Here is a 72,089-nt window from a genome sequence, read left to right as displayed (position 1 = left end):
GTTATGGGTGAGATTGCTTGATGCAAGTTTCTTGTTTGGGGGGTGTGTGCCTGTAGAAATAAGAGTAACATTTGTCTTTCTATGTTTTTTTAAAACTGCAAATAATATTTGTCACATATGTTTGTTATATTCTTGAGGGTTCCCTATGTATTCTTCTGTGTGAGATGTTACTGTTTGTGAGAGTGTAGTATTAAGGGTGAGATTGCTTGATGCAAGTTTCTTGTTTGGGGGTGTGTGCCTGTAGAAATAAGAGTAACATTAGTCTTTCTATGTTTTTTTTAAACTGCAAATAATATTTGTCACATATGTTTATTATATTCAAATCTGATGTAACTGTACATTATGAATTTGTTTATATCTTTGTAAACAGATACGTCATAAAAAGAAAAAAGATGAATAAAAACGAATATATTTTGTAAAGTTACATATGGCATAATTAATTTCTATGGATTAGCCCGATTTGAGCCTCGCGCAGGCCATTAGATAACTAGTTATAGGTCTGACAGGAGTATTGTTTATAACAAATTTGAAAGTGAGCAAGGGACCCACGTCTGGGCATAATCTGCCAATTTAGAGCGAACAAGGCAAACACAAGGAGATGACGGATGGAGCGCCGAAAAATTTCAGACACTCACCCCTTGTCACTATTAGATCTGGGTTGAATCCATCATCGTTCTTTAGCTCAATTTGCCACCCTAGTTCAGACCCAGCCATATGCAAATCAGTCTTGACCCGTTTCCCATAGGAACAGTCCACCCAAAGTGCCAAGCCAGGTCTTCCCTAAACCGAAAACAAGCATCCTGAGACCGGTTTGGGGGTAACACCCCCTCATCAGCCAGGAAGGCTTGAATCCGGTGGCAAAGTGAACAAGGGACCCATGTCTGGGCATACCCTGCCAACTTAGGGCAAACCAAGCAAACACAAGGAGATGATGGAGGGAGCGCTGAAACTTTTCAAACACTCACCCCCAGTGACTATTAGGTCTGGGTTGAATCCTACATCATTCAGCCCAAACCTGGTCCCAGGATGCTTGTTTCCGGTCCAGGGAGGACCTCGCTTGGCAGTTCGGGCTGGACTGTTCCCATGAGGAACAGGGTCAAGACTGAATTGCATATGGCTGGGGTGGTGAATTGAGCAGAAAAACAATGATTGATTTAATCCAGATCTAATAGTGACTGGGGTGAGTGTCTGAAAAGTTTCAGCGCTCCGTCCATCATCTTATTGTGTTTGCTTTGAAAAAGAAAACAAACACAACATTGGGCAAAAATATTCTATCATATAAATAAAGCAATTGTCCCCCTGTCCACGTCTTACTGAAAATACACCTGGAAGTCAATGACATCTGTTGTCACAATAAAAGCAGATAACATCTGTTATCACAGTAAACATTGATTTCAAAGCCGAAAAGGGCTTCTTTAAAGTGCATGTGGCATAGTAAAACAAAGTTACAAAGGACAAGGCCGGCCACCACACTCTAGCTTCTGCCTGTTTGCACGTGCTACGTGCTATGCACTCTACACTTGATTTTACCACTGCTGGTAAAAAACGGTCAAAAACGTATAAACTTATGCCATTTTAAACATTTGCTGCTATGTTTAATTTTCTTGATGAATTTGAAATCTGACACTTGAAAAAACATTTTAAAAGTCGTTTGGGACATGGGGCTTGATTTTAATTTTAATCTCTTTGTGACAGAACACTTCAGTGCTTTTTGGGGCTCTAGTCTCCTCCCTCACAACCTTGGGAAGTTACCATCTTCCACGAGGCTGACAGTCTATTTGTGCACTCAGGAGGCAGGCTTGTTACAACTCACAATACAATATGTGCAGACCTCTGCCACGGACGTGGAGAAGTGTGGCTCAATGATTAGAGCGGCAGACCCTGATGCAGAGGTCTAGCCGGGACCAGGGTTCAACTCCCCGCCTCGGCGGGTCTTGGGCTCAAAATTCCATGGACCTGATAGTTTTCGCCTCGGTGCCTATTCCAATCATGGAGTCCCACTCTGCAACTCTGGGCAATAGCTTGCTTAATCTCCACAATGGCCCCCACAACGCTAAGGATGCCTGGCCTCCACCTTGGGGGTGCCCAGGAGTGGACGTCTCACAGGGAAAGCCAGGATGGGTTCCACAGCGGTATTCGTACAAGCGCCTTGAGACCCTTGCGGGTGAGTAGTGCGCTGTACAAGTATCAATTTACAATTTTTTTTTACAATTTACGCAACCGCTGGGCTCCACACTCTACCTTCTCCCTCTACGCACTCTGCACTTTATTTTTCCACTTCTGCTAAAAAACAGTCAAAAACGTATAAACTTCTGTCATTTTAAGCCTTTGCTGCTATGTTGAACTTGCCTTATGAATTTGAAATCTGACACTTTATTACATTTTTTAAATTGGTTTGGGACGTGGGGAGTGGGGCTTGATTGTAATTGTAATTTCTTAGTGATAGAACACTTTCAGTGTATTATGGGGCTCTACTCTCCTTCCTCCCAACCTCGGAAGCAGCCATCTTCCATGAGGTTGACAGTCTAGTTGTGCACTCAGGATGTGCACGGTAGGCAGGGTTTGTTATTACTCACGATATGTTCAGGCTCACGCACAAAGTTGCGCCAAAGGTAAGCCTGTCTGCACCCATCCACGGCCAGCTCCAGACCCCCTGCCTGTTTTAAACCAGACAATTCGCTATCTACAAATTTTTAAAAATGTTTTATTAACAAGGAAATAAAGGACCCCGAAACCACCAGACTCAGCTTCCAAGAAGGAATGAAAGACATCACAGCCTGGATGAGTAGCAGCTGTCTGAAACTCAGCTTGGAGAAGACAGAAGTCCTAGTCCTCTGACCCTCCCCCTCTGCGTGGGATAACTCCTGGTGGCCCTACGCACCCCTCAACCCCCACGGACCACGCCTGAAACCTTGGCATCATACTTGACTCCTCCCTCACCATGACCCGACAGATCAACGCCGTCGCCTCCTCCTGCTTCAACACCCTCTGCATCCTCTGCAAGACCTTCAAGTGGATCCCCCCGAAACCAGAAAGACCGTTACCCACGCACTCATAACAAGCAGACTCGACTACGCAAACACTCTCTACACGGGAATCAACAAATACCTGCTACACAAACTCCAGACCATCCAGAACACAGCGGCCAGACACGTCCTCGGAATCCCACGACATGAACACATCACCCAACACCTGCGAGAGCTCCACTGGCTCGCCATCGAGAAGGAGTAACATTCAAGCTACTCAACCACACCTATAAATCCCTCCACAACTGTGGACCCAAATAACTCAACGAAAGAGTCTCCTTCTACATACCCATAAGGAACCTCCATTCGCCAACCTTTTCCTGGCAGAAACCCTGCGCATCCGCAGAATCAGAGCGAGTGGAAGGGCCTTCTCCAACATTGCAGCCAAAGCCTGGAACAAACTCCCAGTTAGCATCAGATGCTTCCCTACTCTACACACCTTCAGGAAGAGCCTCAAGACCTGGCTCTTTGGCTGATCTGGAGCTACACCCCTCCCCACCCTTCCCCATCTCCTTGTGACCCTCACAGGAGAGTAGCACACTTTAAACCCCTGATAGATTGATTGAAGGTTTGCCACTGCGGCCACGCGCTGTACTCCACCCTGTTAAAGGGCCAATGTCTTGTATATCCTTCAAAGGCAAATTTTGTCTACATTATTAGCCCTCATTTGCTGTCACTTCCGCTTCCACTTTGGTCACTAAATCCCTCGCAGGTGGACTTATTAATGCATGCTCCCTTAGTAAAAAAGCCCAAGAAGTTTACGATTTGATCACTGACCTTCACCTTGATTTCCTATTCAGCACTTAATCTTAGCTTAAACCTTGGCGCACCCCCAAAAATTGCCACTGCTCTTCCCTCAGGGTGTACAATCCTCAGATGTGACAGGCTTGAAAGTCAGGGAGGAGGCTTAGCTATCATCTTCTGCAATGCCTCCCAATGTAGCTCCTTGGAGGTGGATTCCGTTAAGGGAGCTCTAAGCCTAGGATTTTATTTCACGATCGGTCCTCCTCAGTCCTTTGCCAGCTGTCTTCTTTATAGCCTGTTGGGTTCAGGGCCTACCTTCAGGGCCACCCTTGGGGAGGCCTTAGTTCCATTACTGTCCAATATGCGAGTTTCACCATACTTGGTGATTTTAACTATAATTTCGATGCTACCGAAAACCTCAAAGGAACCAGCCATAGAAAGTGAGACTCTAAATATTCTAGGCGTTCCTCAATTAGTGGTAGCACCCACGCATTCAGTTGGACATACCTGTGATGGGGTCTGTATCAACCATTCTCTTTTAGGTCTTGAGGAACCAATAACTCAATCATGGTTGGATCATATTCTAGTCCTGTTCAAACTACTGATCAGTGGTAACGACCAACCTAATTTCCCAGCTGATCTCAATCACCCTACCTTTCGTAAATGGGAAAGAAGATGAAGAACCCTAATCTTAACACCCAGCTGGCTACCACCTCACCATCTCTTACAGGAAGACTATCGGACAACCTTAACCTGTCAACCTCTGGATTACGAACACAGCCGATGGATTAGTGCCCCAAGTTTGCCCTAGCAAACATCATCCAAATCTCTCTGCACCCTGGGTCTCCTCTGCCCCTGCAGAACTAAAGCTTCACTGCAAGTAGCTCAAGTTCAAATGACACCAGGCCTACAAACCAGAGGACCGGTCTTGCTTTAGGCTCACCCAAAAATCCTATCACAATTGAATTAGGGACACCAAGAAGGTACACTTCACTATCAATTTGAGCAGGCATATTTTGATTTTAGGAAGATAATCTAAATTTCCAAATCTTTCCTACAGCCTAAGTTCCTTTTTAGGAAAATGTCCGCTGTGACCAGAACTCATCTTTTTTGAAGATAAGATATTAACCCTACAACGGGGCTTCACAACCTCTGGGCCCACAATCAGCCATCTCCAGGATAAGCCATTGCTATGTTAGTCCCCTTCCAGGAGAATTCGTTACTGCAATCTCGCCAAGCCATTCTTTCCTGTAAGTCAGACTCACCCCAAGATCCATGCCCCCCGGTTATGTTACATTAGGCCATTGATACAGTTAGCCCATTATTCAACCAGATACTCAACACCTCCCTCTCTACAGCTGAAGCCCCTACAGACTGGAAATTGCTAGTTGTGAAACCCCAATCAAAAAAGGCTCTGGCAGATCCCTCAATCCTGGCCACCTTTAGGCCCATTTCTTTACTTCCCTCGTTGACCAAAATGCTGGAAAAAATCGTAAATGGTCCACTCATCCCATTTCTAGTGGACTGAATTCATTACATGCTCGACAATAGGGGTTTGTACCCAAGCAATCCACAAAGTCTGTCCTATTATAGGTATCTAAAACTATCACGATGACCTTGGATGCTGGCAACAAAGCTGTGTTGGTATTATTAGATTTCTCCGCAGCATTTGATGCCATCTCTCACTGTCTCACACCATTCTCTTGCAACTTATCCAAGAAATCTGTATCTCCCATAAGGTTCTGGCCTGGATCTGATCCTTCCTGACTGACAGGAGACAACTGATAGCCTTGAGACAGTTCTTGTCAGCCGAGAGATCATTCACTTTTGGCATTCCGCAGGGATCGTCTCTCAGCCCTGTGCTGTTCAATATCTATAAGGCCCCTCTCATATATCTGATAACATTCTATGGAATTGCTGCCACATCATATGCTGATGGCACACAATTGATCCTATCCTTAGACAAAGGCTCTTTTGGATCTGAACTTAATTTAAAAAAGTGCTTCGCCAATATTATCTGTCAGATGGAAAATACCACCTTAAATGCAATACAAATGGAATCAAAATCCATTTGTTTAAAAAGTCAAACATGTTCTCCCCCTATGCAATTATGGTCCAACTCTTCCCCCTGCCACAACTGAACTGAAAAAATGTAGGTGTCAAATTCAACACGGCCCTTTCTTTTCACTCACAAGCTCTGGAGAGGCAGGCATGTGCTTCAAATTGATCACATTTCTTAAAAATTATGTGGAATTCCTCGCTCTGGCCACCAGGAAAACAGTTGCCTTTGCCTTAATAACCTCTAGATGTGAATAGCTCAATAGACTCTATGCAGGAAGCTCTAAGAAGCTGCTTCACAAACTTCAGATGGTGCAACGTGCTTGCTCTAGATTGGTGCTAAAACTCACTAAACAGAGGTCAGCATCCAAAGCCCTGAAAAGACTACACTGGCAATCTGCCCATAAAAGGGTACTGTTCAAGAGCCTCATTTTACTGTTTAGAGGCTTCAATTCCACCAGTCCTAAATATTTCACTGCCTGGTTCTGCCGTCATAGGACCCAGAGGGTGCTGAAATCCTCCAATACCAACCTCTTAAAGCTCCTACCCTTTAGAACTCAAATCCTGGGGTGGGAAGTCTTTTTTGGTGCTAGGCGCCACAGCCTTTCATCAACTTCCAAGCTCACTCCGATTTTAAGACACTGAAGCCAGATTTAAAAAGAGTCTGAAGGCCTGGCTTTTTTTTGCCCCTGGCTTTCTCTGCCACTCTTTAATCTAGTTCATATGGTCTGCATCCGAGTTTCATCACATACAGGTTAAGTAGGTCTCCAGCTCAGCGCCAGGGTGCTCTCCTGTGAGGGACAGTACTCTCTATAAATATTCATTCATTCTTTCATTCAAGAAGTTCAACAGTGTGACAAGAATGAAACAAAATAAAAGTATCTCAATCACAACGCAATCAGTGGATCAGTGGAAGGACAGCAATCAAGCTGAAGCAATCATACTTGGTCCACGCCAAAGTCAAAAGAAGAGGAAGTGAAGCTAGCACGTGCTGGCCAATTATAAGACAGCAAATAAGAGTGACAATGAAGTCAAAAAACGTCAAGCAATGAGCGGGCTGCAAGCCCTTTGTTGTATACAAGGTATCTCGCAAGCGAGAGTGCATATGCTGACGCAGGCGAGACCTAAAAAGGACAACACGAGAACTTGTGACAGAGGATAAACTCCCTTTGCCCCTGTGTTTTCCCCTAACTCACTATCTTGTCTATGACATGACCTTAGCCCTCCGCTTTCTATCTATTAAACCTCCAGTACGACCACATGCTTTCCATTCCCCCACCTGCACGTTCACCTCCCAAGCCCACTCCACACACCATGGAACAAGTCACAGGTTCATTTCTTTTTTGTTACACTTCGATCTCTAGGTGCAAGAGTATTGTGTACCAGAGTATCCTTGAGTATTAGAGTGCCCTAGAGTACCAGAGTGACTATGAGTACAAGATCTTCCACAGGTACAAAAATCTTTGTAACAAGTGTTTGTGGGTAAAAGAATATTCACTGGTTAAAGTGTGTTTGTGGGTACAAGAATCCTCTTGAGTAATAACATGTCCTAGAGTATTTCAGCACTCTTGAATACCAGAGTCTGTTTGAGTACTAAAGTCCTAGAGTGTCGTAGAGTACCACAGTGTCCTTCAGCACTACAATGTGCTGAAGTACCAGGGTTATATTATAGATAATAGGGTTGGACCCATATAGTCAGTGGGACCTGGGTAATTAGTTGGTATATTTAGAAGTGGTCCCAGACCAAAAGTAAAAGATTTAAAAAAAAGGTCACAATGTTTAAATTGAATTAATCCAAAGGAACAAATCAGAGTGCATGGTGTTTTTATTTTCACCGCACCATTATAGTCAATCGATGATCAAAAAATCAATGGAAAATATATACACAATACACACAAGTTCAATGCGCCCACAGGGAAAGGGAGGAGAGTGCTGGGGAAGGGGTACACATATTATGATAGTTATACATCACTAGTCAAAGTTTCTCATGTGCATGAATCTACAAATCACCATCACAGAAAGTCATAGATCCCCATACGAGGGGTCAAAAAACAGTGTGCAAGCATCAAAAAACATTTCAAATAGAAGCTCCTAATCTGCTGTGTACATCAGGCTATCCTTAGGAGTTCAGGTTTGTAGAAGAAAGTCTACGTTTCGACCCAGAAATTGTAGGACAGTAGATCCTTACTACGCGGGTCTTCGTCAGGATGTGAGGGGAGGGAAGGAGGTAAGGTGGGGCTGTTCCTGGTGAGAAATCAAAAAACGGCCTGAAAAGACGTGGTCCTTGTCAATGCTGTAACATGATTGTAGTGGTTGTTGTCCATATCTCTGCGTTTAGGGCATGGTTGGATCAACAGAATCAATCGTATAGATCTTTGTTATCACCTCCGTCTTTGCGGGGTAAAGTATTAGAAGTCAGATTACCCCTTTGTATTATCCTGAAGGGGTTATACGGGTTTGAAGAGCATGAGAGTCAGCGTCTTACTCCGTCAGGCTGGAACCAGGAAGTGTTGCCAGGGTTGTCCTTGAGTACATGAGTGTACTTTGGAACACCACAGTGACCTTGAAAACATGCATGCCCTAGAGTATCAGAGTGCTCTTGAGTGCCCTATGGATTACCACAGTGCCCTTTAAGACTAGAGTGACCTGGAGTGTCCTTGGATGCTAGAGTGTCCCCATAGAGTACCATCATACCCCTGAGTACTTGAGTGCCAGAGGGTGCTGGAGTATCCTTTAACACCAGTACCCTTGGAAAGTATAGTGCCTTAGAGTACCAGAGTGCCCTTACATACTAGAATGTCCTAGAGTACTATAGTGTGTTTGAGTACTACATTGTCCTCTGGAGTACCACAGTACCCTTGAAAATATAGTGTTCTAAAGTATCAGAGTGTCCAAGAGTAATAGAGTATCTCCTAATGTATCACAGTGTCCTTAAATAATAGAGTGCCCTGGGGTACCCATTCTTGAGTACAGCAGTGCCATGTAAGCACGAGGCATGCTTCAGGACCTGGCTGCTCTTACATTCCCACAGAGGGCTGGTTCATTGGGGGTATTGACAAGGACTTTTGGCAGTAGAGCACAGACTCTTCTGAAATGCAACATACCCCAAAGTGTCCCCACCCGTAGATATAAGAGGCTACTGCTTGCTCAGACCACTTTACTAGGTGCCTAGCTGGTTATCGTTCAGGCCTTTTTACCTTCATCCCACGAGATCAGCTTGCCTTCTGGGCCCACTATTGTAAAATCTGCACAGTGACCATCTGGGGTCTGGGCCATCCTTTGAAGTGTGTTTTTTTCCAGACTGTTACCAACTGGGTCTCTAGTGGGCCGTGGTGTGTACCCTGTCCAAGTAGGGACCCTCACTGTAGTCAGGGTAAGTTACACACTAAGAATAACCCGTGCTCACCCCCTGGGTAGCCTTGCAAGAGCAGTCATGCTTATCCTCAGAGGTAATGTGTAAATTAATTGTACACATACACAGTACCACAGCGAAAACACCACAAAGTTTAGAAAAAAAGCCAATTTTTATCTGAGTAAAACAAGACCGAAATGACAAAACTCCAACTTACACAAATCCCATTATGAAGTTTTTGATATTAAAAATTTTCTTAGAAAACAATAGCTTTGACTTGGGCTATCAAGTCACGCTTGACCAGGAGGAATCTACAAGTTCAGTCTTACCACAAAGGAACAATGGCTGAATACAGGAGTCATGAAGACCCCAGTGCAGAACCTTAGATGCGTCAAAAATCAAAGATGATGTGAGGTGTAGGCGAGGTGAGGTGTAGGGGAGGTGAGGCGTAGAAGAAGCAAGTGATGCGTTGGTTCCTTCCTGTTGGGAAGGGTCGTTCTCACATTGGCGCTCGGGATGGTGCGTTGTGCAAAGGAGGTGAGGCGTCACTGTAGCAAGTGATGCGTCACTACCTGGGGCGGTGCAGTTGTTGAGCTGCTAACACCCAGGGACAATGCGAGGCGCAGGGGAAGTGACAGGTTGGTTGCAGGGAAGATACGTCTGTTCCTTAACCCGGCCAAAAGAGCTAGGTCCAACACAAACATTTTTATAGTTTTATATCAAGTGCAACTAAACGGCGCATACACGAGTGACGCAAATTAATATATTATTTTATTTATTTTTTTATTTTATTTTTGTAGTTTTGTATAGCGCTAGCTAGACCAAAGAGTATCAGAGCGCTTCACAACATATACATCATATACAATAGTGAGCAGATATTCAACCATACAGAATCGGTCATCAAAATGTTTGTACCCAAAGGATATCATGAGTTGCGACCGTGTTGTCAGACTTGAAATTTTAGTAAAGCTGGAATGACAGTTGGGGGCAGTCCGGGGTCCCTCGAGTACTGTTGAGGAAGAGGTCTTTGAGTAGCCTCTTGAATTTTGAAAACAAGGGGATTGTTCTAATGTGGGGAGGAATGGAGTTCCAGATTTTAGGAGCGTTACCAGCAAAAGATTTGGCTGTGGTTCTGTGCTTGGGGTTAGGAGGGATGAGCAGTAGAGAGCTGGAGCTCCTGAGTTTCCTGGACTGGCCTGCCCTGTTGAGCTTGGCGGCCAGGTATTCTGGTTTGCCTGTGTGCAGGGCTTTGTGCGTGATGCAGGCTGTTCTGAAACTGGCTCGCAACTCCACTGGGAGCCATCTGAGTTCTCTGAGGGCTGGAGAGATGTGCTCAAATTTCTTAATTCCGGAGACCATTCTTGCTGCTGCGGTGAGTGTCGTCTTCAAGGGGGCAAGGTGAGATTTTGCTGTCCCTGTCAGGGTCGCAATCCCGTAATCTTTTCTGAAGAGGACTAATGCTTGGGTGGCTTGTTGAAGGACCTTGGGTGGGAGGAAGGGTTTTATTTTGTATAGTAATTTTAGGTTGAGAAAGGCACTTTTAGCAGATCTTGAGATGTGTTTCTTCATGTCAAGTTTTGGGTCTAGGGTGAACCCCTAGAAATTTCACCGAGTCTGCAAGGGAGAGGTTACCATTGAGGGCATCGATGGCTTTGAGCCATTCTTTGATTTGAGGATTATCATCTTTGTTAGAAATGAGTAATATTTCTGTTTTATCCTGGTTTAGTTTCAAGTGATTGGTTGTGAGCCAGTCTTGTACCTCTTGAGCGTGTTGTTTAGTCTCTGGATATCATCAATCGAGGTCGTTTCCAGATAGAGCTGCGTGTCATCCGCATGTAGATGAAAGAGGATATTGGATTTTCTGAGTAGAGAGGTGAGGGGTTCGATGTAGATGTTGAAGAGCTGTGGGGAGAGTACAGACCCTTGTGGAACACCTCTGATGACCGAGTGAAGGTCGGATTCGAAGTTTTTGATTTTTATTCACTGTTATCGGTTGTGATGAAAGGAAGAGAACCATTGAAGGACTCTCTCTTGTAGACCAGCTCTATCTTGAAGAACCCTTAGGAGCAGATTGTGGTTGAATGTATCGAATGCAGCTGATAGGTCTAGAAGGGTGAGAAGGCAGCATTGATCCGAGTCGAGTGACTTGAGTAGGTCATCTATGATGTTGAGGATTGCAGATTCAGTACTACATCCCTTTCTGAATCCCAATTGGTGGGGATCTAAAAGTTTGATGTTTTCAAGGTGAAGGGTTAGCTGAGGGAGTACACATCTTTCCATGATTTTAGCCAAAAATGGAAGGTTCGAGACCGGTCTGAAATTGTTCAGATCTTCTGTGTCTAGACCTGATTTCTTTAATAGTGGTGTGACTTGCCCTACCTTGAGGCAGTCTGGAACAGATCCAGAGCTCAAAGAGCTATTGATGATCTTGCACCATATTGGAGCTAGAGGTCTTTGGTCAGGAGAGGCGGTAGCTGGTCCAGGGCGTGAGCTGAAGGCTTGTCGTTGGAGATTAGATTGACTATCTCAGCTTCCTGGATGGGGATGAATATGACCAGTGTTGTGGAGATTTCATGGAAGCGTTGACAGGGTTTTGGACATATTGATCTCATTGAGAGAGATGGGGTTTAAGCCCAATACGAGGTCGATGTTGACAATTTTGTCGTTGAAAAAGGTTGCGAAGCTGTCGCACCGAGCTTTGGATGCCTGAGTTAAGGGAGGAATGGGTTTGGAGGTCTGATTCCTTATGATGTTGAAAAGTTCTTTGGGTCGGTTTTTTGTGTTATCTAATGCTGAGCAGAAGAAAGCAGACTTTTTATTCTTGATGTGATTTTTGTACATCCTGCGGGCTTCTTGGAGTTGATCATGGTGGAGGGTTGAGGGATTGTTCCTCCAGGTTCTTTCTACGGCTCTTAATTGTCTTCTTTACTCATTGATGTCAGTGGTGAACCATGTTCTAGAGGGGATGTTCCTAGCTTTCTTTAGTTTCAAGGCAGCAATTTGGTCTAGAGTAAGCGTCAAATTAGTGTTGTAGAGAGAGGTGATATTGTTGGTTGAGAGGTGGTCAGTGGCGAAGGGGAGCAGTAAGCTGATTCTTTCTTCCAGGACTGCTCGTGGAATTTGGGCTGTGTTCCTAACCCGTTTGTCAGGGTCTCGTTTTGGAATTGTATTGGTCAGGATTGAAAGGTTGATGTGGAAGAGGTCTATGTGATGGTCGGACCAGTCGATGGGGAGGATGTGATCGATGGTGATAGTCTTGCTTTCGGCTATAATGGCGTCAGGGATAGCTCCTCTGTGATGAGTTTCTTCTAAGCAGTGTTGTGTCAGATTGTTTACTAGAAGTAGGTTATTTAAGGTTTGGATGAGTGGGTTCTTAGTTTCATTCCACCTTAGATTGAGGTCTCCCAGAATTATATAGTTAGAGTTGCCTAGTGCGCAGTGGGAAATCAAGTCGGAAAGGTGAACCCTGAATTCTGAAGAATTGCCTGGGGGATGGTATAGAAGATGGCAGAGTGTGGGTCTGGAATCATGAGTTTTGATGTTGACTGAGAGGCATTCAAAGGAGCTGTAAGCACAAGAGGAGGTTTCCGTGATGGCGATGTTGCTTTTGTGGATGATTGCTGCGCCCCGCCTCTATTCCCTTGCCCGTCCTTGTTGATCATCATAAATCCAGGGGGAACTAACATGTCCATAATAGGGTAGGAGAGGTTGTTGAGCCAGGTTTCTGTTATGAATGCTATGTCTATGTCTTGGGAGAGTATGGCTTCCGCTAGTTCGGATGTATGTTTAGAGGCTGATCTGCAGTTTATGAGCATGCAGTTGATGGGGGGTTCTTCTTTGTACTCGTTTGGTTGGGCTTTTGGAAGGAGGGCAAGATGAGACGGGGGCATGGGGGTTCTCGGAGGAGGGTGTTTGCTTCTGAATCCCTTGATTACTTGGATCGTGGATTTTGGGGACCAGTTCAGCAGATGGTCAAAGGGTGCCTCAGGGACTATCATTCCATGCGGGAAAAGTGAGGATGATGTTCTTGTGAGTGTTTCCAAGGAGCTGATCTTCCCTTTACTAGGGGACCCAACTTTAGGTCTGGGTGGGAAGTGTGGCTCTGTGGGGGTGTTACCTTGCCTAGGCTAGGTTGGATGAGATCGACTGCTCTGAGGGTGGATGGGAGGACTTTCGGGTTAGGGTTAGAGAGGAGAGAATTTCACTCAAGCCTCAAACCAGGATTTCCAGGTGTGTTTCTAGTAGGGTGAGGCGATGTGTCGTACTGTCTCTGTAGGGAGGATGGGTGTCTGAATCCGGAGTGATCTTGGGAGAGGGAGAAGGGACCAAGGGAGGAGGGACCAAGGTGTGAGGAAGGGTGTCAGAGGCCGCATTGTCCTTGATGACGGGGCTGGGTCTCTGACTAGAAGGTAGTTTGATGAAGGACGAGAGTCCTGTTCAAGATGATTCTTGTGAAAGGGGCTGCCTGGATAATCTATAGTAGGAGTCAAAGGTGAGGAGAATGCTGCATAAACGAGTGACGCAAATTAATACATTATAATTCAAGTAAGGAATACTCAAAACATCCATAAGTTTAACAAGGAGACATAAACAACGTGGAGGACTAGCTCAAGCATTAAACCTACTCTAAAATCTTATACTTGTCAAAGAAGAGACAGGCGATAACAGAGTTAGAGGAATATATCAATCTACAATATGCCCAACCATGTATCCCTGATTTTGATTTGCTCAAGGGGGCATCCACTGTCCGTATAAACAGCCTTCTCAAGTATATAGCAGTTGTTTATTCCCATTCTTGTAATGTGGGGTACCGGGGTGCTGGGTTCACCATCTCTTGGCTACATGATACTTAGTAATGAGATAGCCGAGGCCAATGAGCGTGCAGCTTGTATGGTAACCCCCTATTTCCTCCATAAGCCCCAATAGGGCTTTAGGTGTAAGATCAATCGGGTGTCTCATGGATGAGGACAGTGTTTGCCTAATTCGCCTCCAGTAAGGCTGTAGGTCAGAGCATTCCCAAACCATGTGCACTAGTGTACCTATCAAGATTGGCATCAAGTGCATGGCGTTTGGTGGGCTGCAGTCATTTTATGCAATCAATCTAGATTATAGTATATCCTGTTCAGGTAATGGATTTGGATGAATAGCATCTGTTACTGCGCATGGCAAAACTATGTGTGGCTTAACAATGCAGTCAATACCACAACTGTGTCGTTACCACGAGTTCCATTACAACGCAAGTCATTACAATGACTTGCTTTAGGGAAGCGCTGGCTTTGGAATAATTTAAATTACGATTCCAAATCCAGTCGGTGTATCAGTCGGGAGGGTGTTTGACTTAAAATCCACACCAGTCCAACACTACATTCACTAAAGCTAAAGCAAGTTGTTGCAATGACTTGTGTTGTAATGGAACTCGTGGTAACGTTGCAGTTGTGGTACTGCCTGTGTAGTAAAGGCACTACAAAGTAATGCTAGCATTGTAATGGATGTTTCCCATTTTGATAAGTCTAAGTTGGGCCGATACTGCTAGTGCACAGAGTGGGGCAGCAAGGCCTCCCTCCAGTCATCATCATCTAGTGTTCCTAGGTCTGCCTCCACCACTTGCGTGGGTGCGCCATGGGGTCTGGGGCATTAGCAATCAGCAAACGATAATGTCTTAATATGCTGCCTTGCCTCAGGGGCTCTAGCATCAGTTTGGCATCTAAGGATATATTCTGGCAGGTGAATACGTTTCTGCTGGAATGGGTGAAGATTGTGGCGCAGTACAGAAAACTGAAACACTGGGACTTATGTAAGCGAAACCTGTCCCTTAGTTCCTCATACGGTTTAATATAGTCACACAAAGCGTGTTTGTTACATGTAATTTGTGTGTGCGTGGAGACATTGTAGAGGATATTTGGGGCACTGAGTACCTTTTCACACCTTTCCCTACTGTTGCCTTTGTCTCCAGTTGGTGTGACAACCATCATTTGTACCGGTTCACCCCAAATACTGAGGCCTTCTGGTGGGCTGACACCAGCTGACAACCCCTTTTTTCGCTGTTCTGCTTTGAAACCCACTCTTCACCTTTTCCCGTGTTGTGGTGGCAGCTGCCTGTGGCTTAATCTGCCTGCTTCAAATTAACAAACAGCCTTGACCATTCTGACTACCTTGACCTCCACCTGCCGGATGTATGTCAGTACAACGCGATTATTTTGATCGCAGTACTTTAAACGGCGAATTTTACAACGCAAGTCGTTACAACGACTTGCATTGGAGGGCGCGGATTGAGGAATATTATCATTTTATATTCCAACACCAGTCCACGTAACAGTGGAATATAAAATTACAACATTCCTTAATCAACAGCGCCATCCAGCGCAAGTCGTAGTAACGACTTGCATTGTAATGGCAGCGTGGTAAAGGTCGTGCGGTGTAAACACCGCGTTGTAAACGGCGTTTACCCACCTGCCTGCCTGTTTTTATTCTGTCCGACGTGGAATACATTTTTTTTTAGTTTTATATAGCATGAACTTGACATCAAGGTATCTGAGCGCTTTACATGAGAACCAGTTGCATTACATACGGATAAATTCATTATGTTAGGCACAGAGAGATCGAGTGATTTGCCGAGAATCACAAGATGTTGAGCGTCCCTGCCGAGACTTGAACCTTGTTCCCCAGCTTTGAGGTCAACCTCTCTAGCCATTAGGCCACATCATCTCCCCAACATACATACAACATGCATTCTGCCCCAACAGACCAAGTACTCTCTTTTATGTAGACTCTCAGGTGACCACTATGAAGAGAATGTCTGCAAGGCACAGGACCTTGCAGGGCTGGAAATGTGCACTGAGTTTTGGATCCACCTGCTGCTGTGACACAGAGGCGTAGCTTTCACTAGTGCAGCAGGCGCAGTGGCACCAGGGCATAGGAGTATGATGGGCCCACTTCACCAAAATCAGTGACTGTTTTTGACTGCAAAACAAGAAAAAGGGGGCACAATTTTCATGCTTGTAATCTGGCCCAGGGTGCCCATGTTATGCCACTGCTGGGACCTGCTCATGAGAATGAGCCTGAGCTGCCAGGAGAAGGGAGGAACAGGCGACTGACTGAGCTAACGTTCAACACAATGCCTGGCAGACTGTAGGTGTGCGTGGTGGACACAGGATTTTAAGTGGATGAAAAAACTGAGGGGTCTCTGAAAGGGGCGTGGCATAAAAACACACAAGCTAAAAATCTGTGCTTAGCATAGTGTGCCACTGAACTGGTATTTTGCTGCTTCTGTCTTTGCATCCAGGTATATGGTACAACAAGCAACATTATACCTACAACAAGCCAGGACTATTGGCTTTGTCAATGGTTGTTAGTTGTAAAAGATAAATAAGTAACAACTATAACTTTGTTGTATATGATATTAAAAATGCTTCAGTTCTGAAATGAAGAGACTGTGAAAGAACTAAAACGAGTCTCTTTAAAGTTACATCAACAGCTTTGAGCATTGGTACTGTTGCAGAGTTGAGATTTTTTTTTCACCCAGAGGGCGAGGGCAAAAATCAACAGCCTGATAGGAACCCGTCTCAGCATCTGCTTTTAGGCACTTCTGATGCTGAGCACCGGCATGACCCGGCCCACTTAAAGCCTTGGTGGACACCTTAAGACAGTACCTCGGAACCACAAGAAACTTTCAGCCCAGCTGCCCAAAACCACCTCCAAGAGGTTACCCAAGCCTGAAGATTTGCAGAGACTCTTCCCAGGACAAAGTTGTTGGGAATATTTTACCTGCCCCAGTTTCCCCAGTATCTTTAGGTGGGCCTTATCTGTCGTCAGACAGACAGATGTACCCTGGCACTCAACAATATTACTACAACATTGATTTTTTTAAATTGAAACACAAGATCTATATATTCTATCAATCTCTCAAATCACAGGATATAACAATATTTGGATTTGTACTGGGGTTCTCTCAAATGTAATAATCAATGTGACATTTAGTTAATACATACTGTACATATATTCATACAAGAAAAAGATTTTTTCAAAAACATTTCATGTTTATATAGTTATTTTTTCAAGGTCCAGTTCTTGTTGCTGGAAGAACAGCTTAGCGCAGTGAAATAGAGACATGACAGCCTTATCTGTCGTCATCCCGCCCCAGAAGGACATACAGGTTTTTAGTCTCCCGTTTTTGAGGTTGTGTGCATAAGGCTGTGGTTGGTCTCCCTAGTTCCTGAGGCTTTTTAACCAGCTCGCTGGCCCATATGGTTCAAGAGATATTCCAATAAGACGTTGCAGTTGCACCTTGACCCACAATCCCATTACTTGGTTCTGACTGGTCAAACCTATGGGAACAATGGCTGCCCCAGGTCCACGAGTACCCCATAAGCAAAAAAAAAAACTTGGTCTAGACTAGCCTGTCTAGAACACAAACCCCCGTAGGTCAATGAGTAACATTTGTGGGTGCTAGTTTCACTCCAATACGTTTTCCACTTTACAAACTGAGAGAAACCCATTGGGCCCTTAACTGGTCTTATCTCAGAATTGTGTGTACTTGACCGTGACAACCAAACACCCTGAACCAACAGGTTTATGGTCTTGTTTCAGCATCTTGTAGCTTGCCTCGCATTGAAACTTGTGCGGGACGCCATTCAGGTTTAGTTGTTGCCATCTTTTCGGGCATCCTATCTACATCATCACCAACCCACTGAGTTGCTGAGCCTTCCATCTGACCTGCAAACCCACTTGAGTACAAGGCTATATATATGTTACACTTGAGACACATTATTCCTAAAATAACTTTTGTAACCTTTACGCACCTATTTTATTTGGTTATCTCAAATAATGTAGCACAATGATAACAACTTTTATGAAGATCTAGATTTCATGTTTGGCATTTTTTTACTTGTTTCACTGGTATTCACTGACACTGCCTCTCTAAAGCGTTCTGCCACCTTGTGCACAGGTTCTTAACACACTAGAGCAAGAACCCAGATACATTTCTTCGTCGGACACCTCTGTTCACTGCTGGAAGTAAATAAAAGCAAGGTTGGACAAGTGCTAGCGGTTTCTGAGAACAACTGAAGGTGCCCCAACAGAATCACATATAAAAAGCACATACTGCATATCTATACTACTATAATAAAGGAAGAACTTTGAGCCTTTGAGGCGGGTTAACTCGGGAACCACAGCGCCAATCCACACACCCGATACAGCTTTGGAAAGGCCAGGGTAAGCAGATGGTCATAGGCTATATATCATCAAAGAATATATGTTACAACGGCAAAGTACGTTCTTTGCCAAAGTAGTCCCTTGGAAGTAGTGCCATGTCTGAGGTGGGCGTGTGCGCTAACGAGGAACGTGCTGACATCACCGTCAGACATTTTGGTAAAGTTCAGGAAGTAAACCAGGAGCGCGAGGAGGAACCGCCAGGAGCGCGAGGAGCATCGACAGGAGCGCGAGGCTGAGGAGCGGCGATGGGCTAAGGTAGAGGTCCGACATGCCCAGGGGTAGGAGCGGCCACGGGCGCGGGGAGGAGCGGCCAGGAGCGCGAGGCTGAGGGGCGGCGGTGAGTGTCACCCGGTCTTTGGCCCACGGCTGCACAGGTGGTTGGGGGCCTGGGATTCGAGACGCAACATGCTGCCGGAGGTCTGTGGAGGCCCTGAAGGTGGTGGTTGCACTCCGGAGGACTGCACACTGAGCCTCATTGCCAACTGGGATTCGAGACGCGACATGCTGCCAGAGGTCTGTGGAGGCCCTGAAGGTGGTGGTTGCGCTCCGGAGGACTGCACACTGAGCCTCATTGCCCCCGGACAACGTCGGGGCGGGCTGCTAGTATTTTATAAATACGTTTTGGGTTAGATCTCGGTCCCAGAGCGCACCAAAGCTGTTTTTTGTGTACCTCAGTGTGAATCAGCCTAGTTAACCTACCTGTAAATAAAGATAAAGTTGCCTTTTTCATAGAATTTATGGTATGCACTGGATTTGTTATAATTTGACATACCATTTACTGTGCTGTGCTGCACCGGAGTCTTAAGCCCCTCCCACCTCGTAAATGAAGCCTTGCTGCTCAGCTGCACTATCTCTGGCACCCTACATGCTCAATGATGGTAGGGCACGAGAAGTGGCGGCCGTGGAACACCGATTGTAAACAGTGCCTAACAGATACTGCATGGTAACACAGGATGCCAAGAACAGGGCCCAAACTTTTGTACTATTTACTACCGAGAGCACTGCTGGCCACTATGTAGGCGTCTTTGCTTACATATGATGTGAAATTGTCTAGTAAGAAAATCCTCGTTTGTACCCTTCAATGAACAGGTAAAATGTATGAATGTATGAATGTACGTGATTTTTTTAGCAGAAACCTAGCTACAAAGTACTGTACATTGGTAGATGGTAAATGTAAAGAACTGTGTAAATGTGTAAATGGCAAGAAGAGTACAGGAAAGGGGGATAGAGAGAACACATGGCAGGAAATGGAGTTTTGCAGGAAGATGTTGGTCAGAGAGGGTGGGCAACACTGCATGTGCACGAGGACATTGGTATTTCCCTCTTCTGCACTTTATAGCCTTAAGCCTGATGATGTGGAATCTGCACAAATCTTCTTGGTTGCCAGTTAAGAGGGGGGGGGGTTTCACTCCACTATCTTGTAGATGACACAGCAGATCTGAAATGCGATGCGGGCAGCTGAAGGTAAAGGATTTGCCTCGGTTGAGGTGGAGCAGGACCCATTCTTCGATGGTGTTCTAGAACTCAAGGTCCAATGCAAAGACCATCATAATGTGATGGAGAGAAAGTTGTTCTCATCGCGGGCAACGTCAGTCTTGCAGCAAATGTTGGCACTTAAGTAGAAGCCCCAGGGGCCGGGGTTAATGTATGTATGTGTAGACATTGACATCATTGCTGGCCAGCAGGAGAGGAAGGATCTTTGCAGAATGGCGGAGATCAGCTGATCGAGGTGAAGGAGTTCACGTCAATCAGCTGGATTCTGATTATTCGGTTGGATGTGACCCTGTACAGGGTGGCACCGTCCAAACCCATTTAGGGGTAATGGCATTGCATTGGATTTGATAGTTGATGGCATCAAAGTCACTGGAGAGATTGCGCAGGATGAGTGGGAAGGGGGTCCCCGTTGTCAGGGAACTCAAGTGCATCAGTGAGTTGTCTCTGTGCTGAATAGCAGCCTGAACTCAGGCTGGTTGTCAGAATGATGTTCTTGCTCTTGATCTTCCCATGTAGCTTGTTGGCGTTTGCCTTGTCTGTCATATTTCCTAGGAGTGGCTTGCGTTGGATCAGTCAATTGTTTACTAGGTCCTCAGGAGCTAGGCTAGGCGTCTTCAGGAAGGAAAGATCTGTTGATTCTTAGGGGAATCCTTGGGTGGAAGAGGCGTTCAGGAAGCTTGGGCGACGCCGTGACAGAATCACTAATGATTTCCTTCCTTTTAATAAGCAACTGATCTCATTGAGGTGCGAGATGGCCTTCAGTGAGCAGGGAACATTTGAAAGGTCGTCATTGGAGAGGGTGCTGAAGGCTGTGCATTTGGGTTTATTGCGGGATGAGTTGCTCATATTGATATCTGGTGCTTCTTTCATGTCTTTAAGCGGTCAATTGAGCCAATCTTGCTTTTGAAACAGTTGTCGATTAGTGTGCACTTTTCCTTGGAGTGTTTGTTTACATCTGGATTTAGTGTTGGATTTACACAATGCTTGATTTCCTGTGCTCCAGTGGGAAACGTTACTATGGGTTAGTGTATAGTTTGATAATATTCCATCAGGCTTTGTAGGGATTCCTTACCTTACTTTGATCAGAGACCTCCTTAGCATCCTTCTCTCCAGCAAGATCCAGTTGCCTTATTCCCAGAACTTTTATTTCCTGCAGGGAAGGTTTTCATGGGTGTTTGAACAGCAGCTCCTGGCCTTAGCACATGCATAGAAATTTCTTCATCTTGTTGTGCAGGGCGGATTACCAAATCTAGTGCTTGAATATCTTTATATGTGCACCTCAGTCAAAGAGAAGACATCCAGGTCCGACTTGTTTGAAGCCAATATGTGCATCTCAGTGTGGAAGTTCCTCTCTTATGCCTTGACGGCGTATGACCAATATGCAATTACATATAGTGTAAGATGGAGTACTGGCCTGCTCCAAACTGCACTCACTGTCTCGTCCATCAATAGCTTTGCAAAGCAATCCTTATTACATGTACATGCCTTCCTTTCCTCCCTGCAGAGAGAGCTTGGGGGGAGATATGAGTTCCCAGGAAAGCCCGCCAGTCCGAAGGTTCCCTATCGAAGCTGGAGACTCCACCAGCCTCCCCCCTGCAGCGGAGACTCAGGAGCAGGCCCCATCTGGGAACACCCAAGCCAGGTAAATGCAGTGCTTCCTACAACGTGTGACGCGCATGAACCTACTAATCCTACACCTTAGCTTTACTATCCATCTAAACTCATCTCCCCCCTCTCGGTCATTTCATTGTGTCCTCCTCCAGTGTCCATCCATCTTACTCTCTAACTTCCTGTATACCTCCCGCCTCCTGCTAGTTCATCTTCAGTCTGCCACCTGCCTTTCTGTGTCTCTGTAATTTAAACCCTCCTCTCTGTGTCCCTCTATCCTCCTTCCTAGAGTTTCACTGATCGGCAATTTTCCAATGTGTCTTCAATCTTCCCCTTTTTCCGGGTGTCCCTCAAACTTCTTCTGCGGGGTGTCCCTCAAGTCCACCCTCTTCCTCCTCGTGTCCTGCCAAACATCCCTTCCCTTCTAAATCGCCTCAGACACTTATTCTGGATTTCTGTCCCAAACCAGCCCATTCCATTCTCTCCAGTGCCTCTCTCCCCCCCTACAAATATTCCTTCGAGCCAACCCCTTTTTACCACTTGCCCCAAATTATCCCCTATTCTATGGGTCCCTTCCACCTACCCCTTTACTGTGTTCCTCTGAGCCGCCATCTCCTGAGTGTCCCTCCAAGCCTCTTCTCCTTTTCAGTGTCCCTGCAAACTTCTCTTCTTCTCACTCTAACTTACACCCCCCCCCACCCCCCCAGTCCTGTGTCGCTCAAACGGATCCCCTTCCTCACATGGTCTGGAAAAGCTACTGCATTCATCCCTACCTCCAACCTGGCCCTTTCTTGCTGTCCATCACCTGGCCCCCGCGGTCCCAGCGTCCAATCAACTCACCTGGCTTCTATAAAAGCCACTCTCCAGTCACCTCCAGTACATACCAGTCCCAGGGACAAACACAGGCCCAACTTGGAACACCACATGAGAAATAAAACACCTAAAGTCGAATGTTTAAAGTCGCCAGGCAAGTACCTTGATGGGTGTCCATTGGGCTTGGGGTAACCAGCCCCCATTCGGGAAGCCTTCTTCGTACTGGGGCAGCCAGAGTGCCGGGGGCTTAGTGAAAGGAAGGAAATGGCTCCCATGGCTGCTGTCTGAGCTATAACCCACGTAAACAAGCAGGGTTCAGTTTGCTTCCCAGGGCCCCGGTCCTCCTCCTACTGCCCCAATGGAGTTAACGCCCCTGCCGCCACGTGCTTGTGGTCACTCTTAGTCGAGGCCTGTGGTTCATCTGTTTCTATGATGTTGTGGACAGTAAAAACACACCATAAAAAATAAGGAAATATGCAAGTGCAAAAAAATGAATCGTTACATAAGGTTTCAAGAACAAAGGGGGAAAAAAAACATTCTATGATTTCCTCCCAAATAACAGAAGGGGGTGCACGTGCACCAACAATACATGTGCCTCCTTCCAATTAGCTCCTTACTTATCCGCCATGATTCTAGGCCTCCGGCCTGTGGTGGGGGCTCCTCTTCCCTCACCAGTGTCAGCCTCGGCAGGTGGACATGTTTCGGCTGCCCTCGCACCCCCTCACCTGAGGAGATTTGGCCTGCTGCGCTCTCTGTCTTCGCCTGCGGTACTCACATTGTATATAGAGAGCTGAGGGCCCGAAACTCAGACTCACGCATAGGGGAAGGGCTGGAGCAGCTGGCAGCTACCATGCCCAGCATCCGCTCAGCAGCGCATCCTCAGCCATCCAAGGACAGGGGCACCCCCCCCCCCCCCCCCCCCCCAATCCACCCTGTCACCAGCCGCACCCCATACCGGGTCGACTTTTTAGTTGGATCAGGGTGGGAAGGCAACGGGTGTCTCTTGAAGTTAGTCTGCGGAATTACGACGGCAGACTCGTGTATTTTGGCAGAATAACCAGAGTTTGTAACTATATCTAAGGGAATTAGAATTCAATCGAGATTTCAAGCAGAGAATCAAGGTTTCCCCTGTTCACAGATAGCTGAAAATCATTAACATTTCATTAAATATTTTTTTAACTTTCGTGTTGTGACATCTTGGCTTATTAAAGAGGGAGTGCATAAGACACCAACTTAATAATACAATACCTTGCTAGTTGAAAACACAGTCTTGTCAATAAAAAACCCGCGCGTATCCCTTAGTAGCTATCGCACAGAGTGAAAGGGGTTTCCTCAGAGAAATGCCTGTCAGCTTTTAAAGCAGCACCAAAACAGAATGGAAGTCTTAATACTAGGGTTACCAACTGGCATGGGTGCAAATTCAGGACGGTCAGTGTAAAAATTCAGGACAAAGGGTCAAAATTCAGGACACAAATTCAGGACAGAAGGTCAAAATTCAGGACATAGAATTGGGACAAAAACATAAGTTTTACAGACATATCAGAGGAGGTAGCGCAATAATATAGTAAGTAAATAGACAACCAAAAAAATTCAAGCCAAAATAAGTTTATATAAGGTTGAGCTAATCGTGCACTTCACAGTTTCAGTATGCCCACAACTTTGCAAAGCGACATCGGGCCCTTTCTGCAATCAAGATTTTTGCTAAGAACAAACATTAATAAATAGTATTTTTTTATTTGTATGTTAAAATCTGTCTTTTAAATGTACAGTGAAAACGGTGTTAGTTATTTTATTTTAATTTTCTCCAGCATGAAGCAAAGACAAAAGCAGAATGCTTTGCCCTAGTCCCATGCAGGAGAAGGCAATTGGGCCCATTGTCATTCTAAAGTGCTGATCAGCTGCACTCTCAGAATGACAATGGGCCCCTCCACAGTCTGAACGAGGGAGGTCCGGGATGGGCCTCTGCAGACAGCCTCTTTAGTTTAAAAGTTAACTGCGAGAGGCCTCGAGTGAAAACTTTTCGCGCAATAAACAGACCACGTAGTGTCAGCGTAAAAGGCCATTTTATTAGACCAGAACTGCGTAATCTGTACATAACAGTAAACATAAACAGGTAATAACATCAAACCCCCACTCACACTCCCCTCTCACTCGTTTCACTCGTTCCACCTCATCACAAAGCCCTAGAAGCTCCATACCATGCTTTCTTCCTGCCCCTCAATCACTTGTCATCCAGCCCACTCCTTGTGTCCTGCCATTCACGTTTCTATCCACCATACGAACCCCACCCCCCAAGGGATGGGTGTGCCCGCTCTTGACCCCCTTGTCCCTTCAAGTACCGCCTAAAGCAGCTCTGGCCTAAACTGGCAACGCTACAGGCCGACCCAAAACACACCTCCAACTGTTGGGTGGGTGGGTGGCTTTTCTTGAACCCTCCCGATGGTGCCAGTCGCAGGAAGAGGAAGTTCCCTTCCTCTCCTGCGCCTATATACCCACCCCCTAACTCCTCCCCTTCCCCTACCTGGCCTATCCTGCGCGAATGACCCCGGGGGAAGACTAGTCTGCAACTGTGCTTCCCCCGGTGCCCGGCATCGCGCAATAAACAGACCACGCAGTGTCAGCGTAAAAGGCCATTTTATTAGACCAGAACTGCGTAATCTGTACATAACAGTAACATAAACAGGTAATAACATCAAACCCCCACTCACACTCCCCTCTCACTCGTTTCACTCGTTCCACTTCATCACCAAGCCCTAGAAGCTCCAACCATGCTTTCTTCCTGCCCCTCAATCACTTGTCATCCAGCCCACTCCTTGCGTCCTGCCATTCACGCTTCTATCCACCATACGAACTCCCCCCCCCCCCCCCAAGGGATGGGTGTGCCCGCTCTTGACCCCCTTGTCCCTTCAAGTACCGCCAACCAGTGAACCCCCTGTAGGGCGGTTCACTGCCCCACACCCCCTCAAAGGGCCTCCAGTCCACTCCACGCACGCCAGCATTCATTCCCTGCGACACCAGATTGCCTCATTCCACAACTTGCTCACCACATCTCTCATCTCCATCATGTAATAGGCATTGCCCAGTTGGGACAAGTGCACCCCGTTGTCCCTAAAAACTAACGGTTCCTCAAGTCGAATCCCCTCATGAGCAATCAATTTAATGTCCTTGTCACACAGTAAAGTCTCATAGCCCTGTTGAGCTTCCTTCGTGCCTTTTCGATCGCCCCATGCTTCATTGCCCCTCTCCACACTTTTCTGGGGACTAACTCAGTCCAGGCAATGCAGGTCCCTGCAAGCCTGCCTTTCAACACATCCAGGTCCCGTTGCATGAGTTGTAAAGGTGCCAATCCTGACAGCTGCACCAGGTCGTTTTCCCCCAGATGTATGATCAACAAATCAGGGCATCCCCTCTGTGGGATCATCTTCGCGAGCCAGGGCAGTAGTGCCCCCATCGCATGCAACCTTTGCCCCACCATTGTACCTCGTGCAAGTGTCCTTTCAGTCCCAGGTTACGGCCGTAAACCTGTTGCTCCGCATATTTGGATGCCCAATGCACGAAGGAGTGCCCAACAATCCATGTCACCGTCTTACTTCCCGGTCCACCCACGCAACCTACGAAGAAAAAGATGTTAGAAACGGGAACAACAACCAGAATCAACCAACGCCCTGCCTGGGACCACCTCACTTCCTCACATACCTCTCGCAACAGCGTGACTTCCATCGCCCAATCCTCCTAATCCTGTCCCAGGACCACCCCAACCTGGCCGCAGCTGTCGCAGCCCCAATTCGGAAAGAGTGAGTCCCGAAACCGGATGCATCCAGGCCCAAATGTCGCAAAGCCTTGCGCAATACCGCCCACAGCTGGCCTGCCGTCATTCTCGCGCCAGAAGCATGACAAAAAATCTCGTCACGCTCACCGTCCCCAGGAAAGTTTGCCACTCAACCACCGGGCATACCCCCCCACCCCCGACTCATTCAGCCAAACCCACTTACCCCTACCTAACTGATCAGTCTTCGAGCACCGCAACCAAATACCCAGGCAACCTCCCTCCATCCGAATCTCCTCAAACAACCTGCCAGCCAGTCTCCTCGTACCCAACAACTCAGACACCTGGAACGCCCCGAAAAACATCCACACCATACACAAACGGAAAAGGCCAACCTCAAACTGGTCGAAACAACATTCCGGCAACACCCCAACCAGCCGGACCTATAGTTCAAAAGTAACTGCCTCCCGCAGCCTGCCCCCCCCCCCACTCCCGCGTTCCCTGCCCCAACCTCGCAACATCCAGCCCACGATCACATCTTTGGTCGGATCAAACCCCAAAAACAGGACACAGTAAAAAGATATCCCCACCAATTTACCAGAAATTGTAGCCGCAGTCAAACCCCTGTCAATACAAACCAACACAAAACGTCTCAGCCCCTGTCCCACATCAGACTCAGCACACACCACACTATCCAGATTCCAGCCCATGAAAGCACTAAATTCAGACCATGCCAAGCGATATGTCCTCCTCATGGTCTCAGCAAGTGAACCTTCCACCAGACCAATCATCCTCACTCCCCCAAGGCCCAGATGCCGGCCGGCAGCTCGGTCTTGCATGTGTCCGCTCCCGGTGCCAGGTGCCGGAACCGCTGCCACTGCGAACGAGACAAAGCATCCGCAATGTCATTATTCGCTCCAGGGACATGCTTCGCCCGAAACACCACATTCAACCGCAAACAAGCCAACATGAACCTCCTCAGCAACTCTCAGGTCCCTTGCCCTCTGATGATTCACCAGCTCCACCACCGTCATGTTGTCCACATGGAAGAGCACAGACCTGTTCCGAAATTCCCCCCACACCTCCAAAGCCACCAGTAAAGGGAAAAATTCCAAGAAAGCAATGCTCCTCACTTGCTTGAGCCACAGAGCCGGCCAGCTCTCCACGCACCACCTTCCGTCCCAGAAAACACCCAACCCCGCTGATCCAGCTGCATCAGAGTAAATTTGGCATTGCCAGACCGCCCTCTCCTCATCAAAATCCAGGGACACACCATTGAAGTCCTGCAAGAATGTAACCCAGGTCCTCAAATCTGCCCTCACTCCCATGGAAATCCTGACTCTGACATGTGGAAACACTGCCCCCGACATGGCCATGCCGAGCCGCCTGCAGAACGTCCGCCCTGCGCGCACTACCCTACATGCAAAGTTAAGGAAACCCAGAAGTTTCTGAACCGCTCGCAAAGGAATCCGCTTCTCCCCGACCGCCCAGGCCAGACAAGCCAGTATCTCCGTCCCTTTGGCCGCAGGGAGGCGTGCCATCCACTGCACCGAGTCCAGTTCGATCCCCAGGAACGTGAGGCAACAGCTGGGACCAGCCGTCTTCTCCGGCGCCAGAGGCACCCCAAACTGGAGGGCCATCTCCTGGAACCGCGACAGGGCCCTGCCGAAATCCCCGGAACCAGCCCTCCCCAGGAAGAGGAAATCATCCAAGTAGTGATTGACCTCACGGCACCCACTGACTCGCACCATGACCCACTGCAGGAAAGTGCTGAAGAGCTCAAAAAGAGCACAGGAGATGGCGCACCCCATGGGCAAAACCTTGTCCACGTAGATGGCCCCCCCCCAAACTGCATGCCCAAGAGTGAGAAATCCGCCGGGTGAATAGGCAGTAAACGGAAGCCTGACTTGATGTCGTATTTCGCCAATTCAGCCCTACTCCCACACACCCTCACCAGACGGATCGATCGTCCACCGACGCGTAGAGCACTCTAGAATCCTCCTCTGCAATAAAGTCGTTGACCGACTGGCCCTCCGGCCAGGATAGATGGTGTTTCATCCTGAACTCCCCTTCCTCCTTCTTCGGTACCACCCCCAACGGAGAGACGATCAAATCCTCCAAAGGCCAGTCAGTAAACGGGCCAGCCACCCTTCCTTCCTCAACCTCCTTTCTCAACTTAGCAGCCACTACACTCAGCAATTCTGTCGCAGATCTCAAGTTATCGGCCCAACGGCGCTCCCTGGGACCCTGATAGCCCACTCGAAAGCCCTCCATGAAACCCCAAAAAAGACGCGCCGCCGCCTCCTGGTCCGGGTAGCACGAGAGCCACGGGGCCATCGCCTCCACCCTAACCGGTGTAGGCACCCTTTGGTCCAGGGTGGCCCCGCCCCCTCGCATTCCGCCACTGCTTTGAGGGCGTGGTGAGGGTGAGGCACTGAGTAAGGGCATGCTTTCCCCCGCATTTTGAGCACTCGTGCTTGAACTTACAGGGATACCGGCAACAATACCCCTTGTTGTAGCTCCAACAGGCCCCCGTGGAATACCCCCCTGGCTTGGACTGCTGCCCGAGACGATGGAGTTGGGCACTGTTCCACCCCCCGCCCCGCCTTGGGCGGGACATGGCGGAAAAGACCGGTACAAGACCGGCAGCCCACTGAACGTGTGCGTGGACGCAGTGGAATGCGTAGACGCCATCCACTGCACCCACAGTTCCTGATCAACCTCCCCCCAACACTTTTCGGGATCCGCGCTGACCCTGGCCCTAAACTCCTCATCGTAGCTCAGCCAGGCAAAACCCCCAAACTGCATCTGGGCCTTACGAATGATGTCCATGTATTTGAAAAGCGCTATCGCCCTGTCCAAATACCTCTGGCAGTAAACACTGGCATAAATAAGGAACGCTGACGTCCAGTTCTCCATAGTCACCGGCACCCTGGGGCGCCTCGTCAGCTCCAAATCCTCCTCCTTGGACCTCTCCTTCGCCTGCACTTCTCTGTGTAGTAACTTAAAGACATCCACAAATTCATGCTTCCAAATCCGGTCCTTGAGTTTCTCTGACAGATGCGAACCCAACGGCATAGCCAGCCCCATATATGGCAGTTTTTTAGGCACTTTCAGCCCCTTCTTCTCTTTCCCCTCACCTTTGTCCGTCTGCACCCCCAAAGTCACTGACTTACCGTCCACCTTCTCACCATCCGCAGGTGGACCGCCCGTTGGCCTCTCCCTCTCCCTCACCGAACCATCGCCAACTCCCACCGACCTGCAAGTCCTCTTACGCCCCTCCCCACCCCGGGGACCGTCATCCCAGGCCGCCCACCAGGCTCCCTCACCTGTGAGAGTCTCGTTCTGTTCCCTGGGCCGTCCTCTGGGCACCGACACCTGGACCGCTGCCGTCCTGGCCTTCGTCCTCGTCACCGCCGGGGCCTGCAAAACACCAAGGTCGCTGTTGTCCGCAGCGCCCCCTACGCCTTCCAAGTCATCCCGCACCTCCCCGTCCTCCAGCTCATCACTCTCCGCACCATAATCCAGCTCAAGCACCGGTTCCAGATCCGCCCGCACACTCTCCACCTCCTTCACAGCTCTCTTCACACCCTTCTGCACACCCCCACGCACACGCATGCCTGCCTCCACACGTGTGGCAGGAGCCCGAGCCCTCGGTGGAGGGACAGCCGCCGCAGACTGCCCTACTGCTTCTGTCCTGCGTCTCGGAGCCGTCTTGCGCCCCGCCAGGCACCCCCGGGCTCTGCCGACAGACGCCGGCTTGGATCCCCTCCCGCCCCTCAGGTCGCTCCAGCCTGAGTGGGCCCCAGCACCATCGGGCCTCAAAGCCATCCCAGCCGTCCCCACTCCTGCCATGACCCTCTGGGGGGGGGTGGACCTGCACTGACTTCCTGGCCCTGACTCTCCTCAGTTCATCCTCCAGCTCAGCTTCCCTTTCCTCCTCAGAAGTCGGGGTGGGCGGTCCCTCTATCTCATGGCCCCACACGGCACCCACTCTGGCCCTAGTCTGCTCGGCCCACCTGACCTCCTGGATCTTTTCCAGGATCCTCTCTCCTGTGGCCCTGTCCTCCCAGGAAGTGGCGCCCCAAATCTGCTGGGGCGGGGGCGGGCAGTAGCCGAAGAATTCAGCCCCCGGGGGGAAGAAACCCACCTGTGGAAAGCCAGGGACCCAAATAGGCCCCCCACCTGCAGAGACCAGGGCGGGTGGCGCCCCCCGGCCCCCCCCGTCCCCCCCGCCTGCCTCGCCGGGGCAGGGGTGCCAGCCCTGGAGCTGGTGGACAGGTCGATGGGGGCCTCAACATCCTGCCCCACGTCCCCCCTCCCAGCGTCCCCAGTCAAGTCAATCCCCAGGAAGGAAGGGTCAGCCTGCCCTACTAACTCTGGGACCCCAGGGCCACCCGAGGCCCCCTCCGACACAAAAGCCCGCCCAGAGAGGCTGTCTACCTGCTCCTCACCCTGCTCAGCACCGGCCGACCCATGCTCAGGCCCTGCGAGCTGGGGCGTGGGAGGCGCGGCCTCCACAGCAGCCCCAGAGGCCCCAGGCAAAATCTCGAGCGGGGGGAAGGCCCGCAGGGGTAGGCTCCTACGCTTCCCGCCCCTCGCCGGGTCCCTGGGCGCTCTGCCCCCCCTCCGCTCGCCGCCATTCCCACGCGCGTCAGGTTCGTCCTCCTGACAGGCCACGACCGCAGCCTTCACCCCAGCCGAGGCAGCGCGTGTGCCCCTGGTGGCCCCCACCCACGCCTGGTCTAAAACTCCCGGCTGAATGAGCTCCTCCCGCCCGGCCCGCGCAAGAATCAACAAGGCCTCCCGCACCTCTTCTGCAGAGACGCCCGACATCCTGCCAAGTGTCACGCTTCCGGCGTAGGAATTGAGCTGGCTGCCGTGAAAACAGCCCCCAATGCCTAACTAACTGACCAAAAGACCCAAAACTACGCTAAACTGCAGAAATAACTCGCACTAACTAACCTCCCTTTCTTGAACCCTCCCGATGGTGCCAGGCGCAGGAAGAGAAAGTTCCCTTCCTCCCCTGCGCCTAGATACCCACCCCCTAACTCCTCCCCTTCCCCTACCTGGCCTATCCTGCGCGAATCACCCCGGGGGAAGACTAGTCTGCGACTGTGCTTCCCCCGGGGCCCGGCATAAACTTACGGAGCCTCTCGCATGGGAAACAGCATTCCTTACTGAGATTTCCCATTTCGATTTTAGTATGATGTCTGTAAGGCGTCCGTAATTTTGGATCCCCAAATTACGGACGCCTTGTGGACATCATACTAAAATGACGGACGGTCCGTGAAATTTACAGACGGTTGGTCACCCTACTTAATACAACAAAATAATATTTATAAAGAAGGCTAGTAAAAAGGGAGCTAGAGGCATGCTTTAAAAAAGTTTTGAAACAAAAGCACATAGCGTTAATATCAGTCAATGGCTGTGGCGGATGGGGACCTAGGCGGGATGGAGCGGGTGGTCACAGACCTTCAGGCTCCACCACTGTCACACGATATTGTCTCCCTTCACACGGTCACCTGGTGAGTAGCCAATACAACACGTTGTTCACACAGTTGGCTAGAAGTTTCATGCAGAGAGCAGATTTTGAGCTGATCGGAGACTTCACAGGCGATGTCCATTCAAGGGTATGAAACCAACCAGTGACCAGTGGCGGCCGGCACGGCTCGTGGGTGGTGAGGCTGACTTCGGGGAGGGGACAATGTAAAATAAAAATAAAAAATACACTTATCAGCCGCCGGGTCCTGCGTCATTGAGCTCAGCTCCATCTCGGACTCGGTCACAGCCAGGCTCCCCATACCAATCATAACGCTGCAATGCAGCATTGTGTTTGGTCTGTGTGCCGTGACACGGGCTCAGCCAGGGGCTGTAGGGGGGGGGCATGTTCTCCATGCAGGCTGTAATGAAAGCCTGCATGGAGAACAGGGAAAGTGAGCATGACTGTTTTGGGCGGCACAAGCGGGCCGAACAAACAGTCATTGCGCACTTAGACGGGTTCTATCACTCCTTCCCTGCTCTGCAGCCCCACCCTGCCCCGCCCCTCAAGCAAAGCTGCAGCAGCATGAGGACAAGATAAAATGATAATAACATTACGTTATTATCATTTTTTATCCCTTTATTTTCCTGCTTCATGGCAGGGGGGCGGCACTCATCCGCCTTAGAATAGGAGCCACCAGTGACATAGACAGTGGCCGTAAAAGATTTATTGTTTATAGGTGTGGGACGGAGGCGGCGATAGTGCCTCAAATGGTGCTCAGCAGCACAAAGCCCCACCTCTTCAAAGCCTCACATAGTGAACATTTTTCAAAAGTTGTCAGATATCACCCTTACCCGATACCCTCCCAGTGGTTTAGGCAGGTCAACGCGGCGCTCGGGCAGTTCCTATGGACAGGGGGCGCAGTACGGGTCGCAGTGCGCACGTGCTTCCTCCCCACTTATTGTGGTGGTTTAGCGAACTCTGGCATCCTCTCCTACTACCAGGCATCCCATCTGCTCGTTCTAAGTGATTGGTGGTATGGGGATAGGAGAGACGCTTTGGAGCGCCTCCTAATGGGTGCCAACTCGCTCCACACTATCCTCTATGCGGTGCAGATACGAAAGACGCTGCCACCCGGCACACAACTGGTGTTTCAGATCTGGAGGCAAGCCCTGCAGCGTATGGGCTGGTGGCATACTTTGACAGGTGAAACTCCCCTCTGGCGCAATGGTCGACTTCCTGGCCTAGCCGCGTTTCAAGGATTTGGAGGGTGGGACAGCATCGGAATCTCCACACTGGGGGATGTGCTGTCGGGCGTGACCCTTAAGTCCTTCCAGGAGCTCAGCCGGGAGTTTGGTATGCCCCGCACTCAATTTTTCAAATACCTTCAATTCCGCCACGCTCTCTCCCTGTCTCTGGCGGGGTTGGAATCCCTCCCTGAGTTTAGCCCCCTGGAGGCCAAGGTATTTATGGGAGACCTGGGGCCCAAAAAGATATCCCTTATATATCAATCATTAGTTACGCACTGTTCCACTTCACTACAGAAACTGCGGGAGTCCTGGGAGGCAGATGTGGGTGCCTTGGAGGAGGAGGATTGAAGAGAGGCGTTGGCCGGGCCCCGGGGTGCCGCCATCTCGATGCGCATATGGCTTATACAGTTCAAGTACCTCCATAGGGTCTATTTTACCAGACAACACTTATGGCGGGCGGGCCTGATACTGTCCCCGGACTGTCTACGATGTGGGCTGGCAGTTGTGACGTTCCTGCATACAGTATGGAGCTGTTTTGCGCTGACTAGATTTTGGAAAGGGGTGTGGGACTGTCTGACTGAAGTGCTTGGATTGGAACTCCCCCGTACACCACAGCTAGGTCTCCTTCATGTCTTGGAGGGGGTAGGAATCAATATTTATAAGAGACATTTGCTTCTGTTGGGCCTCACCCTGACCAAGAGGGATGTGCCAGAGCTTGGAAAGATACGCGAGCACCCACGGTGGTGGCTTGGAAGAGGGGGCTCGATTTCTGCGTGGGGTTGGAGAGGCCGATATTTGTTGCTAGAGGCTGCCCACGGAAACACTTCAAAATTAGGAAAAGGTGGGCAGATTATAGGGGTCTGTGGCTCGAGCCGCCGGAGGATCAGGACCCTCTGGTGGGTGTGGGATGAGATGCTAATAATCAGAGTATGCATTGGGTTCAGAGTTTGCGTGCCAAAGTGGAGACGAAGGTTGATGACCGTGCGAAAGGGGGATGGGGGAGGGTAGGGGGGGCTGGGGGAGGGGGGAGTTTGGGTGGTGGTTGGTTTGGGGGGTAATGTTTACATTTGCCTCTGTATTTGTTGACTGATCAGCTCAGTAGAAAATTGGATTGTTCTATATATTTTTGGAAGCTTAACTGTCCTGCAGTTATCTCTGGGGAACAGAGACCTGCACATTGTGTACAATCTTAATAAAACATGTTTTAAAAAGAAGTTGTCAGATTTGTGATCGAGTGAACCTAATTGCAGATGTCAAAGGTTTCACCTCGGCACTTAGACATTTTTCTGTAATCAGACTTCTTCAGAAGGGCCTCAGTTGGTGAGGGTCCCTCAAAGTCGGGTACGTCCAGTTTGGATTTCTGACAAAGCCTTCAGTTTTGGTGCCAAAAGCTCCAAGTTAGAGGACTGTCATGTTTTTCGGAACCCCTGCTGGTTCTGCTGATGGACACCTTACACCAGTGGCCTGACTGATTCCGGTATAAGTACTTTAGACCATCTGCCCTATGGGCTGTCTGGTGCACTTTTGTTTCTTTTCAGGACCACCAGGAAAAGCCTGAAAGACCCAAAGAGAAACACATTAAAAAAATGCCCCCTCCACACCCTGGGAAAAAAACTCTTAGGTTCATTATTTTTAGTTTTACAGAAACAAACTCCTGCTTTGCTAATTTGTGTGTGTACAACAACAACAAATTGCAGAGTGGCCAAATGGAACAAGTAGATGTTCAGCATGCATCCAACGTCACTGAAGACATAGACATTTTCACCGGGGAGGTAGAGATGGTTGTTTGCAGGGCAGCGTAGCCTATTACCTATGCACCCCTGGCAGAGGGCGGGCTGCTCGCTAAACTTTACACCAGGCTCGCCTCCTCTGCTTGGTACTGCTGAAAGCTTTTTTATGGTAAAATCCTCAAGTGAGATGAACCTGGAAATCTTGCCCACCAGTTGTCCATCTTTCCTCCTGTCTAATCTCCGCATATTACCACAGTCCTCTGGGGGTTAAAAAATGATTAACTTCCAATTTTCTGCAGGTGCTGGGAGAACTCCTCAGGTTAACTCCTAGAGGTCACAGCCTCCGAGGGGCGATTCCTCGGGGCCAGGTCTGCAATGGGTCCGGCAGGGTCTACGTCAGCCCAGTCACAGCTGCCCAACTGGTTCTTCCATGCAAGGGGAGCCCTTTCTCAGTCTTTTCTGCCCTTGATGCGAGGTGGGGGCAAGCCTACAGACCCTTGAAAAGCATTTCCAATCCCTGCTTGTAAGTAGAGGGTAGATATCACCTCACTTCTTCCACCAGGCAAGTCCACACAGATCTTCTGTTTCTTTACTTGGTCCTATTATGTTCTGAGGGCTGGTAACAGGGAGCCAGTTCTATAATGCACACTAGCTAGTGATTGATGAGACAGTGTAACCCAATCCACAAATAATTTTTGCAGCTAAGCCTACCCCCCATTCATCAATTCCAGTTTTAATTCCTACTAACTTTTCCAGTGTACCCTGACCAGGGTTCTCTCAGGATGGAGACATTCCTGTCCAGGAGCTCCTAAACTCCGCCTGGGGTACCTTATTAAAATTAGGATCCACCCAGGTCGAAACTTCCCATATTGGTTCTGGAAAAAGGGTCCACTAAACTATGAGCACAGGGACGATGACTGGGAATGGTCCCGTTTCACAGGTCTCCCCAGAGTAATCCTTTCTAGTGTAAGCAGGTGAAGAGGCCTCAGCCTAACCCTTACGATAGCATCCATGTCCACTCCCCTCTTCACATTCAAAGATAGTAGCCAGTGGTTATTCCTTCCATTCTTACTGCCAGCTGGGCCAGATCTGTTGTTACTGGGAAGAGAGGGATTTAATACCTCACCAAAGGAGTAATCATTGTCAGAAGAGCCCATTAGATCTCATTTATTTACTGCTAAGGCTTCTAGACAGAACACATGGATTTTTATAAAACCACCTTTTCCATACATTTATTGAAGTCTTAATAGACATGCTGATGCATCTTGGACAAAGCTAGGTTTGGTTCCCAAGTTAGTCATCGAATAAGTAGGTGGCACAGACCAGCCCTTGGAGATCCTGCTTTTCAGCACCCAACCGCTGAGAGCTGAGTTGTCCAAGTTTCCAAAAGTAAGGTTAAACCCTAGGGCGTTTCCTTCTGCACCTCCATATAGTGAGTGAAAGTACATTGATTCCTTTGAAAAAAGAGTGTTCTCTTTGCAAGCTTGGCCCTTAGGTCCCTGAACTCTGTCTGTCTCTTGGGCAGACTCACACATGCCCTTTGGGACATGGCCAGCGAGATCTTACTGGCCGCCTCTGACTGATTCAAAAACATGTGTGTCTATCCAATTTAGGATGATCAAGTCGCTGCAAAATATGTTATTAGGGCAAGCCATAATATAACGGATTGAGCAGGTTGTGGCAAGTATGCCAGTGTTATGTTCAGGAATCATGCATGGATGCATGGCACAGGTTTTTCAGGTGACATATAGGCGTCTCTCATGGACATACCTTTTGATGGTTACAGCGTTTTTGGAGAAAAGGCTGAATCCGTGCTACAGGATTTTAAAGATGGCCAAGTTACAGCCATCCTTAGGCTTATCCTCATCAGCTGCCAGTTTAACCAATAGTACATTGAATTCAGAGGAAGCTTAGGGGCCTAACTTACTACCAAAGGGATCCCTCACAACCTGTGCAGTAGCCATCCTAAAACTTTCGCAGCCCAAGAGGACATGGTGGTGGCAGAGGATGTGGACACCACAATGGCAAACATTCTTTCTCTTACTCATCACCTGCCACAAAATTCATCAAGTCACTTTGATTTCCCCTCTAAGGGACATTCCTCAGCTGGCAGAATTTAATTTTTCCTACCGGTTTGGAGAGCTATAACGTCAGACCAATGTGTGCTAGAAATTGTTCGGAGATGTTATGTCCTGCCTTTCACACTCCTCCACCCCCACATATCCCATCTATTATACAATCAATATTCAGTGGGTCCTGACACTATCCTTCTGCAGGAAGTTAAATTGCCTTTGAACAAAGGGGCCGTAGGGTTCTAGTGGTGAAAAAAGGTGAAGAGTGTTGCTCATGCTAGTCTTTGGTGCCCAAGGAAGATGGAGGGCTCAGGCTGATTTTCAAACTTTTTCCCTGAACTCCTTCTTTGGGAAGAACAAATTCAAGATGCTAACTCGAGCGCATGTTCTTTCTGCTCTGAATCCAGTCTATTGGATGGTATGTTTGAACCCACAGGTACTTTCATGTGACTGTCCTGCCGTCCTACAGACACTACTCTTGGTTTATAGTGGGCTTCGGGCATTTCCAGTTTGCCTTTCTATCCTTCTGCCTTACCTCTGCACTTTGCGTGTTTACGAAAATGATGGCAGTAGTCTTGGCTTATTATTATAGGCTGGAAGGTAGGTTGGTGACTGCTGAAGGCAGGCTTACCACTGTCAGTCACACACAGTGTTCAGATGACTATCACCCTTCTTTCATCCTTCGGGTTTTCCATCATTGAGCTGAAATTCCATTAGATGCTTGCAAAGAAGATTCCCTTCACATGGACCATCCTGTACATGGTGATGTTCAGGGCCTTCCCACCACTGCAGCGAGTCCGAGACATTCAGGATATGATACAGATGTTTCAGCTAAATACAGGGCTCTGGCATTTACGCTTCTGAGGCCTCTTGGAACTGACCGTTTTGAGACTGCTTGAACTCCTGGCCTCATACATATTTATGGAATTTAGTGTCCATTGGCTCATGCTGACCTTTTAGTGGAACCTCAGCTTTAAGTGGATGCAACAGCGGGCTTGACTGTTGGACAGCATCTGTGTTGTGAATGAATTCCCTGGAACCTTCAGAGGTGGCAGGTGCACATGAACCTGGGGTGCAACAGGGTTCTCCCTGCCCCATCTAAAGCTCACAGTAGTACAGATGCATTGTCTCTGGGTTAAGACTGTCATCTGGGAGGAGTAGAAATCAGGGGGCTCTGGTCCTGAGTGGAGAGAAAGCTCCACATCAACTTTCTGGGCATTTAGGCAAAGCGAGGGGTCTTGAACATTTGCCAGGAGGTACTGTGGCTTTGGACATGGCTGGATCATCAGGGATATCCCTAGTGGCCAATAATTTGTCAGAATTTCTCAATATGAGGACGGATGAGCTAAGCGGGGTCCGCTGGCATACCATAAATGGTGTCTTCATCTGGGGTGGCTCAGGGCACCTTCGACCAGTGGAGCATGCCTGACTGGATCTTTTCACCACCACCCAGAACATGCAGTGTCACAAGTACTGCATGGTAGAATTTCCACCAAGAAAATAACAGGGGACACATTCCTTTGGCAGTGGGACGTAGGGCTCCGGTATTCCTTTCCGCCGTTACCTCTCCTGCCTAAGTTCTGATGACGGTCAGGACTAAACAACATTCGGATCATCTTGGTAACTCCAGATTGGGCAAGGAAAGTGTGGGACCTGGATCTGTAGAACCTGACTATTGAGAAATTCACCTGAATCTATGAGTGGAGATTGAACTTCGACAACTGAGCAGGTTCGCTTTACCTGCTGAAGTAGTGGATGTGATTCTTGCCGCTAGATGCCCGTATATAAAATCTGTTTGTTTGGCTGTTTGGTTGAAATTTGTGGCCTGGTGTGGGGACCATCACAGTGATCCTCTACAGATCAAGCTATCTGATGTTTTGTTATTGTTCGTCCTAAATATGTCCTAGAATGGCTTTTCAGTGGGAAGTAGAGTTTTGATGTCTTGTTGACCTTTTTACATCTTCCTGGTCATCTTTGGGTATTCAAGCCATCAGTTGTAATGAGATTTCTCAAAGGACTGACTTAGGTGTTCCTACTGACGTTTTTCATTATGCCTCACTGACATATTTAATATGCCTCAATGACACCTATCAAGATGCAGATTCTGTTTAAGGCACTTGTCTTGACCCATAGATCTCAATGCCATGCAGGCCCTCAATATCTTGAAACCAGAGTACACGTCTGTTATCCCTCGAGACAGCTATGCCCCTCTGAGCTGGCCATGGTGGAGGGTCCATGGATTAGGCTTTCTAGGAAAGGCTGTTGCGCTTTTTCCTTTCTGTTCTCCCTCCCTCTCCCCCCCCCCCCCCCCACCCCCTCTGCCTGGGCTAGATTTCTCCCTGAGCTTAATCTAGAGGTGTTAGAATCTGTATTTTTTTTTAATTTGTTATGGAAAACCTTTATTGTTACTTCAAACAGTTACAAATATGGGCCTACAACCACCAGGGCCGGCCGCTAATCAGTTTCATCACAGCAAGTCAGTTAGGACACGACTCGGCAGCCCGGGAAGCGAAGGTACCACAAATGCGGTTGAAACTGGCTATTGAGCATACCAAGCAAATGACAGGATTCTAAAGGCTCCATTTTATGATATGAAAAATGAAAGGATCAGGTGCCATACAATATCACAGAGTCGCATAAAGGGCGGGCAAAATAGTAGGATATCCACAGTTAGAACGATCTCATTTAGAACAGGCATACAATTCAGGATAAACAAGCATACAATCACAGTTCGCACCAGTTAAGCGCCCGCCCATTGATACTGATATACTGTAAGAAGTATAGGCACAGATAAGGACAAATCGATAATAGACACAAGAGTGGACCCACTACGCTGACCCGAAAAAGGAATAAACGCAAGAAACGGCAAAAGGAAAGATACGAAAGAGAACAAAAAGGCCATAGAAACAATAAAAACAAAACAAAAAATCCCCTCCCCAACCCCCCACCCTGCACCCCTGCAGATGACTACGCCCTACCCCCCTAGCAGCGTGCCTGTCGCCCCTAATAACTGAAACCCGAAATATAGGAAGAACAAAGAGATATAAAAGAAGAACTAAACCCCTACACTAAAAGTAGAAATGGAGGAGGGCATTATCGTACACATTCCCGGTCTCCCCCCACCGCCTTAACAAAGAATCCCCCACAAAGCTGACGCAATCGAGCAGAACACAATAGAAGATTACACCGGAGGAAACTATAAACCCCGCCCAGTCTCCGTTAACCTAATAAAGCAAATCCCGTTACAGATTGAACCACAATAGGAAACCCAGAACAACAGTCTCAGCCTTGCCCGCGTCGATCAAACTTACTGACTCCCTCTGGTAAGTAGAGCCCCATCCACAAATTGTCAAAATATACATAGAAGTTGCCGAAATATAGTCTGCTAGATGGAGAAAGGAAGGCAAACCCCAAAGTACATGGCCGGTTCCAACGATGCCCCTCCCAGACTCCAAGGCCAGACACCGTCCACTCCGCCATCTTGATGAACCAGCTGGGAAGGGGATGCGACACAATCCAACGTAGTTCACAGTCTCGACCAAAAGTTTCCAGAGTGGGAACAGCAGTTAAATGTTCCACTGGTAGCGAAACCAAGGATTCCGACCATATAGTCGATACACAGATCTCAGCATGTTCAATCAGTTCCATTTCTGTAGGGGCAGGCCCAGCTCCATGCACCGGGTCTGAATGCACCGCTGGGGTGTCTATCGGGAGTAGAGCTGACCGCCGAGTCCCGAGCGACGAATCAGGGTCCGGTCCCAATCGCCTAATTCCATCTGCTGCCGACATCAGTTTACAGACCAGGGCCTCCATAGTAACCTGAAGTGCCTTGAGTGCTGCCAGCACTATCCGCAATGACGGGCCGCACTCAGCCCGCTCCGCCGGGTCTCGCATAACATCAGGCATAGTGATCCCCTCGGAGAGCCGCTCTCCCCGGGGGAAGATTAGGCGGAGCAGGGATGAACCGTGAGGGACAGATCGTCAACATGCGTTTGTGCGCGCCAAGTCCCCAACCCAAAGGCGCCGGCGATACGAACGCTAGGCCTCCGGGTCAGGGACCGCCGCCACACCGCCTCGGGCGTCACTCGTCTCCTCACCTTCGATACGAGACCAGGCAGCAGATCGGCAGCAAAGCAGTTCAAAAGATGTCGAAAGTTCCATGGACCGGACCCTGCCGCCCTCACCAGTCAGCTGTTGTTCAACTAGGACCCGGCTGGACCAGCAATCGAGACCCCGGCTTCCAGACTGGGTTAGGCCTCGAGCCAAACCTCGACATTACTCCACTCCATAATGTCGGAAAAGTCTCGGGATTGCTCCATTGGACTGCAGATCAGTTCATAGACACGGATATGGGGCGGAATATCAGGATAGATGACAGGATCTTCAAGCGAAAGACGGAGGTCGGCGGAGCCGGGAGACTAAGCGGCCATCTTGCTTGCTGTCGTAGCTTCTCCTAGAATCTGTATTTAAGGACAAACATATGACTTGTATCTTTGTTCAGGCATGCTTTCTCTCCCTCTAGATGTAGAGCCAGGACACTCTTTGAAGCATCTTTTGTAATTGATGAATACCTGTTCATTCATTCATATAAACTTGGTCCTTAGGTTTATGGTATGCATGCTGTAGAAAATCAGCCTTTCAGCGTGGCCACCTCAGATTTTTCACCTTTTGCTGGACCCTATGTTTTTGCTACCTGTAGAATTCCATGCACTTTATCCCTGCAAGCCAGTGAAAAAGTTCCTGTGCTCCTCCTTTCAACAACAACAAGATCAATTGGGGCAGTCTTAATTGGCATATTTAACTACCTAGAAGCCCTTATTATATGGTGCAAAGTAAGCCCAGGTCCTGTAAGTTAAATGTCACTTGTGTACTGCCGCACCCATTGTGCCATTCACTACATTGAGAGTTTAAACTTAACTGCAGGCCTACTCTCTATAGCCTGGCTGTACCGCGTAAAATGAAAATTTGCCCTGTCAAAATAACCCCTTTAACAGGTCCATACCTGCCTTTCAAATATTTATGTCACCCATAAGTAGGCCTTATTGCCTGTAAGGCAGGGCACATGGTATGTAAAAGTAGGATATGTAAACATTACATGTTACACATGCCCTTACTGGGAAAAGGCCCTAAAAGCTATTTTTATTGTAGCAAGGTTAGCTGTGGCATAGAAATACTGAAATACAATATTAAATGCTAGTGTTGCATCTCAGAAATGGGGCTAACTTGAAAAATAATGAAACAAATATTTTAATATTTATAAAAAATTCAATACAATGTTAAAGTCAGATTTTGACAAAATATGACAGTAAAGTAACTTTTAGAAAGTTACCTTTTTGCTGCCCCGAATTTGCTGAAGGCTAACCTGCATTTTGTTCCGCAATTCTGCCAGACAGTCATTGGTATTTGGATAGGTGTAAAAGGCCTTAAAGGAGCAAACCATAGGCTGACCTGAATGGCCAGAATCGACTGCTAGGCAGGGTGGGGCTGTGAGGATCCTTTTACTCATCAAAGTGTCAAATTCTGTTTGAATGTAACATCCTACTTGACAGGTTTGCTGGGGCTTTTTAGATTACACTTAGAGTGCATTTGAAAGAGGACTCCTCCATCAGGTCATGACAAATGTTAGCTGACGCTTGGGCAGGACCCCTCTTTTGTCATCTCAGCCAGACAGGCTACAATCACAGGGGGTCCTCTTATTGACATTACAGTGTCAAAGCCAGTATGACAGGTCTACTGGCTTTACATATAACACACTTCAAAGGAGGGAAACAAAATGGCAAGTAACACAAGAAGGGTACAAAGTTCCCCAAGGCGAGTGAAGAGGAGAAGTGTGTGTAGAGAGCGTAGAAGAAGAGGAAAAAGGGAGGAGAATTCCCTTATTGGAACTAAAACCCTCACACACCTAGCAAGCTAGATGTCATGCTTCATCATATGGGTTCTGCTCCTCATCAGACTGGCGCTGCAATGTCTGACGGGCACCCGTGAAGGGGCTCTTTATCGGAGATCTTTTGTTCCAGCCATATGGTGCATGCGAGTAAGAGGGCAAGTGAAAGTGTAGTCGTGGGAAAGTGGTGAGTTAAAAAAGGTGGGTCAGTCCACAATGGGCTTTATTGGCGTGGCTGACGTCCTTGATTAAAATAGTGGGAGTCATCAGCTCAAAATGGCATCTCTTCTGGACGGCGAGCCAGTGGAGGATTCTGAGGTGAGGATTGTGCCTGCCTGTTTGGGGAGGTTGATGATAAGTCTAGCTGCAGTGTTCTGAATGGTCTGGAGACGTCTGAGGAGCTGTTTGGTGGTTCCGGCATAGAGTGTGTTTCCGTAGTCAAGTCAACTGGAGACAAGGGCTTGGGTGACTGTTTTCCTGGTGGTGATGGGGATCCAATGGAAGATCTTAGGGAGCATGCAGAGGGTGTGGAAGCAGGAAGAGGACACAGTCTTGACCTTTCGCTTCATGGTGAGTTGACTGTCTAGGATGATGCTGAGGTTGCAGGCGTGGTCTTCGGAGATCGGTGTCAGGACTTTAAGTGTTCGTCCTGACAAGGATTGTGATTATTACTTGAGGCAGGTACCTACTCCCACCGTTAATAATCCAATTCCTTATACATGCCGTTCGAGCCCATTCATAGCCGCTATCTGCAACTGCTCACCATCACACCAGTGTTTCTAAAGAATGTATGGCGGTATTGCCGCATGCGTTTAGCATGCATGCCTTCTGAACACCGTCATTGGAATGAACTCGTCTTTAGTACGCATTCGTTCTGCATGCAAGTCGTTATAATGAGGGGGGTGCTGGATTTTGGAATAGTTTAATTTACTATTCCAACTCCAGTCTGCGCAACAGCATTGAAGGTATTGAACTTTAATCCCAACACCACTCCACCAATGCTTCCCCCTTAAAGCAAGTCAACTTGTATGCAGAACGATTGCGTGCTAAAGACGTGTTCATTCTAATGACGGCGCTGTGAGGGCACGTTGTGATTGGGGCTTCGTCCTAAAGGACGTTTCCCGTTTCTCATTGCCTGCTGCATCAATGAACTGCAGAGACTCTCAGAGCATCCTCCATACACCACCTTCTTCCCTCACAAATTGCTGCTTAGTATTTGTGCTTCATTTCTAGCGAAAGTAGTATCGCCCTTACACATGTTCAGTACATTTCACTACCCACCTTTTTCTCTCCTCTACATTCCTCTAAGGATGAACAGAGGCTTCATTGGCTAGACCCATAAAGAGCTCTCAGTTTCTACATTAAGTGTGGCAGAGAATAATGCGTTGATGATCAGCTTTTTGTGGTGTTTGCCAGTCCTAAGAAGGGGAAGACTGTGAAGAGAGGAATCCTGTCCAGGTGGATCATCCAGAGCATAAAGACAAGCTATGATCTGGCCAAGAAAGAGTCCTCCTGAGGGCCTGTGGGCTCAGTATACCGTAGGCAAGGCTGCCTCAACAGGATTGGCAAGGGGTTTCCCAAGACTGGACATCTGCCAAGCAGATATATGAGTGAGACAGGACAGCAAAAAGGGCTGTGTTAACTGTTGGGTCCTACAGTACATCTTTGTGTGAGCCCACTCTTCAGACCGTCGACCTTTGGGAGGTACCACTTGGGTATCTATTTATAGGGTGCCAAATCTGCAGTTAGAAGCATCCATCAAAACAACAAGTTACTTATTTTTGGTAATGCTCTTTCTGGGGGATACTCTATCTAATGGAAAATTCCTCTACCTCCTCCCCGTTCTGCAAAGTAGACTCCCGTAGCTGGTAAAAATGTCTAAAGTTAGATTTGGCCCACTGTCATCTCTAATCTGTCACAATTGATCTGCATCTGAGAGCGCTGACGAGGTCAAAGAAAACTGAGGCCAGCGAACAGGTGTTGCGCCTGTATGCATTTCCATGCTGTCACTTCCAGAAATGGTGCAAGGCTGCCACAGAGTCCAAACACCACACAGCAGCGCAAGGAAGCATGTGCTTGAGAACTATCCAGATCCAATCTGGAGCACAAGTTTTTTCACAAGTTGAGACATATGCGGTTAGGTAGCGCATCCACAAGAAAGAGCAGTACCAAAGGTAAGTAACTGGTTCTTCATGCCCTTTCCATGACCTAGGTGCCTTTGTTAAAGAGAAAGTAGGGATAGTGTGTAGGACGATTTCTGCCGCTCCCAGGGATTTTCTTGTTTATGATGCCCCTCTTTTGGCTATAGGACACAAATAAAAGGCTGATTGCTCCCTTGAAGTTGATTAGGAGTGCGTGGTCAATGGCAAGAATTGATAGGGTTGAATGGGCCCCTGGAAGATCAGAATCTCCTTTTGGCCCTAAATGTGGAGACAGGAATGTTGGTAGTGAGAGAGAGCCTGAAGGGCTGGCTGTGATGTATGTGTATGTTTGCTCTTCAGAAATCTGTCTGCCTGCTACCCAAACCATCAAAAGGCATAGAAATGATTTTTGAATAATCTTCTGTGTTAAAACTTGAAGAAGTGAACTAAGCTTTTTTGCACAAAACTACTCCATGTTCCTAAACCTTGGGTGTGCTACTTCTTTTAAAGCGAAAAGTGAAGCGGGAAGTTGGCTTGACTTTACTTCCTTTCCCCATTTCATGGTAATTGATGTCTGTGGTTGTGTGAATTTTCTTATTGGGTCATGCTGAACAGTGCTCTTTTGGTGATTGCTTTTTTAGAGACAGCATTAGCTGTTTCGCGAGCCTCATATAATCCAAAATATGCACACATCGAAATATATAGCGACATAGAGAGGCTTTGCCCTCTTCATCCAATATTCGGATCATCTGTCAGTCACATTTTCCTTCTTCCCACCACAGCATACAGAATGGGGCAATGAGTCAGCCCACTTTAGACACCGGGCTTTCTTGCATTGCGAATGATGGCATTTTTCCTGATTACATTTTCAGATCCACCTAAAGAGAAATGTGCTTCAGTGTTGTGCTGAATGAGCCAGTACCGTACTAATGTGTTCCACCATTCTTCCATTTTTTATCCTTTTTAATATTCTTAGTTATCCTTGTTTGTTTAAACTATAACTTCAGGTTTAATCATTTCAAAGCCAATAATACATTTTATTTGTGCAAATAAGATTCATATTTCCTAGTAGGTGGATAAAAACGAAAAAAGGCTTCTATACTTGTAAGTACATCTGCCTGCTAGCATGCATGCGTAGCATTCTATTAAACGTATATGTAATGATTATTATTCAGTTTTAATTACATTTTAATTGCAAACTATAGAACCACCACGCTTCGGTGATAATATGTTTTCTTTTCATTTTTATGGCTCATGCTTGCAATAAAAAAAATGAAGCATCAGTGCACTTTGCAATGCCAGACCTATTGACTTTGCCAGTGCTTGACTGCTGATGGATAAGACATGTCGAAAATAAAACCAAATCAGACACTGTGGGCCCGATTCACAGAACTAACTTAAGACAAAATCCTACACTTACTACCATTTTGGTATTCACAGAAGGCACTTAGGGCCAGATGTAGGTAAAAAACATTTACCGATTTTAAAATACCGAATTGTACCGATTCGGTATTTCAAAATCGGTAAATGGTATGTAGGTCCCAACATCTGGATTCGTTACCGAATCCTTAACACTTCTTTAATTACCGATTCGGTAAATACCGAATCGGTAATGTCCATTCATTCCTATGGGCTTTGAAGCCCATAGGAATGATTAGGCATTACCGATTCGGTATTTACCGAATCGGTAATTAAAGAATTCACAAGGGTGCAGGGGGTGTCACTTTGACACCCTCTGGCACCCCCAAAACAGGCACAGGTGCCATGTGGCAGGCATACCTGCCCTAAGGGCAGGTCTGCCTGTCACATGACATAGGTGTGCATGCACACATGTGCATGCACACCGGAATCGGTATTTTACCATCAAATTGGTTTTGATGGTAAAATACCGATTCGTAAAGGCTCCTGGGACTCTGAAGAGTCCCACCTACATATGGGTGGCTTCAAATCGGTAAATTTACCGATTTTTTATTTTACCGAATTGGTAAAATTACTGAGTCGGTAATTTTACCGATTCGGTAAAATATTGCCCCCTACATGCCAAATCTTGCAAACCGGTCGGTAACGGACGAAAATACATCTGGCCCCTATTCATTTCGGTATTCACAGAAGTTAGGAGTCCTAACTTTAGGACTCCTAAATGCCTTCTGTGAATACCGAAAGTCTTAAAGTTAGGATTTTTCTCAGTTTAGGAGTAGTAAAATTAGGAGTCCTAACTTTAGGACTCCTAAGTGCCTTCTGTGAATACCAAAGTGGTAGTAAGTTTAGGATTTTGTCTTAAGTTAGTTCTGTGAATCGGGCACTGTGATACCACAGGCTGGTGGTAGCAAATGTATTCCTTACCTCAGAACAGTAAAAGAATGGACGTTGTGTTGTATGTTGTTTAGAACCTTCAGAGGCAGTCTCTATAGCCCCTCATACTCGTTTAGAAGGTTGAAGCACTACGTCATTACTCCTGCATTGAAAGGTATATAAAAGCGTCGAAACGCCTGCACAGGTTCTCCATTGAAGCTGCATTCATCTCGAAGGGTCTTGCAGACAATGTATGCAGGAGCGCAGATACCAACTGGAGAGGCGTCCATTGTCTGCACAAGGCACATTGATTCTGGTTGCAGTGATTGGTCATCAGTTCCTAGAGACCCATCTTGGTTATGGATGACTGTGTTCTACGTCAGCCAGTCAATCAATCATCCGCGATGTGAATTTGTAGGAAATCTTTACAAAGGGAGCGCAGATCCAGCGGGGGCGTTGTTTATGGACTATGCCAAAAAAGGGCCTAGGCAAAGCCAATCGGATTAGGGAGAAAAGCTGCATAAAAAGGTTCATAATGTGTGCAGCAATACTGCTGATGTTAATATTTGCATTAAAAATAAGATGATTAATATGGTAAAAATGCTAAATTAAAGCAATAAATCCAAGAAAGATCCAATGCAGGAAAAGGGGGCATATTCCAATGATTTCAATACCTCAACCGGTCATCGAGATGTTACTATAAATGTAGCCTTAAATGGGGAAATATTTTTCCTGCATGTTTTTCCTGGGTGTTATCCGCATTTGGAGGTGTGAAGTTTACCTAACTATTTGCTGTGAGTAAAGTTTATTATCAGTTTTCTGCCAATAGAATAATCATTGCAAATGTGCAGGAATCAACGGCTTCTCACGTTTTCTAAATGAGAGAGCCTTGTTGTGCTTCTGAGCAAGTAACCTTTCTTCAAGAATGGCATTTCACTTCCTTTTTCCTAGGAGAGAAACAAGCAAAACATCGGTAACGCTATACCTGGTAGAGACTCTAGCCACAGATTCCTTACCTTAGAAATAATCCGCAGGTGTCAAATTGGATACAGAAACTTTTCGAGCGGTACCTTTGCACACTGGTAGGTGGCGTCGTTTGGCTCTGGGTCAGTGTTGTCTGCGCCTGGAAGTGACGTGTGCAGTGCTTATAAAGGAGCTACCCCAGTGCGCTGACATCAGTTACTTTTTGTGACCTTTCCACACCAGAAGAGCAGAGCCACAAAGGCCAATGTACCAATGTGCAAACACCGCTTAAGGGTTACCCTATAACGAGTGGGGAGGATTGAGGATTGGTAAGTAAACTTGGTAAGTAAACTGTGGCTAAATAGTCTCTTTACCAGATAAGGTGTTATTGAAAGTAAGTAACTTATTCATCTGATAGAGACTTCTAGCCACAGATTCCTTACCTTTTAATAGATACCCAAGCAATGCCTCTCTGGAGATGCTTCTACACACAAATATATACCAGAAAGTCATGGAGCACCAAACGGGGAAAGTGCTCGTCACAACAGACCTGACTGTCCAGGCATTAGTGCTTAGTAAACATGTACAGAGAAGCCCACGAGACAGCCTGTCAGATATCCAGGACAAGGACTCCTTGAATTAACACAGTGGTTGCAGCTTTGGCTCTGGTAGAATGAGCATGCAAACCCGCAGGGGGTTGCTTTTTGGCCAGTGTGTAGTAGAATTTAATGCGGAGCACCATCCATCTTGAAAAATGGCCCCTTTTCTGCACTGCCCTTCTTTTCTTTGCTCCAACAAACTCAATGAAGAGTTGATCATCCAATGCGTAATCTGGTACAATCAATGTAGAACTATAATTCTCTTTTTGGGTCCAAGTGGTGGAGTATCTCCTCATTTGAAGGGTGATGCGGAGTAGAGAAGAACAGCAGTGTGATGGTCTGGCTTACCTGAAAGGGTGTCACCACTTTTGGTAGGAAACTTGCACGTGTTCTCAGAACCAGTATATTTGGAGAAAAAGTTGTGCAAGGGGGGTGCAGAGAGAGTGCCTGTAGGTCAGTAATCCTCCTGGCCAATGTAATGGGCACTAGGAACACAAATTTAATGGTCAGCAGACGTGGGAGGCGTGCATAGGCTCGAAGGGCGAGCACAGAAAGAACATCAGAACAAGATTCAAGTTCCAATGGGGCATGATGAAGGATATTGGAGGGAACATGTGTTGTAGCCCTTTTAGAAATCAAGTCACAACAGATGACTTGAACAGGGAGGGCTGGTCCGACAACATCAATAATGCCAATATGGCTGAAATATACCCTTTAGCAGTGCCCAATTCAAAGCTGTGCTGGCTAACAAGAGAATAAATTACAGAACTTTAGACAAAAGGGCAGAAAGGGATCAACATTTCTGATAGAACACCAAGTGACAAATGTATCCCAAAGGCAGGCATGTACTAGGATAGGTTCTGATTCCCAGATGAGGGACATCTGAGAAGACATTAGTCTGTACTGCCACCGAGGGCAGCATAAGGTCTAAGACCTCAGCTGCCCATTTCACCACCATAGCAAATGAAACCCCTTCCTCTGCAGCCATACTAGGAGGAGAGGCCAGGTCAGTGCCTGGGTAGGTGTTAAGACCACTGGTATCTGCCAGTAGTTCATACCACTTGTAGTCAGCCTCATCAAGAGGGTTGGTGTAACCACAATCCCCAATCATACTCCTCTCCAGGCACTGTTTCTGATGCAGAAGTTAGAGCTCTAGCCGGTGCCCGAGTCGAAGTTTGGCAATGCCAATCTGCTTCATATTGAAGTCGGGTATGATTATGGGGTCGGTACTGCCATGGGGCGTTAGCGCTGGCAGTAACATTGTTACTAGAACAGAATGGGTTCTGGGGAAGGTTGTGGTCTCAGGATCAGCGTTGTTCCAGATCCAGAACTGACTGGATCCAAGGGGTCCAACTGGCACCGAGGGCGGACCCGCAGGTGAAAAACCAGTGGGGGCACCAACTGAATCCATGGAGACCAAAGGTGCTCCAGAGGGGCCGGCAAACCAAATATAAGGTGCAAGGCCTCAAAAGATTTTTGAACTTGGGCGGGGGTCACTCCGGCTTCAGGAAGCTCAGGAAGGGGCGGACCCAGATGCAGGCTGTTCGTGGGTGCGGGGTCTAGAGTGATGTGGTTCCCTTGCCTCGTCTGAAGATTTGGACCGGTGCAGTGAGTACTTTGATGTCTTGGATTTTGTGGGACTTACCTGATGATTTCAAGAGCAATGATGAGCACCTGGAATGACTTTGCACACAGGCCTGGGAATTTCTTTGAGACAAAGGCCTAGAGCATCAAGGATGCAACCAGCGCCAGGCGACTAGGAACTTCAAGCAGCGCTTAGTGTTCCTGGCACGGCAGTCCTTATAAGTCTTGGAGTCGTGGTCCTGCACCAAGCACCCAAGGCAAACCAGATGGGGGTCTGTCACAGAAATGTGTCTGTGACAGGAAGCACACAGCTTAAACCCCACCAGTTTTTTAGGGGACATCCTACCATACTAGGAGAGAGTCTCGAAAAGAAGCAAGACGAAATGTCAAAGTAACCCAGCCAAAAATTGACTAACTGTAGATGTCTCTGGATCTGTGCTGACTATCGTGAAAAGAAAAGAACAGACGTCTGTGCGCTTAGCACGAATGACACCGCCGACACGGAGCCGAACAACACCCCCTACCAGCAAGCAGAGGTACTGCTTGAAAAGTTTCTGGATCACACCTGACACCTGTGTATTATTCTAAGGTGAGAAATCTGCGGCTAGAAGTCTCTATCAAATTGAAGGAGATATCTCAAGGCTGAGTAGAATACATAAACTATCCATCCACAGATAGTCACTGAAACCCATGCCTTCCTCACACATTCCCTACAACCGACCCGTGGCCTGGTCCACTTCTGCCACATTCTCTGTCTCCATTTTCCTCTCTACCTTGACCCCTCCACCGCCTCCCCTTTTGTACCCTGTGACACATGTATGAACCCTTCTCTCTTGCAGGCCTTTGAGGAGATGCCCGGGGTGTCACTGCCTGACACTGCTCCATGTTCCCATCGACGTCTACATGGCCATGGGAGGACGTCCCAGGGCGGGAGCCACCTGAGGCGGGCGGGCTGAGCTCTGGGTTCCAGAAGGGTGCCGCTGGGGCCAGGGCCCCCCCAAGCCGTGCATCGCCACCAGAGACCAAACAATGTACATTCTAATAAAGGCACACAGTAAAATCTTTTTTACCCCAGCCTGTAAGTATCTGTCTTTTCGTCTATGAGCAACACGGGGGAAAGACGTGGTGGTGACAGGGAGGCGCCAGCAGGCCTCTACCCAAGGTGCCCGAACTGAATGTAGCAGGAACCAGGGATGCCGTGGATCCGAGAGGCCCAATATTGGATGGGCGAGAGAAACCTGCCAGCTGTGCAGGGCACCACATGAGCAGGAGAATGGAGAAGTGGAATCATGGACGCCATGGCTCATAGAAGCCCGGCGTTTGAGCAGCAGGAGCTGGATGGATGTAAGAATCCTGCAACCCTGGGGCCAACGTCAGTAGAGAACGATGGAGATGGAATCAGGGACACAATAGCTCATAAATCCCGAAGTGTGAACAGCAGGAGCTGGTTGGATGTGAGAATCTTGCATCCCAGGATCCTAAGTGAGAATCAGGGGAAGCACTGGGTGTGTGGAATTTTGCATCACAAGGCCTATAGTGTTTGGAAATGAAGGTGTGGGACAGACTGGGGGAACCAAAAGCAGCCATGGCAAAAATGCTCAAACCAGACAAACTCCCTTCCTCTGTTCACTGTACCTTTCTCTTTCCATCCTTCCATTCTCCCTCCTCCTTACCTCCTCTCTCTTGTCTCCCTCTTTGATCTCTTTCTTTAAACCTCCTTCATTCCCTTTCTCTAATTATCTCTCAGTGAAGCCCCTACTAGAGCTGCAATTAACCCAGGGAGATGCGGAAAGTGACTCAAACTATAACCTCAAGTTTCATCATTTCAAAGCCAATAATACATGTTCTTTGTACAAATAAGAATCATATTTCCCAGTATGTGGATCAGAACTAAAAAAGGTTTCTATACTAGTAAGTACATCTGCCTGCTAGCATGCATGCATGCAAAGCATTCTATTAAACGTATATGTGATGATTATTATTTCGTTGTAATTACATTTTAATTGCAAACTATAGACCCACCACCAGACCTTGGTGACAATATGTTTTCTTTTCATGTTTATGGTAGATGCTTGCAATAAAAAAACGTAGCATGAGTGCAATTTGCCAATGCCGGACCTATTAACTTTGCCAGTGCTTGTCTTTTGATGGTCAGACATGTCGGAAATAAAAGCAAATCAGACACTGTGATGGCACAGGCTGGGTGGTGGAAATGTATTTTTTTACCTCAGCACAGTAAAAGAATGGAATGGACGTTGTGTTGTATGTTGTTTAGAACCTTCAGATGCAGTCTCTATAGCCCCTCCTACTCGTTTAGAAGGTTGAAGCACTATGTCATTACTCCTGCATTGAAACTTATATAAAAGGATCAAAAGGGCCAGCACAGGCTCTCCTTTGACGCTGCATTCATCTCGAACGGTCTTGCAGGAGCACAGATACCCTGAGATTGCAAAACCAACCTCCAAGGTCTCCAGCCCACAGGGGAAATGCCCGGTGGAATAAAAGGCCAGTCCAATCCTAGAGTGGAATTGTATAGTCCAGGGGCTAGAATGGGTATGTGTGTGGCACTCAGACCAATCACAAAGCTACATTGCAGCGTTGTGATTGGCTTAGGGGAGCATGCGTGCTTCCTATTCGAACAGAAGCCAGGAAGAGAATGGAGAGTACGAAAGAGAGGTGGTGGATGTCCAGCCGGCAGGTAAGTGATCTTTTTTTACTTTTTTTTAACCCCTCCTTCCTCCCTTCTCCCCTTACCCTGCTCATTGCCAGACTACTGCTTCGCAGGAGCAGCTGCAACTGGTTGTCGGATGCTGGTCCACATCCTGGTATGTATGGAAAGGTAGGACTCCTTTGCAAAATCGACTTGGCACCCAGAAGTTTGACACTTTTACAGGGCACTGAAGAAACTGTACTTCTCCACAGGGGAGAATTCCAGGGTTAACGTTAACAAAAGAACAGTGTATGAGAGGGCTGCCACGAGGTGAAACAGGGTGAGCATTTCTTGTGTGGAACACAATGGTCGAAGTGGGCGGGATCGGAGCGGCATGTTCCTCTACTTTTTGTGAAAAGATAACCATTCAAGAACAGTTAATTCCAACCGCTGAAATGCTTCAACCGAAGTTTAAGGCAGGAAGTCTCCTGTGCTGTGAAACTGAGGGAGGAGCAGACAGCCAAACAGTCCTTCCTGCCAGGGTGCCTGCTTGCCAGAAAGAAATGTAAATGTGTGCAACTGGCCAATCTGCAAATGTAAAGGGAGCTGGGAAGCCGGCACTGGCTTTAATGAATGGAATCACTTGACACTTCCTGATAACACACATTTGTTATTTTTGAATGGTATGGGATAGGAGTTACCAGCTGAGGTATGAAGTGTGTGCTTTTTAACGGGGGCATAACACAGCCTCTGTACCAAAGAGGCCTGTGGTAGCCCAAACTATTCTCCACTTCTCCAACCAGGATTCAATGCTGTGGCTCTCTGGTTACAGACGCAGATCTCTGCAGTACAGAACTAATAGAGGTTTCATAAAGCAGGATAGTTCATTTCCCACTAATTAACTTAACTTGCATTTATTTTACATTTAGACTGTGTGTTATTTTATATGTACATACCCGAAGATGAAACACTGAAAAAAGTTACAGAAAATGTGTTTTAGCTACGTCTTTGACCTTGCCCTCACACTTATTTGCCCCGCCCCATTGCACGCAGCATCACAGTTCCCTTACTTTTTTAATGCACTTCAACCGCTGGTTCAACAAGACCCACATGCTGGAGCAGCTGCTGCAAAAAAAACCTACGCTGAAAGGAAGGGCACTGACTCCCTTTGCATGAAGTGTCTAAGCCTCTGGACAGCACCAGAGATGCAGTGCCATTGTGTGAGCGCGTGCTTTCAGAAATTAGTTTACCTGCCTGCCAGTCACATTTTTCGAAGCATCTCCTCACACCTCTCCCTGTTCCAACCTGCATAAAGTGACGCTCTGTGCTGTCCATATGGGCAAGGCTAGAAAGGCTAAGGACAGGATCAGGTTGCTGAAGGTCAGCACATATGAAAAAAACAAGCCCCGCCAGGCTGCTTCCGCAGTTTGGGTAACTTTTTAGGAGGAAGGAACTCAGTCCCCCACCCACCAGAGAAGCTTCATGGACTGGTAACACGTCTTTTTGAGGCCCTGGTCTGAGATAGATCTCTTCCATAGACAGGGGCATATTGGGAACAAAATTGGGCCCGACACCGAAAGAAAAAGTGGACCACATTTGTGGATAATGACATTTCATGAATAGATATTTAGTATTGAGAGTAATTTTGGGAGCAATCGCTGATAAATTAAGCTTTCTAAACTTGTGGGGTCAGTAGCATAGACGCACCACTGCAGCTCACTCACTGGTCTCCTCACCTGATCTTCAGGCCTATACATTTCTCTACTTAATTTATTTATTTATTTAGAATTTTGTAGAGCGCACAGCTACCTCCGACGGAGGTGTCCTGGCGCTGAAGACATAGTCTCAGGAGGGTCGAGGAGGAGTAAAGTGGGGTCTTTAGATCTGTGAGAATAACCAGGTCTTTAGTTTTTTTCTGAATTGGGGTTCGGACGCCAGGAATCTTAGCTCTGTGGGTAGCTGATTCCACAGTTTGGAAGTGGCTACTGCCAGGGCCCTTCCTCCTGTACGTGTGAGGCGAAAGCGGGGGCAGATCATGAGGCGAAGATGATTGGATCTCAGGTTTCTTGGTGCTTGTGAAAACCTCATTCTGTGACGTAGGTAGGATGGGCCTCGGTCATTGAGCGCTCTGAAGGCCAGTGTTAAGGCCTTGAATTGAATACGGAGTTTTATTGGGAGCCAGTGAAGTTTGATTAGGTGGGGTGTGATGGAATGGCGGTAGGGGATATTGCAGACTAGCCTGGCCGCAGCATTCTGGACTTTTTGAAGTTGGTAGATGAGGTAAGTGGGAGCGCCTACGAATAGGCTGTTGGCATAGTCCAGATGAGCAGTAATGAGGGCATGAACCACCGTTTTGCGGGACTCAAGTGGGAGGTATGGGATAATTTTTTTTATCATTCGAAGTTTCCGAAAGCAGGCTGAGGTGACTTTATTGATTTGAGTTTTGCAGGAGAGGGAGGTGTTGAATTGAAAGCCAAGGTTGCGGGCGGTTTGAACTGGTTCTGGGGGGGGTTGAGTTCAGACGGCCACCAGAGATTGGAGGGTATAGGCGATTTTTGATTAAAGAACAGGACCTCGGTCTTGTCTGTATTGAGTTTCAGGTTGTTAGCGGACATCCAGGCTGCGATGTTGAGCATACAGAGGCGGAAGTTGTTAAAAGATTTTTCAGTGTGTTCTTTGAAGGAGAACACCAGTTGGGTGTCGTCAGCGTAGAAGGTTACTTTGACGCCCCAGGATTCAACAACTTTAGCCAGAGGTTTGAGGTACACATTAAAAAGGAGCGGGCTGAGGGCAGAGCCCTGTGGGACGCCCCAGATCAGCTGTTTTTTGGAGGAGAGAAAAGGTCCCAGCATCACTTGCTGTATTCTGTTTGTCAGAAAAGATTTTATCCATGCGAGGGGGGGCCCGCCGATACCAACTTCTTGCAGGCGAGTCAGAAGTTTGTCGTGTGAGATGGTATCAAACGCAGCGGATAGGTCGAGGAGGACCAGCATGGCCTCCTCTCCCTTGTCCGTGCATTCGCGGATCGATTCGGATACCTCGAGTAGCGCCGACTCAGTACTGTAGTCTGGTCTAAAGCCTGACTGGGTGTCGTGGAATAAGGAGTTGGATTCCAGGTAGTGGGACAGTTGTTTTTGGACGGCTTTTTCCAGAACTTTTGCGGGCTTGGGTAGAAGTGAAATTGGTCTATAGTTATTTAGACAGGAAGGGTCGACGCCGGTTTTTTTTTTAAGTGGGATTAGCATGGCGTGTTTCCAGGCAGCGGGAACAACCCCAGTGAGTAATGAGGAGCTCCAAATGTCTAATAGGGGGTTAATGATGATGGGGGCAATTTCGTTCATGATAAGAGCTGGGGCTGGGTCCAGAGGTGAACCAGATTTACATTTCAGAAGTAGCTTTAGAGCAAGTTCTTTGCTAAGTGGTTGGAATGAGGTAAATGCATGAGTGCTGTTGTGGGTTGGATCTTTGGTGGTATCGGAATCTTTCTGAAGGATTGCTGCCGCTATGTTGGCAATTTTTTCTTCGAAGAAGTTAGATAGGTTTTCACATAGTGTCTGTGACATGGGCACTGGAGTGGAGAGTGCGCTGGGGTGAGTGAATTCTTTCACTATATTGAATAGGGCCTTGGTCGAGTTTTTTGCTTTGGCAATTGTTTCGGAAAAGTATGTGCTCATGGATTGGAGTTTGAGTTTGCGAAACTCTTTAAGGCTTTGTCGATAGAGGGTTTTAGCTCCTGTATCATAGTTCTGTCTCCATTGTCGTTCTAGCTTTCTGCACATGCTTCTGTGTGCCCGTAGTTCTTCCGTGAACCATGGGGCCGATGGTTGTTGTCTACGGGAGGAAAGGCTTTGAAGAGGTGCGACTTTCTCGATAGCGGACGTAAGGTCGCTATTTAGTGTACTCACTGCTTCGTTGAGGTCGTCCGGGAGAGGGATTAAACTGTTATGGTAGTTTGGTTCTAGGGCAGCAAGTGTAAGTTTGTGCCATTTTCTGCCCTGAGATCTGATGGAGGACTCCTGTTTTGTAGTTAGAGTCAGGGGTAACTCGAAGGGTATAAGAAAATGGTCGGACCATGGTAGGGGTAGGGAAGGGAGGATTTTGAGTTTCTCGCTGTTCGAGAAAATAAGGTCGAGGGTATGACCTGCTTTATGAGTAGGGCCTTTTACTTTTTGCGTAAGATTGATGTTTTGCATAGATTCGAGGAGTTGGGAGGCGCGGTTACAGCTACTTACATCAACGTGGTGGTTGAAGTCTCCCAGAACCATGAAGTGGGGGTGTTTGAGGGAGAGATCTGCTGTGACAGCCAATAGCTCTAGGACAGCAGATTGTGAGGTGTTCGGGGGGTTATAGACCAGAATCCCTGAGCAAACGGCTGTGGTGGAGTCAGTGATTGAAAAGTACAGAGCTTCAATGGGGTTAATGTTTGAGATTTTTCTTGAGGTGATTTTCAGGTGCTTCTTTAGGATCACCGCGATTCCTCCTCCTGTTTTGGAGCCTTCACGGCTGAGTCCCGTGAAACTGTAGTCAGTGGGTAGAGCTAGGGCGATGTCAGGATTGGAGGAGTCTTTAATCCAAGTCTCTGTTAGGAACAGTGCATCCCAGGCTGAGGTAGACAGTAAAAGCCAGATGTCATTGGCGTGGCTGGGTAGAGAGCGTTAATTCACCAAACCCATGGAGTAGGTGTTGGTAGGGGGGGTTGCTTAGTTGCTGGTGTACTGTTCCTAGTACGAGTCCAGTCGGGACAGAGGGAGAAAGGACAATTTGGACATTTGTGCCGGAAGGGGCAGGGTAGAGGAAAGCTTCAAGTGATGGGAGACGGGTAGGATGTCTTACCTAGGTCTAGTAGCTGTGTACTGGTCCACGTGATTCTCGGGGCCGGTAAGGGACTGGCAGCATGGCTGGCCCTAGGCCCGGAGCTAGCGCGGACGGGCGCAGACGGGCTTGCCTTAGGCGCGCCTTCGGCGCGCAATCGTCGCGCCCGCTGCGCGTTCGGTACATGCACATATTTTATAGAGGAAGGAGGTTTTGGTAGAGAGGCGTGGCCTCGTAAAAGGGGCGTGGCCTCAGAGTGCGGCGGGAAATGGCGGCAATGTTTGTTTACCCTGCGAGTCCTCGGCAGCGCTAAGATCCGCTGTGAGGCTGTGGGCGGGTGAGTGGAGCTGTGGGAAGGTGAGGTTTTTAAAATCAACACACACGCATTCACACAGGTTGTCAGAAGGTAAATTTTAGCAAAAGTACAAGTTATCGTGACTCTCAAGTATTTTAAAAATGAGCGAGTGCTCGTGCCTGTAGCTCCCGGCTTCCGCCTCAGGAGAAAAGGTCTTCTGACCAGACGCTTGGATTTCGCGGCTTAAGTGCTCAGGGGGCGTGGCCTCGTAAAAGGGGCGTGGCCTCAGAGTGCGGCGGGAAATGGCGGCAATGTTTGTTTATCCTGCGAGTCCTCGGCAGCGCTAAGATCCGCTGTGAGGCTGTGGGCGGGTGAGTGGAGCTGTGGGAAGGTGAGGTTTTTAAAATTAACACACACGCATTCACACAGGTTGTCAGAAGGTAAATTTTAGCAAAAGTACAAGTTATCGTGAATCTCAAGTATTTTAAAAATGAGCGAGTGCTCGTGCCTGTAGCTCCTGGCTTCCGCCTCAGGAGAAAAGGTCTTTGAGTGGCAAAATGTGTTAGTCACCTATTGGTCCCTTAGTCTGTGCTCCCCTCCACCCCAAGATCCCTGAATATCCTATATCAGGCCATGAGTAAGAGAACCATGCACATCCAGGCTTCTGTTCACCGTCAGGGAGCCAGAAGCCTTCCTCTTTTGGTTGTAACTTAGGAGGCTCTCTGCAAGCTAAGTCTTTTGGGATTGCATAAAACTTTGTACTTCAAGTCTTTTGTATTGTGGGTAGAGCCTTGATTTGACTCTGAAAAAACTGTAGGAATTCACTCCAAATGCCTTTCTTTCTATCTGTCTCTACACCACGTTCTAATTTGCTGTGTACAACTTCCTCGTTATCCCTTGCACTTTTTCCTTCTCACTAGTTCTTCCTTTTTCTGTCGTACTCCACTTCTTTTCCTCTCCTTGGTATCTCTCATTCTACCTATGTGCTTCACTCAGTCTCTCATATGTCCCCTCTCTCTTTTCCTATCTTTCTCTATGTCTACAAATCCCCCTCTCTCTCTTTCCCACTCCTGTCTCCCCTGTGGGCACTTTCTTCAGCTATTTGTAACTAGCTCATGCCCTTTTTCCTCCTGTCATTTTGTATCTCTCCTTGATATTTAATTTTATTTCTATGTCTTGCAAACCTTCCCTTCTTCTCCTGTCTTGCTGTCTCCTGTCAGCCTCTTTCATATCCCCCTGCCACTTGAATTCATTTGTACCATACCTAATGTCTTTTTCTTATGTGTCCCCTTAATAGCTTTGCTGCAGACAGTAACATAAAGTCCTCCTGTGCCTGGAGGCAGCATTTAAACCAAACGAGAATCCACAGATGGAATTTCCTTTACCATTCCACCCTTTTGATGGAGGGTATTTCACAGGTGAATTGTAATCTATATTTAGCACTACCTCCTGGAGTGCCAACAACCTCTAAACTAAGCCTTAGACTGTGCGAGTTAGGCTAGTGCATGTGTGGTAGTAACCATCCTTCCGTTTTTTTCATAGCCCAGATAAAATGTGCACTCTCTTCTGCCTTTCTCTCTACTCCATCATTTGCAGTGCCATTCACTTTTTTTAATGTTTAATATAGAGAAAACTCTAACTAAAGGTATTGGAGCACTTTACATGGGCACATTGTTTTCTTTTAGGCACGGGAAGATTAGGTAATTTGCCTAGAATCACAGGAGACTCAAACCTGGTTTCCAAGTTCCAAAGTTGGCAGATCTGGCTCTTATGCCACATCCTCTACCACTTTCCTATCTCACTCTTCTCCACGTTTGCTTTCCAGCTTACTCTCTATCTTTAACAATGTATACCCTTCTCTCTACTGTCTTCCATCACTTCTCCCTAATCTCATCCCCCTGACTCCATCCGTCTGTCTGCATCTCTGGCACTCTTATCCGCTCTCCTCTACCTTTCCTTTATTCCTCCCTTGATTTCCTTTTTCTCTTCCCATATTTTTGTCTTTTTTTCCCACTCTGCTGTCTCACTTATCCTTTTGTCTCTCTCCACATTGCTGCCCTTGCTCAATCCGTTTTCTTACTGTCTTTCCATGTCTACTCTCCCCTCCCTTTGCCATTTTGGCCCAGAATGGACGTTTTTCATAGTAATGTTTAAATTGCTTTGTGCTGTTTATTTTTGTAAACAAACTTTACTGGGCATTTGTGAGACATGTACTTGCACATTACAGACATTTCCATGGTTGTGCAAGCAATCCTAATAACACTCTTGACATATATATACTCAGTGTTACGATATTAGCATCCGTATTTACTTAATTATCCTCAAGAGCTTCAATATCAGGTAGTTGTAAACTACATGTCAAGTATTGATGCAGTGGTTAATTCTGCTCCCTACCCTCTGCAAAATGGCAGACCCAACCCCCTCAACCCTCCCCCTCCCCCCAGGTGTGTCTAGAACTATTATGTACAAACGTTCTTCTCCGGGCCACCGTCTAGAGACTTCTATTCAATCATGGTGACACCTGAGTTCCCTGGTAGGACTTCCAGTCAGGGGGTACCCCTCATCCTTCCCTCACACCCATGCATCCGCCCCAGTGCGCCTGTTTAACCGTCAGCCTGTGGTAATTCCCGGTTTCCTTCTTCTGAGATCTCATTGAGCTGCTTTAGGTGCATCGTCAGTACTTCCCATGCCTTAGCTGCTTCCAACGTCTTTTTGCTACCATTGAGCCTCACGTCTCTTAGCCGCGCCGTCCCATTGCAACCTGCCCAACGCACAAACTTCCTCCTCCATCTGCCTATGTTAGTTCCTCCCCTTGCCTTCCAATGAATTATAAAATCTCGTTTCGCTAGAATTAATCCCAGGTCCTGAAATTTGCTGGTTACCTTGTTCTTGGAAGTGTGTGGGAATCTGTGTAGTAAACAGTATGCTACTGTCATGTTCCCTTCTTTTTCGGTAATTTCAGCTACTATTTCGTCCCCTCCCTCCAGTAAGTCCCTATTTCCGGGCAACTCCAAAACATAAGGAGAAACTCTGCGCCTATCTCCCCACAGGAGGGACAGGCTGCCGTGGTCATGTTGAAGTGCTTGTTCATGCGCCCTGGGGTAAGGTACGCCCTATGAAATACATAAAAGTTTACCAGTTGAAATCTAGCGTTTTTAATGACCTTACTGACGCTCACCGTTAGCTCTCCCCATACTTTTTCCTCAATAGGTTCTCCCAGGTCCTCTTCCCATTTTTGTTGCAGCTCATTGAGTGTAAGGAGTGTTGCCATCTCAGCCTCCTATATAAGCAGGTGACCGCCTTATACCTCCCCGCTGCCGATACCACATATTGGCATCCTTCATCTACACCAGGTTCAGTTAGGCAGTCCCCCAGTGTTTACGTATTCTGCAGTTAAGGCCGCATGGAGTAGAAAGTCGCCCCCGGTATCTCGTTTTGCCCACTAAATGCTCCAAATGGTAACAACATGCCATCCTGATATAATTGCGCCATGGTGAGTACTCCGGCTTCTTCCCATGCCCCTAGCCTCCACCAATCTGCTCTGTGAGGCAATGCCAGGCAATATTTTAATGGTATCTCCGGCGCATAAGGGCGTCTCACTTTAGCCCTCTGCAACCTTCTGACCATGCATTTATGAGCCAGATATAATTCCGCAGTCATAGTACAATCCTAGACGGAAGGTCGTCAGCCACTGCAATTGAGCCAGGATATATTAGTATACAAAATCTGGCACGGCCGGCCCCCCTTCCGCCTCAGGCCTCATTAAGGTAGTTAAAGCTACTTTCCGCCTTCCTGCCCCCCCACAAAAAATCCATCACCATTGTTCGGAGAAGCTTGAACCTCTCCACGAGGACCCATATTGTCAGAACGCCGAAGACATAAAGGAGCCTCGGGAGAGTCGCCATCTTTAATAAGGATGTCCTACCAGCTAGCGATAGGGGGAGTGTTCCCCAGAAGTCAAAATTGAATTTCGTCCCTCATATGACCTTTGCCACATTGCCCAGCAGGGGATCCGCTCTGTCATGGTATATTTGTACCCCTAAAAATGGGATACATCTCCCTTCCCACTGAATCCCCTCCACCATCTGCAGTTTCTCACTTCCCTGCATCCTTGGGAACAAACATGACTTTCTCTAATTCAACTTGAGACCTGCTACCCTTTCAAACTAAGCATGGGCGGAAAATCCGTTACGCTTGCGGATTTTGCGGATTTTCGGTAAATTCGCAATCCGCGAGATTCGCGAATTTCCCGCAAAATCCGCAAATCCGCGAGCAGCGGATTTTATGGCTTGCTCGCACTGTTCGTGTGAGTTCGCGGCTTCCCAGTTCAACTTTGCGCCCCGCGAATAAGCGCTAAATTGCAGAAATACGATCTTAGCAAAACTGAAACTACTTACCAGGTTCAAAAGTTCAAGCTCATCATTAGTAGCCATTTCCTGTAGTGCTTCCTGAGGGGCCCCTCCAGAGTTCAGTTGCCTACTTGCAACTATTATGTGACCCTGCTCTGATCCTCAGAATAGTTACACAAAGGTCCTGAATTACAGCTAAGGCAGACAAGCAGGAGCCAGGCTGGAAGTTCAAATCCAGTGACACATTAATCAGCCCCTAATTCATTATTGTCAGTTGGGGCAGGGCAGGTGTTGTAACTAATTTTGCAACAATGAAAGCACTTAGCAAGTGCAAAAGATCACTAATCAGGAAGCACTAAGGAAGCAGGTGCCAGCTAAAAAAATATTCTATGACACATTAATCAGCCCCAAATTAATTCAGGTCACTTGAGGCAGGGAAGGTGTGCTTTGCTTTGCCGAAAATAATGTACACTGGACAACCAGAGGGTGCGGTGATGAAACAGAGGGTGGCATGGGTGGGCCAGAGGGTGGCATGAGTAGTCAGAGAGTGGCAGTGGTGACAGAGAGTGGCAGTGATGAAGAAGAGTGTCCCAAACAGGCTGGACACGTAGAAACAACAAGTTCGCAAAACTTGCGACCCGACAGGTAAGTTCGCGTTTGCGAAATTGTACAAAACCCTCGCGAACTGGCAGAAACCCGCGCGAACACAAAAAAAAAAAATTCGCGAGAATTCGCGGATTTTGCGGATTGCGAGTTCGCAGATCCGCAAAATTCACGAACGCGAGATTCGCAAAATTCGCCCATGCTTATTTCAAACTCTAACAGCAGTTCTTTCACTCCCTCAAGTTCTGCTTCTGTATTTCTAAGGAACAGAATCAAATCCTCGGCCGAGATCCGTACAGCCAGTTTTGCTCATTGTCCTACTGCACAAGACAATGAGACACCCATTCTCTGTACTTGGTTATAATGAGCTGCGATCTTCTTTCTAAGGCTGCAGCAGCCTTTAAGATCAAGGCCAGTGGCCAAGCAGGCCCAGGAACATTTGATTTTTACCTACAGCTGAAAAAAACAGCCCATCAGCTGGCCTTTGCCTCAGGCCACTCGGGCAATGGCCAATGTGATGCTGCCAATAGAGACATGAAAATGCGACCGGTCACTCGCTTAGATGCCAACATTTTGGAACAGGTAAGACGGAGAGTTTGAGAAAAATAGGGAACGTACCATTTCCACATTCATTTGTAATGAACTGATGTACGTTCTCAGTGAGAGAAATCTAAAATAAAGCCACTTTTTGCTTCAAAATTAGGAGTCTCTTTCCTAAATCAGAAGTGTTGGAAAATTGACAGCCCTGATTGATTCCCTCCTGAAATCACCTGTAGGGAGGGATATTTACTTAATTAATGAAACACAGTGCATCAAGGCAAGTTGCTGCCCTGCTTTGCGTGAATGGGAGAGAGCAGAAAAGCGCATATCCTCTAAGATATGGTGCTCTTCAGCTTTCTTCCTGCGCTGGTGCACTTGTGGTTGCCTATCGCCAATGCAAGTACCTTTGCACCATGGTGCATTGGTGTCTGTGTTAAATGCATTTTCCACTTTCTATGTGTGCTGCAAAATGTAGCATGCATGGAAAGAGGAAGTAACGAGGAGAAATACAAATATTTCTCCTTGTTATGTCTGATTCAGGAGGGTGTAGCATTTCAACGCATTCCTAAGTTTACAAGTCTTTGTACATCTGGGAATGTGCCAAAATCCATGTAAAGCCTCCCAGACGCAAAGTAACGCGAGGTAGAACTCTGCGCTGCCTTGCGTAACTTTGCATTTACTAAACCACGCATAGCCATGAAAGGTGGCTTTTCGTGGTTTAGTAGATGCCAAAATGATTTCTAGCGTCAGGGCTATGCCATATAAGTGACACAACCCACATGTAAAACCTTAGTAAATATGCCCCATAGGTTGTCTCTAGAGTTCCCCACGAAGGGGTAGAGTGCACCACAAGTAAGCTCAACAGACACCGGTCAAAACAGGCCGACTTTTCATTTGATTTGCATTCACTGGTAACAGTCATTCTACGGTTGGGTACATATATCCCATGAATGGCTCGCTTGCAATCCGAGGAATTCATGCAGGGCAGGAGCTATGTTCCCGCTCTGCTCTTCTGCAGATCTATTTTGTGCTGATAGCCAGTAGGCTGGGGTGAGGACAGGAAATCAGTGGAATTGCCATGGTACACCTGCTACTGCACCCCTTCAAATGGGAAGCCCGCAGCCAGCTGGCTTCTGCTCTCAGCATACTCTGCTGTGAGTGCTGCTCTGCAGACCAGGCCCCCATCTTGTTGCGGATCACCCAGTGAAGGGAACATTTCTCAGATTTCTTTCTTCAGTATCAAGGACACAGTTTTATTCTTGCCAATGTAGGGACTTCCCTTCCAGAATTTGATTAAGCCCCAGACCTCAGAGGCTGTTGCATTTATCCTATACACTAGGAGGTTGTTGCATCTCAGATCACTGTGCTTAATTTGATGCTTTAATTCCCGATTCTTGTATACAGTGACCCAGCCAGCAGTCTTACAAAATTGATCTTGTTTCCTGGCTGCCGCAATTACCATCCCTGGCCACCTAACCCTCCAGGCTTCCATCTCTTTGGGTGTTGGGTCCAAGCTGTTACATCATCTCTAGGACATACGCAGTGTGCACCCTTCACCTGCTTCACCCAAACCATGGCTTCTATCTCAGTCTCCCAAGACACCATCATCTTCTTCAAAGGCCCTAGCTGGAACCCCCAAACAATGTGTACCTGAGAGCACTTCTAGGTAGGCCTTGCCGCGAAATTTTGCTCCACTCGTAGAGTTTACAGAGTTTTTCCCACTTCGCGTAGAGCGCGGAGCACCGAAAAACTCAGCGGAGCATAGTGTATTGGAGTATTTTCCTCACTCACCAACATTAAGTTGGCAAGCGCACGCAGTGAAAATCTTACTCTAGACCACCTCCTGGTGAGATTTCTCAATGAGGGCAGTCGCAAATGGTCCCTACCACCCGTGTTGATAAACTTTCTGCTCGCATTCAGGAAGCTGCTGCTTCAATAGAATATCTACTCGAGCTGCAGAAAGAAGCAGCGCCCTCATGCGCTGTGCATGGTGCTGTCTGCGGTGATTTTACAGTGTGGGACGAACACCCCGCGCTAAACATCAGCACGAATGGCACAACGTATACACTCCAACATTTGCGGAACTCCGCATAGCGTGGCAGAGTTTTTTGATCACTTTGCGGAATTATGTGCAGCGGAACTCCGCAGACTTTGCCCAGGTCTACTTCTAGGTAAGGAAGTGTTTTGGGGGCCTGTTATGACACCATAGAATTGCTGCCAGTTTGCTTCGAATTACCATTTATTTCCTCCTCATGGTCCCAAGTCTCATGGTTTCTAGTTTATCTAGTGTAGTGCCCATGTATTGTGTTTTGCTTAGTGGCATAATGCAAAAGGATGGCGCCCCCTTGCAGAATGTGATGAAAGACCCTGGCATCACACAGATAGCACAGATATTCCTTGGTCTTGGGCTCAATGGGGGCCCCTGGAATGGTTGAAATGCCCTACACTGCATTGGCCTGCTCGGTGAAGCAGAGTGGCTTTCCTAAGCGTTCAACTACTTCTTATTCCAGGCCACTGGACACATGCCGGGTCCTCTGTTACACCCCTGGTTTTGCTGTATTGTACCTCCTGTAGTTGCCATTGCTTCGCCACGTCGATGTACCATTGTCTTGTCACCAGTAAAGTCAGAGGACTGATGTGAGGCCCACATCCAGTACTAGGATGTGGGACACTGGACGAACTCCCTGGAGGACCTTGTTGTCACCTTTCCTGCTTGTAATTCAGGTCATCAATCTCTCACTAGACCAGTGGCCGTCATGAGAAGGGCAAGCAGGAAACTCCTTTTCACTCCTCTGCATTCCTGCCAAGTGACAGACACTTGCCATATTTTCCATCCGTGTGCCCACCACTGAAATATCCAGAGCTGTAGAGTGGCAATATGGGCCACAATCATGAATCACTGCATAGAGGTGGGAGCCCTAGAAATGCATCAGCATAGATGTGGAGGAAGGGGGCACATACCTCCGGCACATACCTTAGAGGTACCGCTGATGAACAAGATTTGCGGCTCTGAGCTCAACCTGCTGGCATAGAAATCTAATTTTCTTTTGTAGTATTTCAACGAAGCAGCGTCGTGGTGGTAAGCTATCCGCGCCATCCAGGCCATTGTGCGTCCTGCCAGGCTGACCATCTTTTGAGGGACTTTGCAGGGTGGGAGAACAGAACGAGCCCTGTGACCTGCAAAAGTTCCCCAAAATGCTCACCATTCACATGAGATCTGTCGGAGGGGAGAGGAGCCAAACATACAGACATTGTGTAAGCAGTACAAGATGGATGCCGTCGCTGCTGTAGCACGAGGAAAAGGGTCCGGAAAAGCAGAATGTAGAACCATAGCAGTTAACAGCTAAGTGGGTGCACCTTTCGGACGAAGGAGCAGAGTACACAGAGGTGCTGATCTTGTCAGGGACACAGACTATTTAAAAAATAGAAGAGGACGTCACATCTTGCCGGAATGGGCTCGCCATTTTGAACCTGAGTGGGCCTGTTCACTGCCAGAGAAAAGACCCGGGATCCTAGTGCCCCTGAATGACATGCCGCCAAGCGCTTGCCCCACTGAGGAGAGGAATTTCCAGCCTGGAGGGTTTTCTTTTGAGCACAGAGGCCCAGAAGGAGATCACGGTTCTGTTGAAGGCAGCCAGCCCTGGAGAGAGACAGCCTGCATATATGAGCCCTTCTGAAGGTTTTTCCAACAAGTAGCCCACAGAAAGGGAGTCGCCGAGTCTTATATTGACCTCATCTTTGTAGAGCGCGTGCTCCATGTGGAACATGAAAGACAAATGACGTTTCTCAGAGTTTTGAGGCGACGCAAAAGCAGTCCTCACTTACTGAGTTCAGGGAGAAGGCAGCAAAGAGAGTTTTGCACAATGTTAAGCTGCAGGGACCCCCGTAATGGATACAAATAAAGGATACGGGGACAAAAGTTTTTGGGGACCTAGAAGAACTTCAGTTACTGGTGGAGGGGCAAGTGATTGCCTATTTTCAACCTCTCCCATCACAGGGCAGGATGAGCGGCCACCAGATGGTACCTTAGGAGCTGAGATGTAGGAGACCGCAGATTTATGAGCACATCGCAGCAGATCAAAGTGTTTCTCAGCTGCTTAAAAGATCGGAGACGATGAGCATGATGTGTTCTAGTGCCTCGATCCAACTCATCCAGCCCAGGTATGAGGGACATTCAGTACCTACTTCTCCAGCAGAGTCAGGGATGGCCAGGAGGGAAGTGTTCAGAACCTCTGCACAGAAACATCTACAAGTTCAAGAAGACCAAAGGTGAAGAAAACAGTAATGGCGTAAGCCCCAAAGCCCCCAAGCAAATCAGGAATATCAGTCAGTGCCCAATGTACCTATTGGGCCTCATGGTGGATGCCCTCGGTGGAACTGGTGGTACATTGCTGCGTGGCAGCCATGAAATGGCTCTTCCATATATAAAAAGTATTATCATCGCCGGCTGCCACGAGTATCGCGGAAGACAGAACAGGGCTGGGAAAGCAGCATGGGACAAGGTCTCATTCATGATACCAAACTCCCAGATTGTTTGTCTGCTCAAGAGGCCAGATATCCGCTTACAATGCAGGCACGGTCAAGAAAGGCCTGGATATCAGCCAAGCTAACAGAGGGTCCACCAGTGCTCTGGAGCAGATCCTTTCTTTAAAGTGTTTAGCAGCTTCTCAAGAAGAACCCAACATCCAATTATGAAAGGCTTCATTACAACACTTTAGCTTCAAAATATGTTCTGAAATTAGTGGAGAGAATTAAAAAAAAGTAAATAATCTGGTTACCCCTACCACCTAAGTCAACAAGTGACATACTTTTATAGACTGCATTTCTGATCTTGCAAGTGTCAAAAATAGCTAACGATGGTACTATTTGTGGACCATATCTAGGACACCATCATGGCACCCAGAGGAATCTTCAGAAAGATCGAGCAGACTAGGAATGGAGTGGCCACTTGACAAAGAGTTGCAGGCCATAAAAATATCTCAACACAGTTTGGTGACTCATTTGAACCTAGTGATGCGGCGGAGCGTGTAGTGGTCATCAGTCCCTATGGGCTAAGGAAGGGTCTGCTGCAAATGTACAATTGTGTGTGACTTTCATCAGGGCATTGATACCCATGGGTACCGTGACATAGCTTTAATGTCATTGTGGATTTTACAGCTTTGTGGGAAACTTATGAAGAAGAGTGGTGGCCACTGCAGTGGACTAGATCTTGAGACTAGCTCTTGAGATGCTGTAGGCCATCCTCAAAGAAAGAGCAAGATGATGCGCACTGCACTGAAGAACACTTGAGAGCGATAGGGGAAGCGGCTGTCCTTGCAGCCCAAAAGCTGAAAGATATCATTCATGCCACCCAAGAGGTTGAAAGCATTATCAGCGCTCATAGAGAAAACTGATGAACACATTCTCTTGAAAATGCTCAACACAGGCCCCCTAAGCTGATGGAAACTGATGACTACCACGAAGGTTCAAAGAAAACAGGGTGAGGGAGAGGTGTGGTGCCTGGGCCAGGGTGACTGACGCTGGAATCTGGGGATCTCGGTTCGATCCCCTGCGCCGGTAGCAGATTAGCCCAGCACCATGTGACTCTGGGCAGTAGCTTGCTTAATCTTCCTGACGGCCCCCAACGCCCGGAGACCCTTACGGGTGATTGTTTGCGCTTTACAGATGTGGATTATTATTATCTAAAACCCTAGATCGAAAAAATAGAAAAAGATAGGCTGCCGCAATGGAGTAGAAAAGGGGCCTAAACATACAGTAAAATCGACTCTATCGTCCTATCTAATTATTCAACAAAATAAAGAAATAAAATAAAGGGAAGCATAACAAGCCCCAAACGAAAAATCGGAATCAAACCGTAAGACTTGTGGTTGAAGAATATAAAAGAATATTACTAGATAGTACCAATATTACCCAAAATCAAGTAGTGCAAAGACGATGAGGGAAAGTGGAGTAATATCAGTGTGAGATACGACAGAGGATTAGTTAGTCTGTCATACATGAAAGGATAACTATGTCTTAGTACCCTAGTTCGGAAATATATCCTAACGTGATAAACACAGTGAATCCTCACATTAATACATAAATACAAATATTACAATCCATTAACAGTAGAAAAAATAATAAACATCCTTTTAACAGAGAAGGGACACAACCCATCATAGTTTTGTACCATACACTGGGGTCTTATCTCAGAATACAAGTACAAGCAAGTAAATTAGTTCTTTTGAAATAGGAGACAGACACAAGTCAACACAATATAGGTAACAAGCATCTCATTTGGAAATACAGTCTCAATCCCATTCATGTATTATCAACATTGAGGAGTCAAACTATAATATAGAGGAAGGATACAATATTATTCATCTTCACACATTGATAATGACAGCAGTTTAACAAAAAGGGTCAAATTGCAAGTAGACAGAAAGCATAGGCTATACTGAAGTGTCAATTAATTACCCAAAAAGTACTGTAGCTCATTGTCAATATTTAAGCCTCTATCAACTGCTCACAACTGCATGATCCAGCGAGCTTCTCTCTGTTGGAGTTTCAGCTCACGGTTGCCACCGCTAATATCAGATTTTACAGTCTCAACACCGTGAAACTTGAAGCTTAGGTGAGCATTTTAGGCTCCACATTCAAATGCGTGAACAGCAATCGGGTACCTGATGTCAGCATTCTTCAGAGCCCTGAAGTGTTCTGCTATTCGACCTGTCAACTTCCTACTAGTACTACCAATGTAGATCTTATTACACTTACAGACAATAGCATAAATCACATAGGTAGTGGTGCAATCTATATGTGTTAGTATCTGATAGTTTTTTGAACCATTGTATTGGAAATCCTGTTTACCATGTATCGCCAGCCTACACATATGACACGTTAAACACGTGGAGCACCAGAGAGGCCAAGTTTAACATGTGGGCACCAGGAGGCCAAGTTTAACACATGGGCTCAGAGGCCAAGTTTAACATCTGGGCACCAGAGGCCAAGATTAACATCTGGGCACCAGAGGCCAAGATTAACATGTGGGGCACCAGAGGCCAAGTTTAACACGTGGTCACCAGAGGCCAATGTCAATCCACCTTTCACACATTAGTTCAAGCATCCCCTGTCAGTGCCTGCTTCTCTAGTTGTAGGGGTCACCACCAAATTCATGCATCTGTGTGTAAAGGACCAACCACCAGTTAAGTTAGACACAAGAACGTGAGACCTGTAGCGCAGCGCGGCCTGGGTGATTGAGGCCTCGCGCAGTGCTGGATAAATTAACAGACCACACAGTTGTAACAGAAGTGGCGGGAACTCACTGAGCTGTCTCCCATCGTTTATTTAATACCTCGGGGTGAGCCCACTCAAGGAGTGAGGTGCATGCAAAAATGTATGAGAGAGTCTGCGTGGCTCTCTACATCCCTCCTTTTCTTTAGCACATGACTATCATACATCACATGCACAGGGTGACATGCGCACAAAGTCTCTGAGTCTTTGGCTTTGTGCAGGGGTTGGCCCAAGACCATACTTCTGACTCCGGGAGCTGGAACTGATCTCTGCTTTGGCCTGGGTGCTTGATGTAGGTGTAGTGCCTTGGTTAAGAGTCTCATGGGTTTGCGCAGCTGCGCTAGCCTGGGACTCATCCGAGTCCCGATCGGGGGTTTGCGATTCCAGGAGGGGGTTGCGGTAATAACCTCCAGTTCTTTCTGGCTCAGCAAGTTCTGCAGGGTCCGTGCAGTGGTCGTATGTTTTCTTAACCCATGCCATGTTTCTCGTGACTACCAGCTGACTCTCGTGTGCGGAGACCATCATCCCCTGAACACAAATTACTTTCCATACCTCTGGCTCATATGGGGTCCAAAACTTCCAGCCGGGATGTCTGTCTTTAACCATGATGTGGCCTCCTACTTTTACTGGTGTCCTGGCACCTCTGGCAAAACTTGCCTTCTGATTTGCTGCCTCCCTCCGCGCTTGTACTGCCATAGCATCTCTTTCTGGAGGCTTCCAGGCCGGGTCAGTCAGGATGCTCTCTCGCAGGGCTTGCCTGAAGAGGAGATGAGAGGGTGCACATCGAGTGGTGCTGTGAGGGGTCTGTCTGTAGGCATCTAGGAATTGATGAAGGGCTCGTCTTTCCATGTCTTCTCCCTGCTCCACAGCGATGTGCAGCGCCCTATTGAGTGTTCTCATGAAGCACTCGACCTTGCCATTTGCTTGTGGCCTCTGTGAGGTCATTCTCCGGTGTCGAATGGCTTTCTTCTCTATGTATTCTTGAAACTCTTGTCCCTGAAAGGGGTGTCTGTTGTCGGACCTGAGTTTGTCATGGAGGCCCATGAGTTTGAAGATATTGTCTAGAACCTTTTTCACGTGTGTGAATGCCATGGATGTAACCACTTCTACTATCTGGAATTTTGAGAAGGAGTCCATAAGTGCTAGGGTTTTACGGCCGTCGGGGAAACTTCCAAAGTCAATGCTGATTTTGGACCAGGGAAATTCACTCGCCTCCTCAGTGATGATTGGTGCAGGTGCAGCGTAACCTTTTGTTATGGTCTATGAATGGCAGTGCCTGCCTGATCTTTTTGTCTGCCATGTTGTCCATACCTGGAAACCATACCCTGCTTCGGAGGCATGCCTTGGTTTTCCTCATCCCTTGATGCCAGATGTGTGCTAGTCCCAGGATTCAATCCTATAGCTCTCTCGGAACTACGATGGCGTGGCCTCTCAGCACGACCCCATGCTCTCCTATGCTCAGTTCGCTGCAGACTTTCCACAGTTGCTGCTGTGCATAAT

At 47.6% G+C, this 72,089-nt stretch overlaps 1 protein-coding gene across 1 annotated transcript; it reads left to right on the top strand.

Annotated features, from left to right (window-relative positions):
- The first annotated feature begins 21,395 nt into the window (after positions 1-21,395).
- On the top strand, positions 21,396-51,728 carry FAM229A (family with sequence similarity 229 member A). The gene is made up of 2 exons (XM_086958646.1): positions 21,396-21,526; positions 50,908-51,728. Exons 1-2 carry the CDS (start codon positions 21,408-21,410, stop codon positions 51,008-51,010), a joined length of 222 nt encoding a protein of 73 aa, XP_086814772.1. The 5' UTR covers positions 21,396-21,407; the 3' UTR covers positions 51,011-51,728.
- The last annotated feature ends 20,361 nt before the right edge of the window (positions 51,729-72,089 follow it).

This window comes from Lissotriton vulgaris, chromosome 2_1 (assembly GCF_964263255.1).
Source record: "Lissotriton vulgaris chromosome 2_1, aLisVul1.2, whole genome shotgun sequence".
Classification (NCBI taxonomy): Eukaryota; Metazoa; Chordata; class Amphibia; order Caudata; family Salamandridae; genus Lissotriton; species Lissotriton vulgaris.
This window is presented reverse-complemented; position numbering and strand designations above follow the sequence as displayed.

What these genes read in the sequence shown, in the direction of transcription:
- FAM229A (XM_086958646.1), top strand. Translation starts at nt 21,408, where the DNA reads ATGAGTTCCCAGGAAAGCCCGCCAGTCCGAAGGTTCCCTATCGAAGCT. An exon ending in TCTGGGAACACCCAAGCCAG is followed by an intron (nt 21,527 to 50,907) that starts GTAAATGCAGTG and finishes TCTCTCTTGCAG; the next exon opens with GCCTTTGAGGAGATGCCCGG.